Source organism: Cnephaeus nilssonii (assembly GCF_951640355.1).
Source record: "Cnephaeus nilssonii genome assembly, chromosome: 19".
NCBI classification, from domain to species: Eukaryota; Metazoa; Chordata; class Mammalia; order Chiroptera; family Vespertilionidae; genus Cnephaeus; species Cnephaeus nilssonii.
Window position 1 is genome coordinate 31,805,601 of NC_137090.1, and position 50,967 is coordinate 31,856,567.

Below are 50,967 nucleotides of genomic sequence, written 5' to 3' on the forward strand. Positions count from 1 at the left end.
AATATTTATAAATCCTTAAGTTCATAATGATACTACAAACCTTGGAAGTTAAAGCAACAACTCATTATTCTAAAAATTAATATAGGTTGTCAAGCAGTTATCTTGTTTTTCTGGTAGGAGTATATATAAGGCAACCAAATAATTGATAAGGAAGAGTAATTTATAAATAATCATAGTTAATAAATGCAAGAGGAATGTTAAGTTAGAAAATAATCATTTTGAAACTCCAGTGAAAAATGGATCTCAGCAATAATCATCATCGCCACTAAAATCATCAAGTGGAAGGAAGGTTGCTAAGAAACTTAATAACAGATGGAACATGTCACCTCAATCCAACGATCTCTCTTAACATCAATTAAATTGAGACAATAGACATTACGTTCTTTCTGATTTAATGCAAGAGATAATAGGAAAACATCTCTGAAATAATCATAAAATAAACTTCAATATAATCACGTCTTTAGAGCTAGTTATTAGTTTAAGGGAAATACTGAGGATAAAGGAAACATCTTGAATGCTACCCCAAGGATACAATTAGCCAAATCCAGAATGTGGGCAAATTTACAGAACTGACCCAGATTCTTCAACAAATAAATGGCATGAAAATTAAAGCTATTCCCACCAGAATAGCTAAAACAACAACAACAACAAATCTGATAATACCAAGTGGTAACATAGACATGTGGAAATGTAAATCAATACTACAACTTTGGGAAACTTGCTTGGAAGTCTCTATAAAGCTAAACATATGACCCCACAATTATATTAATCCAAAGAAATAAATTCACATACAAATACACATACAAAAATGTTTATAGGAGCTTTATTCATAGTAGTCAAACACTGGAAACAAGGCAAATGTCTATTTACAGGGTAAATAAATAAATTGCAGCGGATTCCTACAAGGGAATACTACCACTGCATAAAAAGAACAAACTGAGGTTTACAGAGTGACATAAATGAATCTACAGAGATTACGTTGAATGAAAGAAGGTAGCCACAAAAGAGTACCTGCTATGAGATTCCATGTACAAGAAGTTCAAGAACAGGCAAAACTAACTGGTGATGATAGAAGTCAGAATAGTGGTTACTCTTGGGGAGGGGACAGACAGGGAGGGGGCATCTGAAGATACCAGGGCTCAAGGGACCATCAAGACCTGGCAAAGTCACTTGACATCCTGGCATACCAAGGGGGTATGGTCCTCTTAGGTGGGAGAAGTACTTTATTGCTGACATTACTTAGGGTTATCTGCGCATAATGATGATCAGCACAAAGGCATCAGTTTTATGACGCCTTTTAAATTCTCTAAATACAGGGCCGCCGCCACCCAATATGCCAGTTGACATTGAGTCCCCTGAAGCAGAGCCCTTATCCGGTGTCTCCTTTGACTTAAATCAATCCAAAGATTGGCTGTAAGTCCTCATTTATCTGGAATAAATACCCAGAGTGGGACTGCTGGGTCATGGGGGGCAGAGGGATTAGTGAGAGCAGACAAATCTCACCACCACCCCCCCCCCCCCCCAATACATACACCTCAGAAGGAAAGGATCCTTGTGGTGGCCTGGGAGGAGGAGGGAGATTTGGAGCTGAATACAAGACTGAAGTTTTTAAATGGATGTTACATTGTTAATGTTAAGACGTAATAACCAACGAGACTGTTGGGTATTTTTTTCTTCCTGGCTTTATTGAGGTATAATTGACAAACAAAACTTTATATGTTTAAAATGTACAAAAGAATGTTTCAATAAATACAAATGACTAATGTTATGAGGACAGACTGAGAAGTCCTTCGAGTTGTTCATCAGCAGAAGCAGGAAAAGGGTTGAGAGCACCAATGGGAACAAATGTCAGAAAAAGGATACCGTCCTTGTTAAAGACTTAGTGAGCTGCAGTTCCTCACGTTAAGCAGCTCTACGGGAATTCTGTCTGTCATGATGCAAATGTACATTGTTCTGAGGAGAAGGTGATGCTTTCAACATATTCTCAAAATGCTCCTGGAGGCAAGAGCATCAGGGCCCCATCAGGCTGGCTACCGACCCCCCAGACCATTGCCTCAAACCACCCTCTCCCATGACACTTTCTTAGTATCCTGTGTTCAGCAGACATCTCCCCACCACTGTGTGAGCTTGGGCAAGTTACTAAGCCTCTCTGTTGCCAAAGTTATTTATAAATGAGGATAACAACTTCACCCACCTCATATGGCTCTTAGGAACATTCAGTGAGTAAATGTATGGGAAGTGCTGAGAACAGAAGTTGGCACATAGTGAGTGCGACGTAAGGGATGGCTGTTATTATTAGTGTTTTTACTAGTGTTACTTCCTGGACCCCTGAGGGAACCCAGAGAATTTCTGCATGGATGTCTGGTTCCCCTGTTAAGTGGCACAGCCAAGTGATACCCACTTCGGAGAAGTGTTTTTTCTTGGGCAAAGTCAAGACTTAGAGCCAAGAACAGAGAAAGGAAATTCGCCAAAGAGCTGAATCACTTTTCTCACCCAGACAGGGAAAACCCCACGGTTGCCATGCTCAGAACCAAACTGGCGTCTCAGAAGTCACCAGTTTAATAAAGTGGGGGATTTGGGGAGCTCTCTTCCTGTCCTTTGACAGGACATTGGCTTCATGTCCCTCCAGTAGGGGACAGCCCCGTCCCCTGCTTCCCAATGCCAACCCATGCCCTCTATTGGTCATAAAACAGAATTCTAGAGAGAAGACCATGACTCATCATTCCTGCCCTTCTCTTGGCACCCAGGAAGGGTCATCCCAAGGGCACATGGCTATGAAGAACCCATCCCTGACCTGTCCCCAAGTAGAGGACTGGAATCAGGAGATGGAATGTCTGCCTTTTAAAATTTATTTTTAATTAAAGTTGACGTATAATATTATATCAGTTTCAGGTGTACAGCATAGTGATTACCTTATGAAGTGGTCACCATGATAATTCCAGTAACCATCTGACACCACACATAGTTATTATGGTATTATTGGCTGTATGCCCTGTGCTGTACATTACATCCCTGTGACTTATTCTACAACTGGCAGTTTGTACTTCTTAGTCCCCTTCACCTTTTTCACCCATTCCCCCAACCCCCTGGAATGCCTGCACTTAATTCTGTATCTACTCCCTCCTGAAATGTGTTGGTTATCAATCCAGAGACGTGGGGAGTCTCCCTAGGAATGGCCAACAGGAGTGATAGGGGTCACTCTGGTGCTAAACACTTGAACTTGCAATGCAAATGTTTGCAGCTGGTTGTAAAAGAACCAGATGAGAGAAGGCAAAAAAAAAAAGGGGGGGGGTGGGATTGAATTTCCTGTAGGGTGTATCAGAAAAGCAACCTTTGTAAACAAAGTCAAATATTGGACGTGGGCCAGTTTGTCTGCTGGTTGGAAGCCCAGGGCCAGGATAGTGGCTCTTGAGTAGGGACCACTCCTACTACAGATGCCAGGCCCGGCTTCCTCCCACCATCTCAGGAAGTCCACACTCAACGTGGAAATGCCAAAATGTGCACACCGGGTATTTCCAACCGCTGAAGCTCCTGCTCCATCTGCGGAGTCCGTGCTGTTTTTTGTGTCTCCTTCGGCCAAAACGCTCCTGGCTGTTTCATTTTCTCTATTGACAGCATCACATGGGGTAACTACAGTATTGAGCAACCCATGGATAAAGAGGGCATGGGAATTTCTGGTGGTTTGTTCAAACCGGCTTGTTTGCATTACTATCTGTATTGGTTGTGCTCTAAAATACATCTTTCTGGAAGTCAACTCATGATGAGAAACCACTTCGCACCCTTGAACCAAAGTTAAAAATAAAAGCGACATAGGATCTGGCCTTGATGCAGAAGCTGAATTGAGTTGACTGTTCTCCTCGGAGGAAGAACAAGCATTGATTTGCACTTCCATGATTTCGTGGTAAGACCTAACCATTTTTTTTTTTATTTTTTACAGAGAGGAAGGGATAGGGATAGAAAGTTAGAAACATCGATGAGAGAGAAACATCGATCAGCTGCCTCCTGCACACCTCCTACTGGGGATGTGCCCGCAACCCAGGTACATGCCCTTGACTGGAATCGAACCTGGGACCTTTCAGTCCGCAGGCCGACGCTCTATCCACTGAGCCAAACTGGTCAGGGCAAGACCTAACCATTTTTGCTGCTGCCAAACAACAGTCGAAGACACCTCTGAGCAAGTTAACTCAAGCCTCTTACAGGAAGATCGACAAAATCTAATTTTCCAATAATGTCATGCCAGGTGAATGTTTGCTCCTACAAACATAAACATAGCCGCTGTGGTTTCCCTCCTCCATCTCCTTCTCCTCCTCCTTGCCTTTCTTCTTCAGATGATGGTGATGAAACTCACATGGACCACCATTTCTATTTTTGCCTTGGACACTAAGAAGCTCAGTTTTAAAGTTGACACTGAAACTTTTAAATCCACATTCCTGATAGAATATGTCCTACTTTTCCATAACCAGCTTCCAATACCATTTTTTTAAAATAAATTTTATTGCTTTTAGAGAGGAAGGGAGAGGGAGAGAGAGATAGAAACATCAGTGATGAGAGAGAATCATTGATTGGCTGCCTCCCGCACGCCTCCCACTGGGAATCGAACCTGCAACCCAGGCATGTGCCCTTGGCAGGAATAGAACTTGGGACCCTTCAGTCCGCAGGCCAACGCTCTATCTATTGAGCCAAACCAGCTAGGGCATACAGTACCACTTTTTTTAAATCTTCATTTTCACTGTATTTAAAATTATAAGATACATCATGTCTATATATATATACACACACACACACACACACACACACACACACACACACACACAGAATATAATTAAGTAATTAATTAAACTGGACTTTGGGGGTAAGCTCCTAGGCTACTTAAAATAGAACTGAGCACCTCAGTGAGGTGCTTGTTACTGCTTTTTCTCCGAGGGAATTGGCTCTGGGTGGAATCTGGCTTCCTGATTTGAATCTGTTTTCTTGGAGCTAATTTGAATTGATTGTATCGTGAAGGGACAGTCACTTCTGACACTCTTGTCTGCATCACAGCCCAAGGGGGCAGGCTGGGGCAGTGACTCAAAACCTTTTTTCTGCTCTACACAAAGCACTTTCTGTGGCTACACAGATCCACCCGCGGTCTTCTCTTTCAGCCAAGCCTTACAGCAACAAGTAGCAGCCCTGCACACATCTCTACAGAACTGAGGACAGAGTGAAGATAGGGAACATATAAAATGGAGTCACACTGTAACCAAGCTGCTAAAATTAACATTACAAAGGTGGAAATATGAGGAAAAACTCCATTCCTGTTCCAACTAGCCTGGGAACTTAAACTTTTTTGAACTTTCCAGTCCTACGTCAATGAGTGCACATACATCAACCTTCCGGTTGATGCCTAGATATACACCTGGATCTCCAGGAACCCCTCTAACTACCCCTGAAGGACTCACTTAGACATTCACCTGACATCCTTATCCAAACCAGCGAGATGTGACTAGACCATCTTCCGGACCACCTAGCAACCATTATCTTGACCCCCCCGTCATCTGACTGATAACCATCCTGGACCAATCCTAGGGCTAAGAATGCAGGAATGATCATTCATTCTCAAGAAGGTACTTTTTTGCCATGGCCACTGTGACTCAGTTGGTTGGACATCATCCCAAGGGGACATACAGGAGGCAGCTGATTGATGTTTCATGCTTTTTTTCTCTCTCCCCCGTCCTGTCTTCTCTCTAGAAAAATCAATAAAAACATATGTATTTTTAAATGTACTTTTTTCTATAAGAACTTTTAACTTTTCTTTCTTCTTTGGAACATTTCTGGGTTTTCATCTATCTGTGTTTGCAGTTTGCAGACTCTAAGACCCTTGAGTAAATATTTATCACTTATTTCTAGCAAAGCCTCCAGACTTTTTTTGAGTTTGCTTGACAAAAAAAAAAAAAAAAAATCCCCAAGCTCTGGGAATTAAAAGAGTTCCACTTATTAAAGCAATGGTCAACTAACAAAGCAGCAGAACAACACTCGGACTGAGCTCAGGTTGGTTGCAATGAGGTGTGAGGGTTTCTGATTTCAAGGATGAGTAAACACGGGACACATTCACAAAGTTGCCTTAGAGCCTGATTATTTGCAAAATCAATGAGCTGCAATTCGTTCTATTAGAACGCTCAGTTCGATGGAATCGTATCCATCCACCTCATTCCCAGTGAGGTGGATAGTGGCTGCCCGGTGCTCTGCGAGAGGTGGCCCTACTTCTAATATAAAAAGCTAAATAAGAAGAAGTTCCATGGATGTCTGAGAGGTAACAAAAGTACCAATATCCAGGGACTGTCTTTGACTTAACCCAAGTTCTTATGTACCCATATTGCCGGCAGCATTGCTATACCGAACCCGTCGCTGCTACAGCTTCAGCAGTTACTACACGCAAAAGCATCTTCTTTCAATATAATTCTAACGAGGGCACAAAAGTGTGTCAACCAAGATAGAATGGGTTCCTGTGCGGTTAAACCAGAAAGGGCTTTGCTAAAATGCTTCCCTTCCAAATGCTTCTTCTTGAGGCATTAAAAGCAACAATAACAACAACAAAACTTCTGGTGTGGCCTGAAGGGTTCAAGTCAATTTCTTAACAAAGGAATTGTGTCCTCCAGTCAACAAAAAGCTACTGTCTACTCTGTGCTTGGATGAAGGCAGACAGCATGCGTGTGCCCCCCGCTTCCCTGCGCAAGGCAGACTTGGCTGATGGTCCTGGGACTCTTGCAGAGCACCGGGCAGCCACTATCAATCCATGGAGTCTGAACCTCAACCTCCCGCAAGCACGTTCCCTGGGCACCTACTGTGTGCAGGTCTAGGAAAATAAACATGAACAAGTCCCGGCAGAACTCACAGTCTAAAGGGAGCAGCAGGCATACAAACTGACTCCTAAAATAGCAGGAAAGATAGAGGCCCCATCCACCCGAGACAGTGACGCCTGCCTGGTAGCCTGGGCTTCCCTCTTTGGGGCGATCAATCGCTGAAGCCTCCCCCTCCCACCCCCCACCCCCATCGATTGCCCCACAGAGGGTGGCCTAGGCCTCCTCTGCAGGTGCAATCACGGAGCGATGGCGGGACCCCCCAACTGGGGAACCAAGCTGCAACCTGGGCATGTGCCCTGACTAAGAATGGAACCATGACCACCTGATTCATAAGTCGACACTCAAACACTGGGCCACACCAGCCAGATCATTTAACTTTTTTGAGTTTTAATTTCCTCGTCCATAAAATGAGGTCATAATAACGACTTTGAGAGTGTTCTGAGTGTTGAATAAAATGAGATGGCTTGCATAATTGTAGCTATTCAATAAATGTTATTTCCCTCCCCTTAACCTATCAGTCAAGGCAATAGAGGAGACAACAAATTATGTGATTGCTATTGTTTCTATGCTTTGTTTTAATGGTTCAGCAGCCATCACAGGACCAGTTGCGAAGGAGTGTACAGAGTTGTGGCCCAGGATTACATCCAATACCAGCATCATTGCATAATTTTCTGGTGTATGTATAGAAATAAAATTTTAAAAAAATTAAAATTTATTCTTCATCTCCCCCCCCCCAAAAAAAAAAAAACTTACACAAAATCTATTCCAACTATTTGTTAGTATGGAAAATAGAATTGTCACATGTCTTCAAAAAGTTATGTGATAAAGGAAAGCTTTACCACATTCCTTATATTCAGAGGGTTTCTCTCCAGTTAATTCTTTCTTGTGTTTGTAAGGAACTTGGTGGGATCTCTTTACCACATTGTTTGCATTCAAAGGGTCTCTCTCCAGTGAGATGTCTTTCAAGCTTCTGAAGATCACTGGGACACTTAAATGCTCCACTACGTTCTTTTTACATCCACAGGCTTCTTCCCAGTGTGATTTATTTCCATCATTTGAAGATTTCTGAGACAACTGAAGGCTTTACCACATTTTTTACCTTCACAGGCTTTCGCTTCTGGTGAGTCTTTTCACGTATTTGAAAAGATTGATGATATATATGGGCTTTTCCACATTGTTCTCATTGACAGAGTTTCTCCCCCAGTGTAGTGCTTTCATGTATTTGAAGCAAAGTGAAGAACTAAAGGTTTTGCCACATTCCTCACATGAATTGGTTTTCTCTCCATTGTGCTTTGTTCGATGTTTTATAAAACATTGGAAATAACTGAAGGCTCTCCCATATGTATCACATTTACATGGCTTCTCTCCGTGACATTCAGTTTGACCTCTGGTGTGCATATTATGGGGTGGATGGTGCATGAAGACTTTCCCAGGCACACAGCCTTCCCATGGCTTTCTCCAGGGGAATTTTCTTGTTCGGGTTGAGATTTAGAATAAAATTAAAACTTTCTTCACACTGACTGCCCTCTTTCCTGTCACAGATTCTCTCTACCATTTGACTTCTTAGTTTTCTCCCCTGGTTTTTGCATTGATCTTCAATGTCATAATTTTCCCAGTTGTTTTTTGTTTGTTTGTTTGTTTGTTTTCCAATTGACACGAGGCAGCTGAAGATTTCCTGCATCACATCTCCATAGAGTTCCTTCTGGGAAGGATCCTGCAAAGCCACTCCTCCAGGGGGAAGTTCACAGCCACATCCTCAAGGGCCATGGAGCCCATTTCTAGGTTTCCTGGGTCTCCCTGTGTCCTTCCAAACAGATCACAGCAGGAGAGAGGCTGTGACCCAGCCAGCAGGGCCACGAAGGGCAGGCAGCACCTCTAAGGCAGTCTCTCTATTCGTGTTTCTTTTCCCTACTCACCTCTATGCCTGATGGCATGTGCTTTACATAGCTTCTGTGCACTCATGGCAAGGAAATATATGTGAGCATGTCTAAATGCATGTTAAATAACCAGGCACAAAGCAAACGGGCACACATGTTACCAAGGAAATTGTCCTCGTGGATGTGCAGGTTGTCATTCTAGGATCACCGGGAGTTTGGAATAACATAGCTGTGTAAGAGGACGGACGCATAGGCCTCTGTCACGTGGGCCTGCAGTAGGCTCAGTGTTGAGGCCATAAAATAATAGCTCAGTGGGCACCCCGGCAAAGCGCAGGACGTGTTAGGAGCTGGAAGGAACTGCTTTTCAAAATATTGCAGTTCTAGGTTAAAAAAAAAAAAGCACAAATACTGTCCTAGACACTGGGTGCTGATAAACTGGCTCATTGGGGTGCCCTGATGTGCAGTATCTGCTGATTTCCATGGTGAAATACTCTCACTATGGAAGCTTTCAGGCTCCCGATGGTTGAGTGGGCTGCTTGCAAAGTTCCTGAATATATACCATTGGCCCGAGGGAGCCAGGGAGAGCTGGCCCCAGCACATCACTGTGACATCTGCTGTTGGTGGGCCCAGTTTTGACGTGGCAGTTAGCATAGTATTTTACCTATAGTGCATGTAAGTACCTTCAGAATGCTTCATGATAAATCTCATGAGGAGGTAATCACACTGAAGGTGATTTTATGAATCCTGCCCGATCCTCAGGAGACTAAATTTATACTTTGAATTGTTTCAGTAGAAATAATTATTTTAATTAGACTCTCATATCACTATACTTTTTTTTGACTGGCTCTTGTGAAAATAGAATCACCAAAATTATATTAAATTATTACTAGTATATTGAATTGAATAGAATGCTAAAAATAATACAAAATAGATTATAAGGCAGTAACAAATTCCTTCATAGATAATCTCTTCAGAAAAATAAACTACATGTAATATATACACTTATATTACATATAAATTTTATATAAGTTTTAAATAAATAAACATTTTGCATTATTTTACATGGTCAGATATTCAGATAATTTGTTCTGATGTTTTTATTTATTACTGAAAAGAAGTTTCACTGTATTTCCTTGTTGACCTAAAGTAACTTAGATGAAATTAATTATAGTATTTCAAAATGAGGGTTTGGCCCTAATTACAAAAAAAAAAAAAAAAATAGGCAAGTTTTAGGAAGAAGATCATGGTTTTATTTTTTAGCCTGTGGTCTCAGGATAAAGCATTTTCACTGACAAATTCTTTTTATTTTTAAATCTTAAATTATCTCAGGATCTTTGTAACATCGTTAATAAGACCATAAGATTGAATGTAAGTGTTTGAATGTTACATAAATTCTAGTCTTTCACCCAAGCGGTTTGGCTCAGTGGATAGAGCATCGGCCTGCAGACTGAAGGGTCCCAGGTTCGATTCCAGCCAAGGGCACATGCCTGGGTTGTGGGCTCGATCCCCAATAGGGGGCGTGCAGGAGGCAGCCAATCAATGATTCTCTCTCATCATTGATGTTTCTATCTCTCTCCCCCTCTCCCTTCCTCTCTGAAATCAATAAAGAAATATATATTTTTTTAAATTCTAGTCTTTCAAATATCTACCTACATTCCTCCAGCATGGCTATTATGGACTTGCCTCAGGGTCTTTGTACTTGCCATTCTCTCAGTCTGAAATGCTCTTCTTCCAAATATCCACACAGCTGACTGCTTTGTTCCATTCAGGTCTCTGCTCAAAGGTCACCTTATTCCATGAAGACTGTTGGAAATGGCTCTCCCAGCTCTATCTTGTGCTACTGCTTTCCTCTGCTTTATTTCTTTTCATAACATGCATCACAGTCTGACATAGTTTATATTAGTCAGACATTAGTTTATATCTCTATTGACTGTATACTCCTTCCCCCAACCACTAGCATGGTCTGTTAAGCACCATGAGAGCAGGAATTTGTTCTATTTGTAATGTTTCCCTGAAGCCTAGAACAATTCCTGCACATTGTTGATGCCTAATAAAGATTCGTTGATCTTACTGAATAAAATCAAACAAGAAATCTTTACTGAGTGCCTACTAGGTACCAGGCACGATGGTAGGCCCTGGAGAGACAATGGAGAGAGAAACAGACATGGTCTCTGCCTTTACGGAGCTCAAAGACCCACAGAAAAGAACAACATTAACTAAATAGTTACAGAAATGGAGGGGATAATAGCTTCTGGGCCTTGAAGAAGTACATGGTGCTGGGGAGCTTATGACCTAGTCACAGGGAATTAGTCATGGAGGTGGGTGCAGGGTTCCCTCGAGGAAGGGTAATTGAGCTGAGAGCTAAGGATTGAAAGGGGAGAAAGGGCCTTCTAGGCATCTGGCACTTCATGTACAAAGACCCTGTGAGGGGAGGGAGCTTGGCCTGTTTGGGGAACTAAGAAGAGATGGGTGCACCTGGGGTAGTGAGTCAGGCAAGGAAAGAGGCAGGCATTGAGGCTGGGAGGCTAGCAAGGAGCTCACAGGCTGGTCATTCGAGGCCAGTAGGGGGCTGCTCTCTACTTTAAGGGTGAAGGGAAGCCACTGAAGGCTGACTCCACCTTTTTAGCCACCCAATGTACAGGGAGCATAATGAACACGGAGTAAAAGCTGCTCACATGTTGAAAACACTTTTACGTGTTGCTGGTGGAAGTGTAAATTGATTCAACTTCTCTATGCCTCCCACCCCGCAATTCCCTTCTAGGATCTTATTCTACAGGTAGACTTGGCCAGGTATGAAATGATATTTGTACTACAGTGCTGTTTATTATAGCAGAAGAATGGGAACAAACCAGCTGTCTCTCAGTAGGAGATTACTGAAAAAGTCGTGATGCCTCCATGCACTGGACTAAAATGAACCATAAAAAAAAAAAAAGAATAATGAAGCCTTTTATGCATTTTTAAAAAGAATTCCAAGATATTTTATTAAGTTTAAAAAAAAATCAAGGTTCACAGTAGACTTTATAAATGACTATTGTTTGTGTGGGTTAGAAAAACCACAAACCAGACACAGAACAATAATCTATACAGCTTTTCTATGCATTGCACATCTCCAGAAGGAGACCTAAGAAACAGGTCATGTGGCTTTATCTCTGGAGAGGGAGAGGGTTGGAGAGAGATTTTGACAGAGTACTTTCTGAATTTTGAACCATGCAAACACCTTATCTGTCCCATAACTAAATAAATTTGCATAACAAGTATTCATTGGTTCAATGAACTAATAAATTAGAAAATTAATTTGTTAAACAAATGGCTTCCAGCCAGTACACCCCTCCTTTAGCGGAAAAGGATTTAGGGAGTCCTGGCCCTGCCCTCCTCCCTAATTCCTGGCACAGTCCCCATGGGGATCCACCAACAGAAGAGCCTTTGGAAAGATGGGTAGGATGAAAATATTTATTCAATTGGCATCGTTTCCAGGAAAGGGTCTCCCTCTTTCGCCCTAAAACCAGGCTCATCTCCTGGCCACACAGTTTGGGCGCTTTCCCACGCTTTTTAAATTATGCTTCTTGCTGAAAGGCTGCACTGTTGGTCTCTGAAGTGGCAACTGGCCCCTAAGATGCAATCACTTCTCCACATTCCTCCACACTCTTATTAAAAAGCCTGGTATGCAATGCTTCCCTGTATAAAAATAAGCACCCAAAGGGACTTGCACTATCGGGAAAAGCAGCACAAAGTGGGTAAGGCCAGAATGTCTTGAGTGGCCCAACTGCAACAACCGAAGAGTTTGGGCAGTGAGCTCTGATTAAATTCCAGTGGGAAGGACAGTTGATAGCGCAGGTACCTGTCTTGGGCTGCTCGATGTCATCACCCTGGCTTGATTAGGAGGATGAAAGGGAGACCAGCGGGCTCAGCTCCAGAAGGAGTTCCCTGTTTCTCTGGGTGGGGGAGGCGGTGGGCTCCAGGTGCTAATGAAGGCGAGCAACTGAGCGCTGTCCTGGAGTCCCCTCTGGCATGCCTAGGGCTTGGACCAGGCAAGCGGGGCTGGGAGGGGACAAATAAATTAAAGGAGCAACAGAAAAGAATGAGAACAAGGTGAGGAGTGGGGATCTTCACCTTGCAGTCTGTGTACTATAACACGATCATTTTTTTTTTTTACGATCATTTCTAAACAACCCTAAGGAGAAAGGATTACTTACTACCTTCCCCATCCCTCTGATTGGTCAGCTCAGTGGGTGCTGAACTTTGCCCTGTGCACAAAATTCTTGCTGGCACCATCGCTGATGTCATTTGAGGACTGTTGAGAATGTCTTTGCCAATCCAAATAAATCTGAAATGACCAACAAGAAAAGTAAAGGGAACAACAGCTCACTGGTTTCTGTCTACCTGGATCCAATGTTCAATTCACTTCCAGTCAACAAGGACCTACCCAATCCCTTTGTTTGCCCTCAACTGGATAATGAACAGCTCATTCCGTGACTTCTAATTTCAACAAAGAGCACGAGAGGGCTTGCCCCACAAGATCCATCAGTTTCTGACCATTCCTGCTAGTTTTCATCACTGAGACCCTTTCTTCCCCTGTAGACTAGTGTGAGAGGCTCTCCTGGTGTCTCTCTTAATGGAAGTGAAAACTGAATGAGATAATGATATATGATAGCGCTTTGAAAAAGTTGAAAATTTTACATCCAAATGTCGTGATTTTATTGTTGTTAATAACAGGAGTTGTTTCTTCTGTTCCCCATTAATTTTTCCCCTGATTTTAGAAAAAAAGAAAATAATAATTGAGTCTCCCTTCTCAAGAGCCTAGGAATGCTGTTTAATGAGAGCCTTTTTTAATAGTTGTTTATTGGTCACCCCCACAGAAGGTCTTCTCTCACATCCTTTGGGGTTGGAGATTCCTCTAGGGCTGTGGTCGGCAAACTGCGGCTCGCGAGCCACATGTGGCTCTTTGGCCCCTTGAGTGTGGCTCTTCCACAAAATACCACGGCCTGGGCGAGTCTATTTTGAAGAAGTGGCATTAGAAAAAGTTTAAGTTTAAAAAATTTGGTTCTCAAAAGAAATTTCAGTCGTTGTACTGTTGCTATTTGGCTCTGTTGACGAATGAGTTTGCTGACCACTGGTCTAGGGGATGGACAGCCTCCTCTGCTCTCTATAAAACGCCCTTTGGGGTCTGACTCAGTGGAAATGACGAAGTTGGGTGACTGGTCATCCTGATAAGGACACAGGACATCCTACAGCTGCAATTCTGCCTTGGGCTTCCCTGGTTAGGCTCTCTACCCCCATCTTTTCCTGACTCCATCCACAGTGGTCTGTGAGGGGTTTTAGTGCCCCCTCATCTCCATCAAGCTACTCCAAAGCCACCTTATATAAGCATGCGGCCCATAAAAAGCAATATGACTCCTGCGCAATGCAGCTCCACACCATCTCTTAGCTGCTCCCCTTCCAACTGGACTGCTACTCCAAGCCCCCACTATACGAGGACAGTTGAGAATGCACAGCCACCACCACCTGTAGCAGCCACCACCTCACTTCAATTCAGCAAAACTTGACTCAGTGTTGGGATCACACAGACCCAGCAACAATCCTGGGTCTACCATGAACTGTCTGTGAGGGTCTGAGCCAGTCCTTCACTTCTCTGATCCCCAGGGCCCTCATCAGTAAATGGAAACGACGAAGCCCCCTCCCATGGTCGCTGCCGGAATCCGAGCTATGTCCCCAGCACCTAGCTCCATGTCGAGCGCCCACTAAACATGTGCAGAAAGGGTGGATAGTGAATAAGTGTAGGAAGCGTCCTGGGGATGGTAGGAGTCTTAGGAAGAGATCAGCGTTACCTGTGGATGGAGGCCCAGAGAGGCTTTGCAAAGGAGCCTTGAAAGAGACTTGAAAGAGGGGGTGAGGAGCTTGGCAGATGGACTGAGGGGAGGGCACATGAGCAGGGGAACAGCACGAACAAAGGCTGGGACTGGAGCCCAAAGCACTGGGCCAACGTGGGCAGGAACATGATGCAGCTGGAGAGACAGGGAGGGGGCGGGAGCCCTGGCATAGGAGGCAGGAGCCAGGAAGGAGGTGGATCAGAAGGACCAAGCCGGGTCATTGTTAAGTTGTAGAGGACATGGTTTGGCCCACAATTTGCCAGATTCTTGTCAGCAAGGGTCATGTCAGAATAAATGAATTATAACAGCAACTGGATAATGAGAAACTCAGTATCATATATTCAAAAAAGCAGGTTGAAGTCTTAGAAGTAAATGGTATTCATCTTAAATTGGAAGACCTGAGGCCAGACCTAAATCTAAACAATTACATGTAGAGCGAACACAGCACTTTTGCAGTGAGAGCCCTGGGAACTGATAGTGGTGAGGGAGGAAGAACTCGGGCTTTGGAGCTAGACTGGGTTGGAATATCACACCTGCCACTGTGTGACTCTGGGCAGCTTATTTGACCTCTCTGAGCCTCATTCTTCTCATCAATGGGAATCATAAGCCAGGGCCTTGTGAAGACTCAAGCAAATGAACTAGCGCATGGAAAGTGCTTGACACTGAACATAACAGGTGCTGAATGAAACTTCCCCACCACTCACCCACCTCCCCTAGAATCTTTCTGGTTTCCTGGTGATGAGACGATGAACTTGGAAACAGGGCACAGGGATGCTCTTCCTCTGGATTGGCCACATACGGCCCCATCTCGAGCCTCTTTGTGCCTCCGTTCCCCTCACTAGACATTGCAGAAAGCAACTCTTGCTGTGTCCTTCACACAAGGGATGGGCAGTCCACAGCCAGAGAAAAGGAAAATGGGAATGGAATGGGACCACCTGGATGGGAAGGCCCTTTGGACAGTTCTTCCCCTCCCCCAGGCCAGGCAGCCCCGTCAATGCTGGCAGATAAGAGGGCTCCGCCAAGCAGCTCCAAAGAGGGACACCCCAGACGCCAACCTTAGGGTCTCCATCCCAAGTCCACTTCCTATGATTTCAAGGATGGTGTTTTATAAAAAATAAACCTCGTTAAAGGTTTTCCTGAGAGGACAGTGCACCCGGGCTCTGTATCAGCCAAAGAACAGAAATTGTTCCAGGCATTTCAAGAAGGGACTTGCAGAGCAACGTAAGTGTTGGAAATCCATCAGAAGGCTGGAGAAGAATAGGTCAGGGAAGCTGCCACTAGCCTTCAGGGGCAGGAAGCTGCTCCTGCTGTCCAGGCCAGGGGCTGCAGGAAAGCACGCCCGGTGGTCACGGCTACCTGCATCCCAGGCCAGGAAATCCATCTCCTGTCTCCCAAAGCCCACCCTTGCTGCCACTGCCTCCCACGTGCCTCTCAAATCTCACACAAGGGCCTGCTGAGGCCAGCCCAGGAGGGGTATCTTAGAAAGAGGGGAAGGTAGACAGAACATGGAAAGTACGTCCAGGATCAAGTCCTTGATGGTCAAGAGAGCAGGAAATCAAATATAAATCTCCAGCCTGGAGAGAAGAAACTCAAAGGTTCAGGGATGAAGTAACATAAGACTGGGAGGGAGGACAATGGCATGAAAGGCACTGGCTTTGAATTCAATCCCAGCTCTACCACTCACCAGCTGTGTGACTTGGGCAAACTGCGTTACCTCTCTGGGCCTTACTTCCCTCGTCTGCAAAGTGGGGCTAATTATAGCACCTGCCTCTCGGAGAAAAAGTAAAGTAAAGCACACAGAGCTTTACTGCCTGGCAGGTAATAGGCAGTAAAAACACAGTAACCCAAAAGTCATTCCAGAACACTCTCCCACCTTCTTCCCTCTTCTCTACCCCTTCCCTCCGTCCCACCCCCACCCCCACCCCCGACCCGTCCCGCCCCATTCTCCCCTTGATCTTCTTTGTTTTCCTGGCCAGACCTAAAAAGATGGCATTTTCTTTCTTTTTTTTTTTTTTAATATATTTTATTGATTTTTTACAGAGAGGAAGGGAGAGGGAAAGAGAGTTAGAAACATCGATGAGAGAGATACATCGATCAGCTGCCTCTTGCACACCCCCTGCTGGGGATGTGCCCGCAACCAAGGTACATGCCCCTGACCGGAATCGAACCTGGGACCCTTGAGTACGCAGGCCAACGCTCTATCCACTGAGCAAAACCGGTTTCGGCTAAAAAGATGGCATTTTCAAAAATCCATGTCTACTAGTATTACTAGTATAGCCATGTTTCATCCTTCTTTGTGTTGTTTCTGAAGACAGAGAGTACGTCAGGAGATTACCCTCCCTTGACCACAGAGGAAACTAAGACATAAAGGAACCAAAATCCTATTAATGATGGCTGGGCCATTTAAAGAAATTGACTTCCGGGACAGTGTACAGGTCTAGGAGTTTTAACACATGCAGACGTAACCACTACCACAACAGGATACAGAACAGCACCTTCTCCCCAAAAAGCTCCCTCATGCTACCCTTTATAGTCACACCCACCCCCACTCCTAACCTCTGGTAACCACAGAGCTGTGTCTTTTTGAGACTGCCATGTAAATGGAATCATAACATATGCAACTTTGGTTACGTAGTTACATACATGTACCATATGCGTCTTTCCTTCAACATCATGCCTTTGAGATTTGCCCAAGTTGTCCATGTATTGGTAGTTCTTTTGATTGCTGAGTAGTATTCCATGTATTCCATGTTTGGGGCTTTTGAAGAGAATTATCAAGCATCCTTGGCCTTATTTGTGAAGGTTGTCTCAAAATGATTGGTTCAAAGCAACAAATGGTGTACAGTGTGCCCCCTTATCTGTGGGGGACATGTCCCAAGATCCCAGTGGATGCTGGAACTGCAGCTAGCACAGAACCCCATATATACTAGGGTTTTTCCTATACATACATACCTGTAATAAAGTTTGGTTTATAAATCTGCACAGTGAGAGACCGACAATGATAATAAAATAGAACAATTATAACAATATACTGTAATAAGTTACGTGAATGTGGTCTCTCTCTCAAAATTCTTATTGTGCCTCACTCGCCCTTCTTGTGATGAGATGATACAGTGCCTTGAGCTTCTGCTCTTTGGCTTGAACTACAGCCACCTGTCCTACTGTTAACGAGGTTACTCCCTCACATAGAGATGGTCAGGTTTCTTCCTGTCAGTGAACAAAGGTGTTGGTTTTGTTTGCCCTGGATGCTCATGTTAAGCCCCACCCCCTAGAGGAGCAAGATGAACAGAGGGACAGGTTCATTTCGGGAAGTGGGAAAGAAGTTTTGGTTGCAGCTCTTGGTAACCTTTGCTTTTGGGGGGAATCCTGGAGGAAGGGTGTGGGAGGCACCTGTGCAGCTCATCATGCAGTGACAGCAAGAGTTCTCACCTCCAAATCAGCTCCTGAGTGTAGCGATAAGAAGAGGATCCCCCACACACAACCAGTATTTTGCCAAGAAATAATCATCACCTCCCCACCTCCCTCATTATTAGAAAGCAATAAAAACTCCAACAAAAGAGAGACATCAGTTTGCCTGCTGTTATCACTCTTTCTTCTTCTTTTTTGTTTTGTTAATCCTCACCCACAGATATTTTTCCATTGATTTTTAGAGAGAGTGGGAGAGGGAGAGACAGACAAACATCGATGTGAGAGAGACACATCAATTGGTTGCCTCCCGCATGTGCCCCAACTAGGGCCTGCTACCAAGGTATGTGCCCTTGACCTGAACCAACCCATGACCAACGCTCTATCTACCCAGTCAAACAGATCCTAGCACGGGTCCAGGTCTGCAGGATGGTCCTGGTGAGATTCTTTGGAATCCTGCCAACTACGCCAAGTAATGTTAACATAAAAAAACTTTCAAACCTGTAAAGAATTTTTGTGAGTTTATTTGAGCCAAACTATCAACAATGGCCAGGAAGCAGAATCTCAACATATTGGGATAATGCTCTGGAGAATAGTGGTTTCCACCTTGTTTTATTCCAGGCGTCCTCAAACTACGGCCCGCAGGCCACATGAGGGTGTTTTTGCCATTTTGTTTTTTTACTTCAAAATAAGATATGTGCAGTGTGCAAAGGAATTTGTTCATAGTTTTTTTTTTAAACTATAGTCCGACCCTCCAACGGTCTGAGGGACAGTGAACTGGCCCCCTGTTTAAAAAGTTTGAGGACCCCTGTTTTATTCATTATAATCAAAGGAAAAGACTTAAGTGGGTTACATGAAATCCATTGGTGATAGATTAGGGAGGTGGGAGAAAGCAAAGTGGGCAAACCTAGGGATTAGATAAAAAGTAAAATGATAGATACATGCTTCTTTTCATAGGTAGGTACAGGATAGTTAACATTCAACAATTAACAAGGTAACAATGACAATGAAGGGATTTGTGGTCTCCTGTCCTGGAGCCCTGACCCATTGGTTATGCCCTGAAGGGTCCAGAAAAAGGGAAGTTACAAATTACCCTGACATTCCAATGATATGTTATCATAGATGTAAAATACAACAGACAGGCTTAGTTAAGGTAAAGATTGACCTTTGTCAGGGAAGATACCGGCCTAGGACATGAATCCCCATTATAATTGCTTTTAGTTAAAGGGTTTTTTCTTTTTTTCTTTCTTTCTTTCTTTCTTTTTTTGTTTTTTTTTGTTTTGTTGTTGTTGTTGTTAATCCCTACCTGAGGATATTTTTCCATTAGTTTTTTAGGGAGAGTGGAAGAAAGACAGAGAAACATCAATGTGAGAGTAACACATTGAATGGTTTCCTCCTACACACACCCGACCAGGGCCCAGGCTGGGGAGAAGCCTGGTACGTGTCCTTGGTATGTGTCCTTGACCAGAATCGAACCTGGGACCCTGTGGTCCATAGGCTGATGCTCTATCCGCTGAGCCAAACTGGCAAGGGCAGTTAAAGTTTTAATTTCACACCATCCTTTGTGGTTACTTTAGCCAGAGGGATGAGCTACCATGTGTTTATGTCCTGGCAATTACATGGCTTAAAGTGACTGAGCTACATCTATGTGCATTTGACTGATCAGCAGACAATGAAGTAAATACATCAAACTGTGAAAACTTGGTGTCTTCTTGCCACTTGTTGTTCCCTACTGTGTGCTAACTTTCATACTAGGTGTTATAGACAAAAAAGGGGCCACATGCTAATCTGACAAGCTCAGAGAAGGCCTGAATGGTGGTCTTACGCACTCAAAGACCTAAAGTAACCACTGCTTGCCTTTCTGAGATAGTGGCAAAGGAGGGAAGGGACAGTCAAGACAGAGGGCAGGTTCACAGAAGCCTAAACACGTGGGAACTACTGGAGGTGCTTGGCATTCCTTCTTGTTTCATGCAGGCTGTATTTCACCACCAGGACTCCAGGACTCCGTAAACTCCAAGACGGCAAAGACCCATGAAGGCAAAGACCAGGGCATCTGCTTCTCCGGGCGGGAAGCGCAGGTGTTTGGCAGACTGCTGGGCGCAGTGCAACTGTGAAGGCTCAGGGGCCTGGGGGAAGAGGGACAGTGGCGACAAGCAGGGACAGGACAAGTCCACAAGCAAACGGACCAACGGAGCCCTGCGGGAGGAGAGGAGGGAGCGGGGAGGGCGGCTTCCTCAGAGGGTCATCTACTGGCACCACCATGTACCATGTCCTGTGTTAGGCTCTGTGACATCATCTTCTTTAATTCTCACAAGAGAGGAAACCAAGCTCAAAGTCAACGCCCTTGAAAAGCCGCTGAGCTGGGATTCAAATCCAGATCTGTCTGGTTCTGACACCCCTGCCCTGTCCTCCAAACAGGCCGCCATCTGAGGGGACGCCCACTCGAGTCTCAAAGAACGACATCCAGGATAAATGAATCACTTTCAGAGCAAAGTGAAAAAATACATTCTCCCCAAATCTCACATCATAACCGCCTGGAAAAGCAAACATAAAGGTCACCGGGGACACAAACAGCCTGAGAAGAGCCATTTGAGCAAATGTCAGCTGCTCCCACCCCTGGTGTCCTGCTCTCTCCACCAGCAGGACAGTGCAGAGTCAGAACTGCTGCTGCTGGTTCCTTCCAGGAGGCCTCTCATCTTCAGGGTCTTCAGGCAGCTTCACTCTTTGAGTCTCAGTTTTGCTTTTTATACTGAAAGACAGAGAGGTCATTAGAAGTGGGTGAGGAAAGCCAATGCGAGAGGGAGGACCAGGGAAATGCCGAGCCTGTGGTCAGCTAGGCCTCAGCCCCCGCGGGGACTTCTTGAAGTGGTGGGACCCAGGCTGTTGAATGTAGTTGGTGCCTGGGTCCCCCCTTTCTTCTTTAGTGGAAAAGGTAGTTGATGGGTTGGGAGGAAGGATAAGAAAGACACTGGGGAACTAGAATGAAACACAGTGGCATGTCCATCGTTCTCTTTAAGATGAGTCTTGTTTGGAGGGAGGAAAAATCTCAGGTAGAGGCGGAACCTCAAAAGCCATCTAGTCCAATCACTGAGTTTAAAAAAATGAATCCTGGGCCCAATAACTGGATATTCTGATTTAGACGGACAGAGAACTAGGGCATGTTTTAGCTTTCTAGGTTTTCTAACACCAAAGTGTAAGGACCAGCAAGCCAGTCTATGTTACTGACTCTCTTTCGCCACCAAAACAGACACTTGAATGTTTCCTCAATAACCCTGCCTCAGTGGGAATACCTGCAGAGACAGAGAGCTCACTACCCACCCCAAGACAGCTCTCTTCTCTTCGCAACACTCTGGTCAGCTTTGTCATATTGCCTCCAGTAAGACTGCTCTCTTCCTTCTTCCTGCTGCCCCATCTCACTCTCCCACTTATGTTTCTCTCTCTCTCTCTCTCTCTCTCTCTCTCTCTCTCTCTCTCTCTCTCCCTCCCTCCCTCCCTCCCTCCCTCCCTCCCTCCCTCCCTCCCTCCCTCTCTCCCTCTCCCTCCCTCTCTTCCTCCCCCTCTCTAAAAATCAAAGGGAAAAATCCTCGGGTGAGAATTAACAAAAAAATAAATTTGTCTTTAGGGATTGAGGGTGTCCCCCTGTCCCCTCAAACACAACAAACTCACAAATACAATCAGAAGGACATCTGCCATCACCTTTTGGCTTCTAGAGGTGGGGAGCAGCTACACTGTTCTCAATGTGGAGCGGAAGCGACCCCTGCTGGTCATCGAGATTACAGCTCACAGGTATAGGTAGGAGCCACGCACTTACTTTGTTCATGATCCAGTCAGCATCTTCAATGGCTCTTTTAATAATCTGCTGGATTCTCTCAGGATTGTCTTCATCTGAATGAACCCGGAAACTCTGAAAGTTTAAGCATAAAAAAAGGTGATTGCAAAATTGACAGGACCAGCAGCTTCAGAGCACCAGTCACAGGCCAGGCACACTGTGGGCACTTTATACTCAGCATCTCTCTTACCCTCCATAGTTATGATTCCATATAGAGATGAGGAAACCTGCTGCTAAGCAATGGTGTCAGCATTGGAATTCTGGTCTATTCAACTGCATAGCACATATTCTTGCCAGCAGGGCAGTTGTGAAATGGAAGACTGGTCCCTAAGTTACCACCCAAATCAAGCTGGACTCAAAGGTTATCAGGTGGGGGGAAAAGGTGATGGAGGGCCTAAGGGAAATTCCCATCACTGCTTCGTTTGCTCCTCCCAGGAAGCTGCTTTCACTAGGGGGAGATCTCTGCATGGCTTCCCAACCGGGGAGAACAGGGCTTCTCCGGCCCATGCTGCAAAGCCAAGCAGAGAGGGAAGGGGCCGTGGGGAGGGTGGTGTGGAAACCCAGCCAAGCCCAGTGCAGAGCCCAGGCTGCTGTTTGCTTCCGACCAGATGGTCACCCTTGAGGAGCACCGTGAGATTCAGGTTCATTCAGGACCCTCGGGCACTGGTACCTCCTCTGCCCTGTAACTCTCAACCCCACACACCCTCCTTGTCAAGTGCTCACCTCTGGGAAGTCCTCCCTCAGACAACTAACTGTTCCCGTCTCCATGTTTCCACACCCTCTGCTGCTTCCTCTATCATTTCCAGTTTCCACATTATATTTGCATTCATTTTAGTTTTTAACTTTTTATTTGGAAATCATTTCTAACCTATAGAAAAGCTGCAAGAATAATACAAAAGAATTGCCTTCAGAATCACCAGGCATTAACATTTTGCCACATTTGCTTTACTATTCTCTCTTCATGTGTTTGCATTAAACTTTTGGAAGCACTTAAAAGTTGCAGACAAGCCCTTAACCCCGTACACATGGGTGTGTATTTCCTAAGAATAAGGGCATTCTCTTAATAACAACAGTAATCAAATTCAGAAAATTTAATATTGACACAGTACTAGTTTGTCTATCTAATTCACAGCCCAAATTCCAACTTCATGAATTTCCCCCAACAATGTCCTTTATAAGAATTGTTTCTCTGGTCCAGGATCCCGTCTGGAATCATGCATTACATTTAGCATCCACACCTGTTTATTCCCCTTTAAACCAGATCAGCTCTGGTGCCTTCCTCTGTATTTCACAACGTTGATGTGTTTGACAAGAACAGGCCGGTTATGTGGTGGACGGCCCCTCCGTGTGGGCTTTCCTGATGTTTTCTCATGGTTAAAGTCAGGCGTGCTTTGTCGACAGAGACATCTGTCACGATGAGGATGTGTCCCACACTATTTTAATTATCCATGTGGCTGCCTATTTCAAGGCTTGGCACAGAGCTGGTGGGCTGGATGGCACATCCATCCTCTGTTTCCTCAACAAAAACCAGAGAGAAGAGCTGGGCTGCCCAGCACGGATATCCAGTGGCTCTTACTAAACTGCACCCCCACCGCCTGATAGACCATCCCTGCCCCTGACCCTCGGATAGGCCTTCTATTAGAGGAATCTCCCCCACCCCCAGCACAGGCCCAGCATACCCTGCTCCCACCTGCCTGACAGCGTGTCTGTAATGCTCCTGGATGCCCTTGGTGGGCAGCTGTCGGCAGCAGCGCAGCAGGTATCGGTAGAGCTGCAGGGGCGTGTGGACCAGCTCTGCCCCCGGGAGCGGGGCCATCTGCAAGGCTGTCTGTTCCTGGAAAACACAGAGCATCACGTCTAAGGCATCAAGCCAATACCCAGCCCTGGCCCTCAGGTTCCAGCGCCCTGTGAGGGAGGCTTGATAACAGCACAGAGGCCGGGTCGCCCTTGTGCCACACCCCTCAGAACCCAGACCCGGAGCTCCGGCTGTGCATGCAGTCTTGCAGGAGTCTCAGCCCAGAGCAGGCCACAAGGAACGAAAGTGAGATGTTCAGCCTCATCTTCTTTCTGAGCACCAACTTCAGGTGGTGGGTAAGCAGGTGTCGCTGACAGGCGGAGTAGGAGAGACAAGCAGGAAAATCGCGCATTGCAATTGCTGAGAAATCATCTCCTCAAGCAACAGAGGGCAGGATGAAAGGTTTGAGCGTCGCTACTCAAAGGGTAGTCAGAAGCATCAACATCACCTGAGAGCTTGTTAGAAATGCAGAGTCTCAGGCCCCACCCCAGACCTACTAGACAGAACCTGCATTGTAACAAGATGTCCAGGAGATTCACATGCAGTTAAAGTTTGAGAAACACGATTCCAGAGGACGCTGCGTAAAGAAGCAGCTACATAAAACGTTGTCATGATGCACGTGATTTCACTTTACTGTGTGTTAGAAATAGGAATAATAATGAGCTCTTGCCCTGGCAGGGTGGCTCACTTGGTTGGAGTGTTGTCCCATACACCAAAAGGTGGCAGGTTCAATTCCCGGTCAGGGCACATAACTAGATTGCGGGTTCAATCCCCAGTCGGGGCACATATGGGAAGCAACTGATCAATGTTTCTCTGTTCCTCTCTCTCTCTTTCTCTCTCTCTCTCTCATCAATAAACATATCCTCAGGTGAGGATTAATAAATAAATAAAATAATAATGAGCTCTTATTCTGTCCTATTCGATTTACATGTGATTAATGCACGCATTTTTTAAAAATCAAGAAAGAAAGAAAGAAAGAAAGAAAGAAAGAAAGAAAGAAAGAAAGAGAGAAAGAAAGAATCAGCACAGAGAGAGCTGATAAGGATAGAGCTGGGATTTGAACCCAGACAGGCTCCAGAGCCCACCTCTTCTTTTTATTAATCCTTTAAAGCTTTATTGATATGTAATTAACATACAATCAACATACTTAAAGTGCACACTTTGATAAGTTTTGACATATGTACTAGTATACACCTAAGAAACCATCGTCAAAAGCAAAAGAGTGAACATCTCCATCACCCACACAAATTTCCTGGAGCCTCTTTATAATCCCGCCCTCCTGTCCTCGCCACGCCCCCATCCCAAAGCAACCTCTGCTTTCTGTCACTACAGATTAGTTTGCATTTTCCTGAGTTTTACATAAAAGGAATCATACGTCATGTACTCCTTTGTGTCTGCAGAACCCATATTTTTAAGCTCTGTATAATCATGTCTCTTTCCAAAGAACCTGTAACTCTAATCTGGCCTCTTATTTTTTGAAGCAGGAAACTCAACTAAGAACACAGATTACACCTCCCCGCCCCCCCTCCACCCCCCCAATGATAGAATCTAGAACATAAGGATTTGTTAAGCTTCCATTAAGGACCTCCCAGCCCATAACAGTACCCTCCTCTATGCTCACTGCCCTATAGGCTCCTGCCTGGACCTCTGCCACAGCATCTTGCCTGTGTTCCTGCCTCGCCCGTCATGTCCCAGTCTCCTCCACACTCAGCCACAGGACCTTCACCCAGATCCCCCAAAACCACAACTAAGTCACCTCGTGGTGCCTTTGCACAGGCAGCTGCCTGAGCGTGGAGCTCCCTTCCCCTCTCCATGTGAGGAACTCATGTTTATCCTGCCAGGCCCAGCTCAATGACACTTCTTCTGGGAAGTCCTTCCTGACTGTCCCTCCGGCGGGGCGGCGGGCGGGGGGGGGGGGGGGGGGGTTGGGGGGGCAGTACCCTGTTTATGGAGCTGGCACAGTGCTTCCCACATTGCCAGGATTCATGCGCTGCCAGGCCTGGGCAGCCTGGCCCAGGCCCCAGTGCTTCGTGCCCTGTTTACTGAACTGGACTGAATGGAATCTGTTATCTCCTCCGTCCAGATTTCCCCTGTGACAGAGAAGCTCACTATGCTCCAAATGAAGGAGCTAAAAGACCAAGATTAAGCGACTGGCCTTGGTTTTAAATCTATCAGAGGTCCTGAAACTGAGAAAAGAAACTCATTAAGTGGCTGGTTTCAGAGGCTCCTTCATTCCATTTCCAGCATATCTTCCTGGCAACAATAAAGGTCTATCTCCACAGCGAAGTTTCCCATTTGCTCGTGGTGCTCGGGGCTCTCGCTCTGACTCTGGGGTAGGTAGGTGGTTGTCTGCCCCCACCACCCGTCTGGTAGCAGCCCCAGATGTGCGGCTGGCTGGTGATCCCGAGAGGCCAGGTCTCAGCCCACAAGGTCTGGGTGGAGCTCCACTCCAAGTCTGACCAATCAGAGACCTGCATCCACGTGGTGGCAGGGACTGGTTCACAGCTGGGCACATGAAGGAAGGTGAGTGAATCTCAACACGTCTACAGGAGTGACTAGGCCTGATGGTGAGAGGACTCATCCTCTCTCAGGGAAGCCATCTTGCCTCCTCTTAAAGCCAGAGGCTGAAGCCACAAAAGGCAGAGCTAGGTAAAACGAAGTCTGAAGAATTCATTTGAGCCCTAAAACCATTCACCTGAAGGCAGTCCCACCCCTAGACTCTGCAATCATCCAAGACAATTAATCCCCTTTGCCAAAGCAGCTTGGGTTTGTTTTGTCACTTGCAGTCAAAAGCGTTGAAACGGATCAAAAAATCTTCATCTCCCAGATTCTACTTCCATGATGAGCTGTGATCATTCCAGCTCTGAGGAAGAGTGCAAACAAGGCGGGGTTGCCCAAGGTCCTTGTGCCCCAAATATCAACCTACCAGTCTCACTAGCCGCACTTCGGTCCAACACACTGAGGGGAACCCCACACAATGGGGGCAAAGACCTTCAAGTACCACCGGAGAGGACATACCCCTGGAGCCCCCAAGCTGATGGGCAGAGTCCATTGGCAGGCTTCCCCGAACTATATAAAGTGCTAATCAAATATTGTAAAATGCTAGTGGTGTAACAGATGGTTACCAGCTGCAGTCTTCAAAATTAACATTTGGAAAGAGCACAACTTAAGTTTCATTACTTAAAAACCCAAGCAATACTTAGAAACCAACCCAGCAAGTATGGGCGAGAGACTATTTTCAGCTCAATTATAATTCTTAGTCCTTCTCAGTAATAACTGGCAGAGAAGGCATGTGTGGGTCCACTCAGAAGAGTTAAACTAAAAATGTCTCAAGTTAATTTAAAGTGTGGGTTTGCTATGATTTAAGGGGCAATGAACCTCGCAGCATCATTGCTAAAACTGTAGTCAAACCCTGTGGCCCTGGGAATGCTCGCTTGGCACATCCTACTCCTTGGACTTGACCCCTCCACCTGGGCTCCCTGCCTCTGTGAAAACATCACCATCTTCCTAGGCAACCAAACCAAAACCATCACAGAGCTCGACAACTCCTTCTCCCTCCACTCCTATGTCACTGGTCTCTAAGTCCTATCAAATTCTACACCTTAATGCCCCTCAAATCTGTCCCCTCCTATTTCCATTGTAAGAGCCTTGGTTAAGGCTCCTATCTTAGCTCACAGAGACAACTCCAAGAGTTCCCAGCAGGTCTCCCTATCTTCCAAGCTATTCTTCACTCAACAGCCAGAGTGAATCTTTCCAAATGTAACCCTCAGCATTTCGAGTTCCTGCCTAAAACCCCTAATACCCTCCTTTACCCCCTATCACTCCTGACAACTTTCCCCAAAATGTGGGACATAAAATTATTTTAAGCAGTATATGGACCAACATCTTTTTATTGTAATGATTTTATGTTTATTTTCATGTGTAATGAGAAATCCCACAATTTCATAAGTATTCTGGCGAAGTGAGACTGCGAGAGCTTTGTGGAGTTCCTTGATTCAGTTAGTTCTGCATACATCAAGGAGAAGAATATATATCTTTTTTTTCTTTTAAATCAAACAAAAGATCAGGTGAAGTTTATTTAGCTCTTTCCCAACTCAGAAATGAGTTCTGGTTAGTCATCCCGTAGCCTTTCATGAATTAGAAAGTTATAAAAACACCTCAGGGAGTGTGGCTTGCCTCACAGTAGGCTCCCAGTAAAAGGTGTTAACTGAATGAACAGAAAAACAGTCCAAGGTAGGCAGTCTTTCAAAACCAGAATATCAAAGAGCTGAAAGCCACCTTCTCCCATCCAAGTGTGAAAGAAATCTCTCCTCCATATCCTTGGCAGCCCGAGCTGTCAGAAATTCCTTTTGGTTCCCGGCTAAAATCTGCTCTGAAAAGTTCCACATACTAGTCTGACCTCTGCCTTTTGGGGCTAAAGTCTCTGGTGACCTACCCCCAAGTCCAGTCTTTCATTATTCAAAGTCAATTGCCCCAGCCATTCAGTAGTTCCTTTTCCAAGATAACCATCCTGCTCTAATCTCCCAGTGCTTCTCCAACCCACTCTGGACACACACACACACCCTCGTTATTGATCCCACCCTCAAAACCACAGATTGCTTGTGTTCTGACCGGCTCTGTGGGCACTGGTACCTGCTACATGGGTGAACCTTGAAAACATGACTCAGATGGCAACGTCACCTTTCTACTTGGGAGTTCAAGGAATGCAACTTAGCATTCTCTGTTTTAGCTTACCTGGCCCTGGCATTCAGCTAGAAGGTTACCTTTATTTCCATGAACTATTCTTTTGTGCTTTCCATGAACTATTATTAAGTCTCTTTCCCCCATCTTTACTAGTTCAGTCCAGAGTCCCTGGGGTGTGCCACCATCTCTGGGGTGCCTGATCCTGTCTGTTATCCAATTCAACTCAATTCAGCACAACAATAGCACAATCGCATTCCCGGTACAAAGCGAGAGAGGGATGAAAGCCAGCAAGCTGTGTCAGTCACCCATACACGGCCATTCAGAGCAGCTAATATGTGTGTGGCTCTGGACTCAGCCCTGGGACCAAAGATGAAAGGCCTGACATTTCATCTTTGATAAACAAAACATGGTACCTTCATACAATGGATTATTTTATAATTTAAAAGAAATGAACTACGGATACATGCTACAACATGGGTGAACCTTGAAACCATTACTCTAAGGGCAAGAAGCTAATACCAAATACTGTATGATTCCATTTATGCGAAATGTGCAGAATAGGCAAATCTACAGAGACACAAAGTAGCTCAGTGCTTGCTAGGGCTGGAGGGAAGGGGCGGTTGGGGTGATGAGAGCTAAAAGAGGAGTTGCTTTGGGAGTAATGAAAATGTTCTAAAATTGACTATGGTGATGGATGATGCTCCAATCTGTGAATGCACTAAAGGACATTCAATTGTGCAGTTTAAATGGGTGAGCTGTATGCAATGTAAAAGCAAACAAAAGATTCGTCTTAAGGGCTAAGGGGTCTCAGCCACAGAGTGGTTTGATCCGTCCTTGAGAAGCAGAAATCAAAATGCGAAGGTCCCTCCAGGTAAGCTCGCTCCCGGGGTGCGCCAGGCAGGGGGGCCGTGGAGGGGCCACATCCACTTGTAAAAACGGGCAAACGGAGGCTGACCACGGAGGTGTGCGCGCCAGACAATGAACCTTTCCCTAGTGGGCCCGCGGCCAGGCTTCGCGGAGGCGTCCGGAGACCCCCGGGCTCCCTGCGGGGCCCCCGCCCCTCTCCGAGTCCTGGGCCTTCCCCGCGGCTCCGAGTCGCGCCGGCGAGGCCTGCTGCGGGCCCGGGCGTGCGGGGCCTCCGGCCCTCCCGAGGCACGACAACGGGCAGGGAGGGGAACGGGGCGGCGCGAGTCGCTGCAAGGTCTTCCCAGGCCACACAAAGCCGAGGGCACCCGAGGCCTCACATCCCCAGCCCGCCCTCCACCCCCCAGCGGCTCCAGGCCCTTCGCGCCCGCCCGGCCCCCTCCCTCCGCCTACGCCGCGCGCTCACCCGCCTCCACTGGGAAACGTCAACCCCGGCCAGGGCGGACGCGGGGCCACGAGTGCGCCTGCGTCTCCGGCTCTGAGCAGCCCCGCCCCCGCCTGGCCACTGCGTGCCGAGCGCCCTCTGTCGGCCGCGCGCGGAACTTGGGGTCTGTTTGTAAGGGAAACCCAACCTGCCATATCTACTGGGTGCCCCTTCCCCAATCCGCCCCACTCAGTTGAAAAAGAAAGCCGTTCCACTAACATCCTTCTTACGTCAAACATCCACACCTCCTTCTGGCTGTTGCTACCTCGGATCTAAGCCCTGAAGGCCGGCCCTCCCCCATATTCCTGAACATGGGTTGCTGCTAAAACATCAGGGGCGTTCAAGATCTGTGAAAAGGCTTGCTAGAGAACTTTCCTAAACCACTCGGGTTGATGACAGGAATTATATTTGGATGGGAAATTGCGTTTTGAGTCATTCCATCAAATTACAGTCCCATAACACCTGTCAAAAGAATAAATATGACAGTAATAGGCATGCTTCCTTTCAGACCCATCTATAATTATAATTGAGGAAAAGAATACAGAATTTAAACTCAGAGCTACTGCCAGTATCATTCTTTTGAAAATGAAATAATGCTGTTTTATTAAATAGGCTCTCCCTGCTCTCTACTGTTTAAAGCTAAAGTGCTTCTCTGAATTGATTTAAATACAAGTTTTATATCCTGAAAGAAAAAAAGATGAGTCTTTATCTTCAGACAAACCCCCTGTTCAATGCTGCTGCTGATCTTCTCTCAGCTGATGTCTAAAAGGGAGTTGGGTTGTTAGTGGATAATATTGCTTCTGTTCACGTCTCTCTTCTCTAGGGCTTTTTAAACCTATTTGTAATGAAAAGGCTGATTTCCTCACACAGACAGACTCCATGTGTAGCTGATTTAACAGGACAACTTTTTTTTCTCTTTCTTTCTTCTTTTTTTCAAGGAAACATTGCTCCCTGGTGGCACCTGGGAATCTATTTTTCTCCTTTTAGGATAAAGAGAAGTTGGAAGGGGGAGGGGAGAGATATTTCTCAACAGTGGTGGTTTTCAGGTTTCTCTCTTTTGTTTTCCCCTAACTCCCTGTAGAGTTTTCTCTCCCTTTTTTGTTTTACCTCTTCACCTGACATACTAGCCTTCCTCCAAATCAGGTGGGGGTTCCAGCCCTGATAATTGCCTCAACCATTCCATTTATTTTGAATATATAGACTTGAACCAAATATATCTGAAAGACATGATTGAACCTTCTTAAAGAAGCCCTCTTATTTATACATGCATATTCAGGGGCACATCATTAGTGCAGATTCAATCAATAAATCATTAAGCTTTTAAAGCCCTTACTAGGAGCAATCTGCAGTATCACCATCATTTCCTGTTTTCAGCATTAGGATCACTTAATATTTTGAAAAAAAATTCACAGTTTGTCTTTGGCTCCATCTCCCTTTTGCTCCTTGATTGCTATGTTCCTGCATCAGAAACATTGTTCCAAGACAGCCATTGTCAACCTTTTTCATTTCACGGTACACAAACTAATTACTAAAATTCTGCGGCACACCAAAAATGCATTATATTTTTTGCCAGCCTGACAAAAATTAGTTATAATTTTTATTGAATGTATTGGGGTGACATTGGTTTGCAAAAGCATACAAGTTTCAATTGTACAACTCAATAAAACACCTGCACACTGCATTGTGCATCCATTGCCCCAAGCAAAGTCTCTTTCCATCCCCATTTTCTCCCCCTTTGCCCACCTCCACCTCACCCCTAACCCCGTTTCCCTCTGGCTATCACTACACTGTTGTCTGTGACCAAAATCAGCTGATGAACAAAATAGCAACAGAGGCATGGATACATGGAACAGACTGACAGCTGTCAAAGGGGAGGAGCACTGGGGGACTGAATGGAAGAAGGTGAAGGGATTAATAAAAAAAAAATAGGTATAATTTTGAATTAATCATACCTGATGGCAATTATTGTGCTGGCTGTTGTCAATTTTTAATTTGACAGTCTAAAGGAAAAGAGGTCAGTGCCCCTGACTAAATAGGTATTACATGTTTTAAAAAGTCCTGTGGCACACTGGTTGAAAATCGCTGTTCTAATACCCAGATCTCATAAAATATTCAAGATGCAAGCTGTTCCCTTTAACCTCAAAAAGACTCCACTTTCAGAATCTACTTGTGCCTCTCTGTCTAAACACACAAGATTTTACCTTTCTCAAAAATTCCTCGTAAACATCCAAACACCAAGAAAAAAAAAAATAACCCAAAGTAAGATGGGCTTGAACAACAATTTCCGATTTTTTCCAAGTCATAAGGAAACCTAGAGTTTTTGAATAATCTGATTATAATACTTTGAACTTGACATCAAACTTCCATTCTCACGCTTCAGTGGTAAAACTAAAGAATTCTTACCAGTCTACACATTCACTAAAAAGACACCTGGCCCATGATCGGATGAAAACCCAACCATTCTTACTAGTTTTTTTTCCTCTACACTGAAATTTTAGCAGACAAACACCCTCATGTCAGACAATGCAGGATATTTACCAATAAATGGAATTGAAAGACTTTTTACCTGAGATATTTGTCACACAAATTGGCTGTCCAGGGGACATGTTCTCATGGGAGAGTTTATCGACTTTTATAAGAAACACATCACCACATTCTCCTGATTTCTGACATTATGCCATTTAACCTGACACCTGCAGGTTTGTAACCAATATTTGTAGGAAACAATACAAGTCCTGATGCTTCTTCCAGTTTAAACCTGTTTTTAGATTTCAAAGAGAAATGATACATTTGCATCCTCGGATTAAATCAGGTTATTGTCTCAAAGGTTGACCATGTAAATAATTCAAATTAATTCATCGCTGTACAATAGGTTTAATAAGCATAATAAACACTTTGAAGAAAACACTCAGGACCCTCGGCCTGCCCTTGCTCTCACTCCCATTATCTCAGATTTCCCTGTGAACGGAATGAGTGGTACCACGTTGTTCTCTTCTATTCAAAATATGCAAAGTTGCTATTTACCAGTTTGCAATTTGCATGTCTCAAATCCTGCCAGAACACAGGGTGAGGGGCTTGGGGGTGTTTGGTGAAAGTGCCAAAAGGGGACACCAGAGTGGAAATGGAAAACCCAATGAACAGATCTACACCCCCAGGGGCCTGCAAAGCATAACCCTCACCAACTACTGAAGATTCATTTTTAAGAAAATGAAAATACTGGGTGTACAAGGTTGTGTGAAATCTTAGATATCTAGTTTCTTGTTTCTTTAATTGCTGGTTGAATAAGGGGATGAGGAAGGATTTCAAAATTTTTATATAAAGGAATACAAAAGGGAAAAGGGTACAATTGTGACTATTTACAACATATTCTTTTCCTTTTTAATATATTTTTGCTAATTTCAGAGAGGAAGGGGGAAGGAAAGAGAGATAGAAACATCAATGATGAGAGAGAACCATTGATTGGCTGCCTCCTGCACGCCCCCAACTAGAGATCGAGCCAGCAACCCAATCCGGGCATGTGCCCTCGAACCGGGACCCTTCACTCTGCAGGCCGAGGCTCTAACCACTGAGCAAAACCAGCTAGGACTACAACATATTCTTGGAGAGTAATTTATGGCCTGGGTTTTAGACTCCCTAGACCTCTTTCTTGTATTGCTTTCTGAAGCTCCATAAATCTAAACTTGCTAACTGGTAAATATCATATTATATTTCTTGGTGTGTTCTGTAGTAATATATTTACACTGGCCACACGTGAGATCACATTGATGATCAGATGTGTGAATATGAGTCTCCAGTTTTCATCTCTTGGAAATATGCTCAATGTCTCATGATTTCAGATTATGAATAACATGCACACATATACACACAATTTTTTGTATAAATCACCTTTGAAATTGAATTTTTCCCATGAAAAAGTTTAAGTGAATGCAGGATGGTGACATTAACAAAGGAGTGAATGTGCTTGGCAACATTTTTATTTTCTGCATTTCGATAGCATTTAACTAAAGATCCACTTTAAAAATCACCTTGTTCACAAAGTGTGATTCTGTTTCCTCTGATTACATCTGCAGTCTTAAAGCCAAAGGTGAAGAATTAATGTCACAGTTAATAGAAATGGAGACTGTACGAAATAATGAACTTTATTAAATAGGATTATTTGGAGGAAGAGAGAGACAGAGAGGTACAGAGGGAAGGAAGTGGGGAAGGGAGGAAAGAGAGAAGGGGGAGTGGAGAATGAGAAAAAGTAGAAGGAAGTTAGCTTTTTGGTGCTCCCCACAGAGAAAGGCCTGATGAAGTTAAGGGAAGCAGCCCAGAACAAAAGGGCATCATTTCCTAAGGGAAACCATTATTCATTTTGGCCAGAAAAATGAGGTGTCTGGTCAATCAAATATGTAGTTAGTAGTCATGAATTGTTAGTAGTACATTTACATATAATATATATATATATATATATATATATATATATATATATATATATATATATGGCCTGATGCACAAAATTCGTGCAAGGGGCTCAGCCTCGCAGCCCGGCTTTCTCCAGAAGGTCAGGTCGTTGGATGGTAGTCTGGAAGGTAGTCCAGACAGTCATTCTGCTGTTTGGTCTAATTAGCATATTAGCTCTTTATTATATAGGATGGATATATATGTAGTCTTCCACTGGAGCCTCATGAGAGCAGTTCAACCTTGCATTTCATCAAACATTCGCTGAGACTCCTCCAAGTGCAAAGCTCCATGCAAAGCCCTGAGCTGTAGCAGAGGCCCCTGAACTCCCTTTCTCCCACCTACTCCCACTCTCCTGCCCTTCTCCACTGATGCTGTCGCTGTCCCTCTTGAGCCCCCTCCTGGCTTCTCAGTGTTCTCTGAATAGATACCGTCAGCTCCTTATCACATCCTACAAGACCCTGCAGGGTCTGGTCTCAGGCTTCACTGCATGTCCCAGGCCCCTGCTGCAGCCAAAATGTCCTTTCAGACCCTCAAATGCCCCATGTTCCTTCCACCTGCCCGTCCTCTTGATTCCACCTCTCAGGTCTCTTCCTCAACATGCCTGATGCCCCGCCTCCCACTCAACAGTGGGGCAGATAGCTCCTCCTCCCAAATGGTAGCCTGTCTCTTTCTCCATCATTTATTTGGTAGGCGATGCTAGAAAATGCCCAGGAAGGGAATAGAGACAGGGAAAGGAAGGCAGCCCATAAAGAGAATCTTACCCAACAAGTCCCCACCAATGGGCAACTGAGCCTCCTCCTGAGGGAAACCAATGCGGAACACACACCTGCTAGCCCACCCGAGGGTCATGAGAGCTGCGGTATTTACTGGCTGAATGATGCCCTCTGGATGCGAACCCCCTAGTACTGCTCCTGGCCTTCCATGCTCTCAGGTAGAGATGCAGATGCTGGCAGTTGTAAGTCCGCCAGATTTACACAGCAGGAGGCTCAAGGCACTATGGGGGCGGACCTGCTAGTTTCATATACATGTACATTTACATATAATACATACATTTGTGTGTGTGTGTGTGTGTGTGTGTGTGTGTGTGTGTGTTGTCTTCCACTAGAGCCCCCAGAGAGCAGGGACTGAGTAGCCATGTCTCTCCCAGTGCCTGTGCCTCACTTCCTCTGGTCCACCATTAAAATCACTCTCCCCCTTCACGTTGTAACTTACATAATTATCTAGCCACTATGCTGTACGCCTGAAACTAATAGATAATAATATTGAATGTCAACTAAAATTGAAAAAATTTTAAATTAATAATTCATTCTAAAAGTCACTCCCCCCTTACCAATACCCTCAACTCTCTGGTTCCTCTCACCCTGTCTCACACACTCTGAGTGAACCTACCACCCTCGTTCTCCAACCTGCTTCCAAGCAGATTAATGTTGAGACAGTGACACAACACAGCTGATGGGTTTTACCTTAAATGTATTATTCAAGCTCAAAGGCATTCTTGATGCTGCCTGGGAAGAAAATGACTGTTTCTGTTAGAACTCCCAGGGCTCACCTCCACCCTCACTCTAAGCTGTGACCTCATTAAATAGACACCCCAGTCAAGACCTTCCTCCTCTTTTCAGCCCTTCTCCTCCTTCCTTCCTGTTACACGGAGGAAAGTCTCCTAACACCTTTGAAAAGCCAAATCCTCCGCGGGTTGTCTGGCTTCCATCCCCTCTGCCTTCCTAAATCTTTGCTGCTGTCATTAGCCCCTCTCTCCTGCTTCCTTCATCTCTTCTCCTGTTCATTCTAAGCAACATATCAAATAGGTGTTGAGGCCTTGCTACTCAAAATGTGGCTCATAGACCAATAGCAGCGGCCTCGCTTGGGCGCTTGTTAGAAATGCAGAATCTCCCACCCCAGACCTGCAGGCTCCGAATCTACATTAAACAAGATGCCCACGTGATTTCCGGGCACATTCTAGTTTGAGAATGCACGTTGTCTCTGCTCTATTTCTCCACTCTCCCCTACAGCCGCACTTTTATTCACTCATTCAGCAAATGTTTATAGAACACCTACCAGGTACCAAGCAGTCTTTTAGGTTCTGGGGATACAGGGGGGAAAAAACAACAACAACAAATATGATCATTGTTGTGTGTGTGTGGTGACCTAGTGGCAGAGAACCACAAAGAAAGATGGCATGATCAGGTCATAAATAAGTGCTTTGCAGAGAAATCAGATACAGTCATGTGGTAGTCACCAGATGGCTACTTTAGGTCACTCCAAAAAGGTGACATTTACACTGAGACCTAAATGACAAGAAGTCATCATCGGAGTTGTCTACACAGGCTGCCTCACTTTCTCACTCATTCACCCGTTCACCTTCCCGGGATGCAGTTGGTTCCCATCTTAGCAGCACTGAACCTGCTCGAACAAGTTTTCCAATGGCTTCCCCATGGCCATAAGCAACTGCTCTGTCTCCATCCTTAGCTTCCTCTACTCAGCACCCTTGGGTCAGCTGACCACACCCTCCTTCTTGAAAGTTGTTAAATTAATTTAATCCCCTAATTAACCTTTTCCTTGCCATGTATTGTTCAATGTCAGCTCTTACTAGAAAAAACAAATTAAAGACGTTTCTGGGTAAGGGAAGAAACGGCAGAGAGATGAAGGGGAAGGCGATCAATGAGATTAGTTTTCTTCAAGCATACACATGTAATTCCAAATCAGAAAAAAAAATACATTTTTATTTTATGATCTTTAAAAAACCTTTGTTATGTCAGGTGTGGCTGGAAATGAGGTAGATAACTGCTTTGATCACCAGCTCACAAAGGAAAAAGCTGATTCATCATTCCTTCCAGACCTGCCTCCCTGAGCCCCGTCTTAGCTCTCAGGGACTCTGGGTGCGAAGGAGAGCGGGCAGGGACTGTGAGGCTTCCCACGGGGCCACCAGCCTAAACTCGGTGCCAGTCCTAAAGGAAAGTTGGCACAGTGAGGGAAATAGGGGGTGGGAAGGAGGAAAATCATTTGCTGGAAACTACAGAAGCTCACCTAGAAGATGGATGAAAGTTGTTATTAGCCTGCTGATATATAGAAGACTAAATTCAGCCCAGGGAAGGTGGTTTAGGAATGCCAATGTATAGTCTACCAAAGCATGGGTTCATAGACATAGAGGTATACAGTCTGTATACCACATTTACCACACATGGATTGTCCAAACTCTTAGCCTAGCTATTTCTTTTCTTTGTTTAAAATATATTTTTATTGATTTCAGAGAGGAAGGGAGAGGAAGAGAGAGATAGAAACATCAATGATGAGAGAGAATCATTGATCGGCTGCCTCCTGCATGCCCCCTACTGGGGATTGAGCCCACAACCCAGGCATGTGCCCTTGACCGGAATTGAACCCGGGATCCTTCAGTCCACAGCCTACGCTCTATCCACTGAGCCAAACCAGTTAGGGCACTATTTCTTTTTAATTACCAAATACTGTTAAGCCAGTCAGGGGTCCACTGTCCCCATGTTGCCCGAGTGCTGCATGCTGAAGCTTGGTTTTGGGCCACAGCAGTGATGGAGCCCCAAGTGCACGCGTGTACCATCATAGTCACCTGATGCCCTGACTTGGAGGCTCTCTGCCCCCTGGATTCAAGCTCCTCAGCACGTGGCTCGTTGTAGCCATGGGGATATGACCAAAGGCAAAGAAAACTCAGAGGTTTGGAGATGGTTACAACGTCATGCCCCTGCATACCCCAAGAGCAGAGGACACTAATGAAATTAAAGAAAATCTTTTGTGATGTGAGAAAATTATACAAAATTCATATTTCAGTGTCCATAAGTAAAATTTCATTGGAACATAGTGATGGTCGTTCATTTACTTATTGTCTGTGGCTGCTTAAGTGCTACAATAGCAGAATTGAGTAGTTGTGACAGAGACCACGTGTCCTGCGAAGCCTAAAACATTGACTCTCTGGCCTACAGAAAGCGGTGTGGATGTTTCAGCCTGGACTCTGAGTTCTGTGAGATGGAGCCCAACCGACCTTCACAGCATCCCCTGTAGTGTCTTCCTTCACACTCCTCCCATGGCCACGGTTAACATTTTGTTTCTCATTTAAATTGCATGCTGTCCCACCTCTGTGTTTTCTTCCAGCTGTTTCCTTCATCTGGAAACCACACCCAATACCTTCAATTTGCTTTTATGCCAATTTGCCCCCACCTTTGAGCAGGCCTTCCTGAATCTCTCAGCTATAATTTCTTTCTCCACCCTCTTTTTTTGGCCATAATTCTTTCTGTACTGTCTCATGATACACTAGTTTCCTACTTTGCATTATAATTATTTCCCCACCAGACAGACTATACACTCCTTGAAGAATGCACTGGCTCATTACAAAATTAGCATTCTGAGAACCCTTATTTGCATCACACATAAGATCTCTTGTCTTCAGCAAAAAGGAGTATACTTATGACACATATAATTGGCACTTATCACACAAATCAATGATAATGGGAACAAGGGCAAGACAGTTAATTAAAACCTACAGCAAATCCCTCTAAAATTCACGTTTGCCTCCCCTCCCGCTTTACCAATGTAATATGCACGGGCTTGTATTAAATTCCCTTTCTGCACACATTGTAGACATGTAACTGCATTGAACACCGAGCAGTTAGTGGAAGCGGAAAAAATCAGAAGTGAACAACCCACCAACTGAAATCATCAGGCCTTCAGTAATGGGAAGCTTCCCAGGATTCTTTGCAGTGAGGTTATGAGCCTTTGAACTTTCCACCCGCATGTCTCCATAAAGAGTTGAATTTGTGTCCATGCCATTTGGAACTTAGACACGGAACCATAATATTGTTTGTTTGTTTGTTAATCCTCACCCAAGGATATTTTTCCATTGATTTTGAGGGAGAGTGGAAGAGAGAGGGAAAGACAGAGAGAAACATTGATGTGAGAGAAACACATAGATTGGTTGCCTCCTGCATGATCCCTGACCAGGGCCCCAGTCTGGGGAGGAGCCTGCAACCAAGATACATGCCCTTGACTGGAATCGAACCCAGGATCCTTTGGTCTCTACACTCTCTCCACTGAGCCAAACCGGCAATGGCAGAACAATAATCTTTTAATTAAAAGAATAAGTGGATTTAATGTAAAATTAAAATAAAACAATCAAGTTCCCTGCACATATGTTTGATTAGGCAGGCCAAATATTCTATCACAAACATTAATTCAACAAGAAATGATAAGGAAGTAAAATAAACATGAAAAGTAGCCCTGCTTGCCAAAGCAACATATGCGTCTGGGATGATTCTCTGCACCCATGACTAGTGTAAACAAATATTGTGTTAAACCTCTCCTCTTAATAGCCTCATTTCTCACATGCTCTACAGAGGAAAAAATGTGATGCTAATTTAAGACGACTTATCCTGCTAAGCACATAAATAAAAAAGTAGTTCAGAATCCTGAACATGACAGAACTCCCCTTTCCTGGCTAAATAAGTACTTTTAATTGTCAGACTGTGTATTTCGGGCTGGAGAGAAGAAGGTAGTAAGATGCAACAGAGGCGATGTGGGGCATGTACAATTGCTTTATCGTTAAGTGATGCAGAAATGTGATGTTAGGCATGGAAAAAAGGCAACTATCTATACATCTGGGAAGGAATTTGCAGTGAACAGGGCAAATGCTAGAGGGTCGGATCATGATTATAAAATGTCATTTAGGAGGATATTTACATTGTTAATTAAGCAATGAAGCTGATAACTGCTACTCTGTAAATTGTGCTAATTACCCCAGTGCCTTGAAAGGTTTTCTAATCAGCCAGATCAATAGGCTCCTGCTTTATGCTAATAATGCAGTGCCATACTCCTCCTGAAGTGCTTTGCTTACAGAAGTCTGAACCCCGTACAGCTCTGCCCACTGTCCTGTGCTGGAGGCAGCCGGCATTCATCTGTCTGCCCACATCACCGTGGTGAGGCTGATGCCCGCTCACCCCCTAGGCCCATAGCGAGGAAACGACAATCCCACCATGCACTGCGTCTCCATCAATTGTTCCAGGAGAGAGGCCTGAGCCTTTGTGCTCTGTGAGATTTTTATATAGCTGCAGCCCTGTTTTTCTCCCACAATTAGAAAGATCACATGGTCCTGAGGGATCAGGGTTACGAAGGAAGACCTAGATTCAAGTTTCCCCTCTGCCGCTGACTTTGACCTTGAAGCCTTGCCATTGACCTGGAAGCAGGACATGCCAATTGTTTGGATGAGTATGTGTGTAGTCCAAGTAAGAGAGTCAGTTCAGTTCAACTACTGGGTGGACATTTGGGGATTTTTGTTTGGTTTGTTTCTCACTGAATTAAGTGATTGTTAGTATGAACAGACTGGTCTTTTGAGCCAGAACTAAACGGCTATGTCTCCCAACACATCGTCAGCATCTCCAGAGCCCCAGCATGACAATAAGGGATCTGAAATCTATACCAATAAAAGGGTAATATGCTTATTAGACTGGATCGACCGGCCATCTTCCGGTCGTCCGACTTCCTTCTGGACAAAGCCATGGTTGTGGGGGCCGAGGCAGAGGCAGTTAGGGGTGATCAGGCCAGCAGGGTAGGGCAGTTGGGGGCGAAATCAGGCTGGCAGGGGAGGGCTGTTGGGGGCGAGATCAGGCTGGCAGAGGAAGGCAGTTGGGGGTGAGATCAGGCCGGCAGGGGAGGGCAGTTAGGGGCGATCAAGCAGGCAGGCAGAGGGGTTTGGGGCAAGCAGGCAAGCAGGCAGAGGCAGTTAGGGGCGATCAGGCAGGCAGGCAGGTGAGCGGTTAGGAGCCAGTGGTCCCAGATTGCGAGAGGGATGTCGGATTGGAGAGGGTGAAGGCTGGGCTGAGGGAATCCCCCCCACCATGCATGAATTTTGTGCACCGGGCCACTAGTATGTAACAAAAGGCAAAGACAGTCTAATGTAGAGTGCTCTCATGTGTTCGTTCACCTGGCTCTTGGTCATCTACAAGGGATGGGAGAGTATGCATGAAGGAGACCCAGAAATAATTTTTTTACCTTGTTGCAACCTGTAGTTTCTAACTCCTTCCCCATCAAACCTCAAAAAAATCAAAAGTGGCCTAGTTTAAAGATTAACTTATTTGCTTCCCCTCTCATTCCTTGGTAGGTGGTATCCTAATGAATAGTCAAAACCCCAGTTGGAGGGTAATGGGGTAAAAAAGAAAATTAGCAAAAGGCTTGGGTAACTCGTGGATTGATAAATCAGTCCCCAAAGAATTGGAAGTTGAATACACATGAACTATACCCAGCGGTAAGGAAGGGCTTGGAGAAGGAGAGTCAAGGTGAGAGAGACGCAGGCGCACAATTAAGGTTGGAAACAGCTGGGATCCATTTCTTCACTTGAGAAACAGAACTCCTTCTGTGTACCTCTGCATGGGGCTCCCAAGCTTTCATCGCTAGCTCCCCAGTCCCCGTGGGCAAAGCCTCTGAGTTCAAGGCCAACTCCTGTGCTGGGCTTTGGGATGGGGCCAATTTGTTGAGTTGTTTCAGTGCTTTGATGTGTAAACTAATCATCTGTCATTGTGCTCTAATTAAGCCTAAATGGTGCAATGGATTTGCTGTCATAGAGGCCAGGGCCATTCCTGGGTTGGGGGAGGGAGGAGAAGCTTCTCTCCGCTGAAAACAGCACTGCCCTGGAACAGACATGAATATGAAAGGAGCTGGAAATCCTGCCGGTCCAGAGACTGGAGAAAATGTGACAAACCAGGAACCAAGGCCTGTCTGTGCGTCTGATTTCCTAGGTGATGTCGCCCTCAGCATGAGTGTCTAGACATAACAAGCGCAGGTCAACTGGGTAACTACAAGGTGACCTTACTGTTTGTCATGGTAACAGATCTCTCGGGGCCAGATGACCTGGCATCATCAAAATGAAACCCAGTTTCATAAGGTGAATGAGCAATTTCCAACTCTATACCCAAACCAGATGACCAAAAAGTACAGGAAGGTCCATTTTTAGGACTCTAGAAAAATGTTGATCCTTCTGATTATTTTGCCCCCAAATATTTGCATTCTGACTCAAATGAAATGTTTCTAAAATTAGGGAGGGGAGAGTGGATCTTCCTTATGAAGAAGAGCCAGAGGAAAGGGGGAGAGGATGGTAGTGGTGCAGTTGACTTTGTGACATGTATTTTGGGAGTAGCGTCAACCTGGTCCCAGATCTGACTCTTCTCCCGCGCCAGTATATCACCAGAGGGCAGGGAAGGAGATATTTAGGTCCCTCACTGCTCCAGCATTTTGTGAGACCTCAACATGGGCAATGCTGATTGATTTGTGCTGTTGGCTCAATGTAATTGACAAATCCAACTCCATAGAGACAAGGTAATGGAATAATGAAAAAGCTTTTCTCTTCTCCCATGTATTCATTCAGCACTATTGACTGAGCATCTAAGTATAAGGCATGCTACAAGATCAAGGCTGTGCAAGATACAACCTCTGCCATGAAAAGACCTCATGCCCTCAGAGGACAGGTAAAATGACCACACATGATTTGACAATTGCAAATAATTCAGTAGTAAATGTACCTTGGAAAGGCGGGGGTGGGGGGAGGGGGCGGGGGGGGGGGGAAGATCAAGCATATCATATGTAATTGTCTGGACATCTACAATAAGGCAGTTTAGGGGAAGAACAAAGGTGGCAGACACTGCCACTGATCCCGGCCCTCCTCACACCCCCATATCTGCTCTCTCATTCTCTGGTAATAGAAATTTTAGCCTTAGATGGTTGCCCAAACAAAAACTGCCTTTACCAGCCTCCCTTTCCATGCAGCTAGGTCCTGAAAATGGGATGAGAATGGATGTGATGTGTGCTACTTCCCTGTTGCACCTTAAAACAAAAACAAAAACACCCAGCCTGTCTGCCCTTTCCTTTATGCCCCTTCCTGCTGGTTAGGACACAGTTGTGGGGAGCCACCTTCAACCATGCAAGTGCAGGTGACATACGAGGGACGGCAGAGCTACTATCTAGCAGGATGCTGAGTGCCCCACACCACGAAGGCACCATATCTGTTTGGACTGCTTCTGCTCTGACTCTGACATGGAAGCAATACACTACCTTGTTTTAATCACCGGTATAGTGACTCTTGTTGTTACAGGTGTATCCCAACCAATACAGATTGGTACAGACCAAGTAACAGAGAGGTGCAAAGGAGAGGAAATCATCATGAAAAATGTCAACTATTAAAAAATGTTTTTTGGGTGTTTTTTGTTTTTTTTTTATCAAGCACCTATTATGTGTCAGGAACTGTTTTATCTCTGGAGATTGAAAATTAAATGGAGCACAATCCCCGGCCTCAAGAAAGAAACCCATAAAACAATCAATTAAGATGGAAATAGCAGTAATAGCAATAATCACAGGACGTCATGAATGAATGGGACATGAACACCTATTTCAGCCTAAAGGGGTCAGGCATTGAACCTGGGCCTGGCAGGTTGGATTTTAGTGGTGAAGATGGAAGGTGGAAAAGAGTGGAGGAGAACTTGTTAGCAGAAGCTCTTGCCTCCTTGCCTGGCTTGGGTTAGTCCCACTACCTGGAATTGCTGTCTGGGAGGTTCTCCTCTCTCTCCAGGTACTACACATTTTTGTAAGCATGGTTTAAAGACCCACCTTCTCTGGAATACTCTGCTGAGCCTCCCTCACTCTGATTCTGAAGAAATATCTCCAATGACATTGGCGTCTAACCAGCAGCAACACAAGACCACATGTCAAATATGTTTGTATGATTGACTTCTCTCCCCATTTAGGTTAAACTCTCTCAGGGCTGGAATGATGTTTTCCGAAGTTCTGAGTATCCCACGCAGCACATAGCACAGAGCCTAAAATTGGGAGCCCAGAGCAGTGGTCGGCAAACTCATTAGTCAACAGAGCCAAATATCAACAGTACAAAGATTGAAATTTCTTTGGAGAGCCAATTTTTTTAAACTTAAACTTCTTCTAACGCCACTTCTTCAAAACAGACTCGCCCAGGCCGTGGTATTTTGTGGAAGAGCCACACTCAAGGGGCCAAAGAGCCACATGTGGCTCGCGAGCCGCAGTTTGCCGACCACTGGCCCAGAGCAATGTAAAAAGAACTTGCACTTTGCACTAAGGCTAACAGAGGTTCAACTCCCGACTGACTGTGTGGGACCTTAAGTAAGCTTCTTGTCCCTCTGAGCCTCACTTTTCTCATCTATGAAAATAGGAGTAACAGAACCCATCTGGAAGAATTCTTGTAGCTGTTGAATAAGATAATGTTTGTAAAAGCACCTAGCAGGGTGCCTGGCACAAAGATAATTTCTTTTCCTTTTTAAAATAAACATTTGTTCAAAATGTCCTTAAGCTGCACATGTGATGTTATGTATTAGAAACCGCAGTACAAGCACTCTGCTCATTCACATTGACTACATGCTGAGGAGTTCAGAGGATTCCAATAGATAGAGTCTAAATTTAACTGACTTAAGTGTCATGATCTTTACCAATGCTAAGCAAGGTAGGTATGTGTTGAGTGTGTGATAAGCAGTTAGGGGGGAGTTTACTGGTCATTTCTGGACCTCATTTACAAAGTTGGCTATTTATTAAACCTGTAACATTTGCCAGATTGGACCTTCGAAGCAAAGATTGTTATCAGCATCTCAAGGTAAGAAAATAGATCATCCATTGCTGGTTGCCTCCTAGAGGCATTTCTTTGACAGAGAAAGGAGATATGACATAGCATTTGCAATCCACTGGCCTTGGGTTTTTGAACCCTTCAACACATAGTCCCTTTTCCCCCTGCCAAAAAAAAAACACAAAAAACACCAAAAACAAAAAAGGCCTGTTCCTGCCCTGGTCTTTCCCCTGTTGGTAAATGGCACCACCATCATCCATTACCAAAGCCACAAGCCCAGGAGTCATCCTTGATTCTCCTTTCCCCTCACCTCACATAGGTCCTTCAGTAAGTCCTGTTGATTGTCTCCCCAATCTACCTCTTAAATCCATCCTCTTCTCTCCATCCCACCACCAATGTAGTCCAAGCCACCATGGTCTATTGGGTAGCTTGGAGTCGCACTACTCAGAGAATGGTCTGGGAACCAGCAGAATTCACAACATTAAAAAGCTTGTTGTAAATGCAGAGTCCCAGGCCCCACCCCCGACCTAGGGAATCAGAACCTGCATTTTAATAGGATCCCAGAGGATTCATTTACACATTACAGTCTAAGCAGCGCCAAGAATACAGCAGAAGCTACCCAACTGGCCAACTTCTCATCCTGCCTAACTCTAACCCACTGGTCTGGGACCAATCTGCCAAGTCCCTCACCACCCAGTGTAGTTTTTTTCTTTTACTCCTCCCCTTCACATGGCACAGTATTGGAGGTTCTAATATCTTACAGATTCCCTTTCCTACCTGAGCTGGTGAGGGAAGGTAGTTTAGGCCATTTCCTGGGGGACCCCTCTTAAGGTCCTGCATTTATGAAAGGGTTTCAGTTCTAAGTCCTCTTTTTAAGTGGCCCCAAGCCTGTCCCAGCACAGTCATGAAAACTCCAGCCCATATCCCTTAGCATTTGTATTCTAGAACCTTCCCCTGACCTCACATCCACCCCCAAGCATCCAGAGTCCACATGGCATCTTATATCCCTGCTATGTCTTTAGCTTTTCTCTTACTCTCTGACCCAAGAGTATTTGCCTTTCTAGCAAACTCAGATATATAGCCAGTTTCATTTTATTTACTTTTGTTTTTAAATGAAGGCATTTCTGTGTGTTTGTAGGAGGGAAGGGGAAGGAAACAGTCTCTATGGGCCCCACTTACCCTGTTTCCAGCTAGAGCCATCTTTTTTATTTTTATTATATTTATTGGTTTTAGAGAAGAGGGGTAGGGGGAGAGAGAGGAGGAGAGACAGAGAGAAAAAGAGAGAGAGATACATCGACTTGCTGTTCCACACATTTATGCACTCATTGGTTGATTCTTTTATATGCCCTGACCTGGAATTGAACCTGCAACCTTGGTGTATCAGGAAGATGCTCTAACCAACTGAGCTACCTGGCCAGGGCCAGAGCCATCTTTTAAAAACTGAGGTCAGATCTCACCATTCTCTGTTTAAAACAGGTCAGTGGTTTCTCCTCATGTTTAGGACAAAACCCCAAACCCTGAGTAGACAATCTGGTCCCTGTCCTACTCAGCTTTCCAGCTATTTGTGCCCAGATGTGCAGCCATCCTTTCTGCATCTCCCAGGCCAAGGGATTTCCAGCCTCAGGGCCTTTGCACTATCTCTGGCCTCTGCCTGGATGGCTCTGCCCCCTCTTCACAACAGTGATTCCTTCTTTTTCTTCAGGTCCCCGCTCAGATGTCCCCTCCTCAGAGAAGGCTCCCTACCCCTCCATCCTCCATACTCAAGAGTCCTCCCAAGTTCCTCTGAGGGAGCTGCTCATCACAACCCATAATGACCTTGTTTATTTCCACATTTACTTGTTTAGTGTCCATTGTCCTCTCTAGAATGCAGGCAGCTTGCAGGTGTTCATATTTGAGAAATGAAGTTGCTGAAAGGGTCATTGTCTAGAGCTGCACTGTCTGATAGGGCAGCCACTAGCCACATAGGGCTTCTGAGCACTTATAATGTGGCCAGTCCAAACGGGGTGGTATGCTCAATGCAAAATACACGCTGAATTTCAAGAACTTAGTATGGGGGGGAAAAAGAATGTAAAATACCTCAATAACAAATTTTATATTGATTACATGTTAAAAATAATATTTTGGATTGTTGTGTTAAATAAAATGTATTTCTTAAAAACCGAGAAGTAAATGATGTGTGTGGCTGGTATTCTATTTCTACTGAACATCGCTGGTCTAAGAGAGAAGTCCCTGGGACCAGAAGTGATGGCAGGCATCATTGGAACTCACATCTCGGTTCTGTATGCTCTGGGAATATTGGGTGCCTTGGGAAAGCCCAGTGACTTAGGAAACAATTCATTCAGCACTGAGTGACATCTGAACTCATTTCTGACTGTGTTGAGGGACCGGGCCATCACGCTGGGGAAAAACAAACAGCCCCATCAGGTTTTGTTCTTAATGCTATTCCTAAGTGCTGACGATGCCCCCGCTGAGTCCAGCCTCAGGGGAAACAGTGGGGAACTGATTGACAGCCATTAAGAAAATGGAATTGAACGTCTCTGATGAGACATCAAGGCAGAGTCTTTATCAAGCAAGCATCAGACCTTGTCAGCTCTCCAGCAGGGCGAAGGCACTTGGCTGCTTGTGATTAGATGACAGTCAACTATCCTATTTAATATTCTAGGATTAGAATTGTAAAAAGGCATCATTGTGTACTGCTTGCCATTCTTTAGCCACGTGGGCAAGTTAGTTAACCTCCACATCCCTCAGTTTTCTCACATGTAAAATGGTGATAATAATTGTACCCACCTTACAAAGTTGTGAAGATGAGTGAGCTTCAAGCAATGCAGTGAGATCCATGCCCAACACACAGCGTTTGATGGAGATTAATTGCTGTTATTGCTATTTATGTTTTTTTTTAACTTTTATCTTTTTAAATATATATATATATATACACTGAGTGGCCAGATTATTATGATCTCTAAACGCATAATAATCGGGCCACTCAGTGTGTGTGTATTAGAGGCCCGGTGCATGAATTCTTGCATGGGTGGGGTCCGGCCAGCCTGGCCAGGGGGAGGGGACATGGGCGGTTGGCCGGCCTGCCTTATGGTCGAACTCCTGGTCCAGGGGACAATTTGCATATTAACCTTTTATTATATAGGATATACACTGAGTGGCCAGATTATTATGCGTTCAGAGATCATACTAATCTGGCCACTCAGTGTATATTATTATTATTATTATTATTATTATTATTATTATTTCAAAGGGGAAGGGAGAGGGAGAGAGAAAGAGAAACATCAATTCTGAGAGAGAATCATTGATCGGCTGCCTCCTCCTACTGGGGATCGTGCCTGCAACCTGGGCATGTGCCCTTGACCAGAATCAAACCCGGGACCCTTCAGTCTGGAGTCCCACGCTCTATCCACTGAGCCAAACCGGCTAGGGCACTGTGTATGTTTAATATGCAAACTTTAATATACAGAGCCTTTTTCTAAGACACAAAACCATAAGCTAAAATCAAGAGATGTGCTCCTATCACCCCAGAAAACCAAGAGCCATTTCTGGAGACAGGTGATGGACCCGTCCTGAAATAGTTTGCAAAAGGGGATTTAACCTCAGAATCTTTTGCTGCTACAATGGACATTTATCATTTTGGTTGTGAAACATGCAGTTCCCTTCTTAGTCATACCTCCGTTTTCTTTTGGCAAGAAAAGCTTCCCTCGTTTTCTGAGGCTGGTAGTTCCTAGCACCCCTGCCTCACTGAGTCTAGCTCCTCTCTCTGTGTCCTGGTACAGATGGGGGCAAGGACATGATCTGAGCTGCCCAGCTGGACAGATGTCCCCTTGAGCACTTCACCCAAGCAAGAAGGAGCAGGTTCCAGGTTGGTCTCTGCGGCCAAAGTGGGCTCGCCAGGGGCTCTCATGGTCCAGGCGGCAGAGCACTTTTTCCTCAACAATATTCTTCCAATCCTTTCCTTTTTGTGAAATTTAGTAAAAGTCCGTTTCTGTTGTTTGCAACCAAAAACCCGATAAAATTCTTACTCCTCCATTTTCTTTCTCCCCTGCTCCTCATGCCGGTCTTTCTTCCAAATGAAACCAGAATATAGAGCAAACCAGATGGTCAGAGGAATTGCACTTCTACAGGTTCTCTCTGTAGAGTTCAAGGGTCAGGGAGTATTCCATGTTCTATAAACAGCCTGAAATGGCAAGGCCCCTCACCTGCAACCAGAGAGACAGTAGTTTATAGTGGAAAGGAAGCTATGTAGTGAGAGAGACCTGGATTCGAATCCTACCACTTTCTATCTTTGTGACCATGTGCAATTAATTTCGCTGATCATTGGTTTCCTCATACACACATACACTCTCATGATGGTGAGGGCTGGTAAGTCTGAAATCTGTAGGGCAGGCTGGGAACACAGGCAGGAGTTACTAATGGTGAGTCTTGAGGCAGAATTTCTTCTCTGGGAAACCTTGGGGTTTGCTCTTCAGGCCTCAACTCACTGGATGAGGCCCACCCATATTATGAAGAGGTGGACCTTATCCTGTATGTAAAATCAAATACTTGTAGATATTAACTACATCTTCAAAATACTTTCACAGCAACACCAACTATTTTCAATCGGTGTGCTGCAAGAGGCACCCTGGTGTGCCACACGAGTTTTTAAAACATGCAATTCCTGCCTATTTAGTCAGGGGCACTGACTTTTTTTCCCGTAGGTTGTCAAATTTAAAAAATGACAACGGCCAACACAACATAGACATCTGGTGTGAATGAGTCAAAATTATACCTATTTTTTTGGTCAGATCGGCAAAAAAATACATCTTTTGCTGTGCTGCAGAATTTTAACAATTAGTTTGTGTGATGAAAAGGGTTGAAAATCGTTGCCCTAGATTAGTGTTTGGTTAAATAACTAGCCAAGTTGACACATCAAAACTATCACAGGGCCCTGGCCAGTGTGGTTCAGTGGATGGAGTGTCAGCCCTCTCACCAAAGGATCGTGGATTCGATTCCTGGTCAAGGGCATGTACTTGGGTTGCAGGTTCAATCCCTAGCCCCAGTTGGGGCAAGTGCAGGAGGCAACGAATCAATGTGTTTCTCTCTCTCTCTCTCTCTCTCTCTCTCTCTCTCTCTCTCTCTCTTTCCCTTCCTGCCTCCCTTCTATTCTCTCTAAAAATTAATGGGAAAAATATCCTTAGGTGAAGATTTTAAAAATATATATCACAGGGTTCATAATAAATAGTATTTTGTATTCTTGAGGAGTAAACAAGCTAAATACCTATAAAGTACTGAGCACAATGCCTGACATTTAGTAGGTATTCAATAGATAGTCTTTATTATTAGAAGTAGGAAAGGATATTATCATTCATGCCATGTCCTGTACACCAGGCTCTGTTCTAAACACTTTATAAATACTAGCTCATTTAGTTTAATCCCCAACAACCCTAGGAGTTAGGTAGTATTATTTAACTCAGGAACTGAAGGTCCAGAGAGGGTAGGTAAGTTGCCCAATTAGCACGTGGTAAGGCAGGATGCCTTCTTGAATCAGGTTGCCCCTAAGTGGTCTACCCAGCTTATGTAACTAAACTACAGTTAAAATCCCGAGATAAAGTGTGCCCTGCCTTGTCACTTTAAGACTTCACCCAATCCCACAAACAGCCAGATTTAGCTGCTAACATGTTTTAGAAAATATTTGAGGGTAGAAAATCATACCCCATCACACTCCCCCTCCACTCTCACCTCTACCCTCAATGGTAAATAGCCAACACCTTTCCGTCTAAGAATGGCTCCTTCTGCCCACTTCATCAGGAGCATCACACAACCCAAGAACTTTCCAAACAAAGACATGTTGAGTCAAAAATAAAACCATCCGTTAATTGTGGTTTTTCTGGAATGGATGACTAGCTAGTATCCTGATCAAAAAGTTGGAATCACATTTGCATTTAGATAAAGGCTTGTTAGGAAAGAGATGAGAATCAAACGAGGCTCTAAGACGGTGGGTGCTTCTCCCAGTCATTACTGATGAGGGCAGGCCGCCAGCAAGTCTGAAGCTGCCAAATTTTGGTCAAGTTCAGAACTCCAGGATGCCCAATGTGTCTACAAGGTATGTCAGGGCCCCCAATTCTACTTTCACCATGGCCATTAAGGGCATTCAAGCAGCAACCCCCCCACACACCTCCAATTTGTAGTTAGCTAGAATTCTCTCATAGTAGGATTTGGTTTTGTTTTTATTTTGTTGTTTTGTTTTGCTTTTCAAGAATGTGCTGGAAATTTAATATTCAGTAAAATAAATGCTATGATAAAGACGT

The 50,967-nt window shown here is 44.9% G+C and overlaps 1 protein-coding gene across 1 annotated transcript; it reads right to left on the bottom strand.

Moving 5' to 3' along the window:
* Positions 1-18,514: 18,514 nt before the first annotated feature.
* On the bottom strand, positions 18,515-29,663 carry LYRM9 (LYR motif containing 9). The gene is made up of 4 exons (XM_079797771.1): positions 29,626-29,663; positions 23,508-23,651; positions 21,800-21,892; positions 18,515-20,737 (listed from the first exon to the last, which is right to left on the bottom strand). Exons 2-4 carry the CDS (start codon positions 23,631-23,633, stop codon positions 20,720-20,722), a joined length of 237 nt encoding a protein of 78 aa, XP_079653897.1. The 5' UTR covers positions 23,634-23,651; positions 29,626-29,663; the 3' UTR covers positions 18,515-20,719.
* Positions 29,664-50,967: the final 21,304 nt, after the last annotated feature.

Excerpts from the sequence above, each read along its gene's own strand:
- LYRM9 (XM_079797771.1), bottom strand. The coding sequence starts at position 23,633 with ATGGCCCCGCTCCCGGGGGCAGAGCTGGTCCACACGCCCCTGCAGCTC. Across the intron at positions 21,893-23,507 it reads ACAGACACGCTGTCAGGCAG|AGTTTCCGGGTTCATTCAGA; the intron begins GTGGGAGCAGGG and ends TTAAACTTTCAG.